The sequence below is a fragment of the Erigeron canadensis genome, chromosome 9, assembly GCF_010389155.1.
Source record: "Erigeron canadensis isolate Cc75 chromosome 9, C_canadensis_v1, whole genome shotgun sequence".
Classification (NCBI taxonomy): domain Eukaryota; kingdom Viridiplantae; phylum Streptophyta; class Magnoliopsida; order Asterales; family Asteraceae; genus Erigeron; species Erigeron canadensis.
The window spans coordinates 37,433,131-37,505,219 of NC_057769.1; the positions used below are offsets into that span (position 1 = coordinate 37,433,131).

At 32.2% G+C, this 72,089-nt stretch overlaps 7 protein-coding genes across 8 annotated transcripts in view; 2 read left to right on the forward strand and 5 right to left on the reverse strand.

The window, feature by feature from the left end:
* Positions 1-1,582: 1,582 nt before the first annotated feature.
* On the forward strand, positions 1,583-4,164 carry LOC122583777. The gene is made up of 4 exons (XM_043756151.1): positions 1,583-1,655; positions 1,849-2,337; positions 2,748-3,268; positions 3,442-4,164. The coding sequence occupies exons 1-4, from the start codon at positions 1,583-1,585 to the stop codon at positions 4,039-4,041; spliced, it is 1,683 nt and encodes a 560-aa protein (XP_043612086.1). The 3' UTR covers positions 4,042-4,164.
* A 3,407-nt stretch (positions 4,165-7,571) lies between these two features.
* On the reverse strand, positions 7,572-10,866 carry LOC122581144 (EIN3-binding F-box protein 1-like). Its single transcript, XM_043753308.1, has 2 exons — positions 10,699-10,866; positions 7,572-10,037 (listed from the first exon to the last, which is right to left on the reverse strand). The coding sequence occupies exons 1-2, from the start codon at positions 10,712-10,714 to the stop codon at positions 8,176-8,178; spliced, it is 1,878 nt and encodes a 625-aa protein (XP_043609243.1). The 5' UTR covers positions 10,715-10,866; the 3' UTR covers positions 7,572-8,175.
* Positions 10,867-15,439: 4,573 nt separating this feature from the next.
* Positions 15,440-20,881, reverse strand: LOC122582568. Its single transcript, XM_043754978.1, has 5 exons — positions 20,761-20,881; positions 17,751-18,000; positions 17,187-17,274; positions 16,625-16,691; positions 15,440-15,803 (listed from the first exon to the last, which is right to left on the reverse strand). The coding sequence occupies exons 2-5, from the start codon at positions 17,962-17,964 to the stop codon at positions 15,750-15,752; spliced, it is 423 nt and encodes a 140-aa protein (XP_043610913.1). The 5' UTR covers positions 17,965-18,000; positions 20,761-20,881; the 3' UTR covers positions 15,440-15,749.
* A 2,744-nt stretch (positions 20,882-23,625) lies between these two features.
* Positions 23,626-28,884, reverse strand: LOC122582143 (ankyrin repeat-containing protein ITN1-like). Of its 2 annotated transcripts, none has more exons than XM_043754500.1 (7): positions 28,149-28,884; positions 26,793-27,290; positions 26,521-26,673; positions 25,699-25,767; positions 25,561-25,599; positions 25,030-25,463; positions 23,626-24,346 (listed from the first exon to the last, which is right to left on the reverse strand). In XM_043754500.1, the coding sequence occupies exons 1-7, from the start codon at positions 28,843-28,845 to the stop codon at positions 23,732-23,734; spliced, it is 2,505 nt and encodes an 834-aa protein (XP_043610435.1). In that variant the 5' UTR covers positions 28,846-28,884; the 3' UTR covers positions 23,626-23,731. The 2 variants fall into 2 exon arrangements, with proteins under 2 accessions (XP_043610435.1, XP_043610434.1); XM_043754499.1 differs by having other exon boundaries at positions 25,552-25,599.
* Positions 28,885-36,561: 7,677 nt separating this feature from the next.
* Positions 36,562-40,206, reverse strand: LOC122581904 (phospholipase D alpha 1-like). The gene is made up of 4 exons (XM_043754221.1): positions 40,114-40,206; positions 39,130-39,198; positions 37,188-39,039; positions 36,562-37,072 (listed from the first exon to the last, which is right to left on the reverse strand). The coding sequence occupies exons 1-4, from the start codon at positions 40,204-40,206 to the stop codon at positions 36,639-36,641; spliced, it is 2,448 nt and encodes an 815-aa protein (XP_043610156.1). The 3' UTR covers positions 36,562-36,638.
* A 4,750-nt stretch (positions 40,207-44,956) lies between these two features.
* Positions 44,957-46,228, forward strand: LOC122582322 (ethylene-responsive transcription factor WIN1-like). The gene is made up of 2 exons (XM_043754689.1): positions 44,957-45,088; positions 45,376-46,228. The coding sequence occupies exons 1-2, from the start codon at positions 45,006-45,008 to the stop codon at positions 45,914-45,916; spliced, it is 624 nt and encodes a 207-aa protein (XP_043610624.1). The 5' UTR covers positions 44,957-45,005; the 3' UTR covers positions 45,917-46,228.
* A 21,908-nt stretch (positions 46,229-68,136) lies between these two features.
* LOC122582152 (RNA-dependent RNA polymerase 6-like) overlaps positions 68,137-72,089 on the reverse strand; it is a 5,331-nt gene continuing 1,378 nt past the window's right edge. Inside the window, exons 2-3 of the mRNA XM_043754507.1 lie at positions 70,048-72,089; positions 68,137-69,234 (exon numbers count right to left, since the gene is read on the reverse strand). The exon at positions 70,048-72,089 is cut by the window's right edge and continues 711 nt beyond it. Of these exons, the coding sequence (XP_043610442.1) occupies positions 68,359-69,234; positions 70,048-72,089 (2,918 nt within the window). The 3' untranslated portion in view covers positions 68,137-68,358. The remainder of the gene's footprint in view (positions 69,235-70,047) is intronic.

A 72,089-nucleotide genomic window follows, 5' to 3' on the forward strand; every position in this document is an offset into this window, starting at 1 on the left:
TAGATAATAGTTACTGATGAGACAATATATTGTTCCAAGTTTGGTTGGTTGTTGTTTGGAATGGGAGACCGCCGGACCCTAGTGTACACTATTCATTAATGATCTCTTGGAGCTTCCAGAGTTGGGTTCTCCTCTTGAAAGCCTATGGTTCTCAGCTCCGCCCACTTCTCCTAAATGCATGGTGGTTGGATTGGGGGATATAGTACGAAGTTGGCTAGTTCACATCCATCATGTAGCTGGACAATCAACTTGGCGTACTATTCATTTAGGTCCTAGACCACTTCTAACTTGGTCTTCAACATTATTATTTGGCCAAGATTTTTATGCCTTGTCTGACAAGCGAGACCTTCATGTTTACAAAAAGTTGGGTGAAAAAGACTCTTGTCGGATGGTTTTTGAAGCTACCCCAAAAAGTTGTAGTAGATCTAGAGCGCAATATTACTTGGTGAAATGTGATAATCAACATAATCTGTTGCTAGTCATCATGGGAAGGATTGGAGAACCGATTGAAATATTCGAACGGAATGAATCTACAAAAGAATGGGAGAATATAGATGGCATAGGAAAGCACACGATCTATATATGCGATGCAACTAATTATTGTGTATGCATCGAGGCCAAAATGCCAGAAATGGAGAACAAGATCTTCCTTCCACAAGTGTGCTCAGCAAACGGCAAGATAGTGTTCTATTCACTCGAAACACAAACGTTTCACACATTTAATGGCAAAAGGGTACAAGAGGATGTAACCGATATTTCTAATACTACCCATCTTTCAGCTCATGCATGGGTTGACCCAAGTTGGTCATAGCTTACTTATTGTTATTAACTTTTTTAAATTGTTGGATACCTTCAAATATTATTCTTTGAGTTTTTTTCAATTAGAAGAATTTCCGAAAGACATTATTATGAAATCTGAGCAACGTGTTTCTTCGTTTATACTAATTTCAAATATTCTTTGATTTTCTTTCAAGTACAAAATGGGAAAATAAAGAAAAGGCTGACAATTAAATACTATTCTTCACTTGATTAATAAGTCTAGCATCAAAGGTTCGGCCGGCTCGCTGTTTTCAGTACTGATGTATAAATTCTTGCTCATCTCCTTATTCATGATATATGCATCACACACACAATATTGTGAGACATATATATATATGCTTTTTTTTTGTTGGCCAAGGCGGGCAACATATATAGTACCTAAATAGCTAGGCAACCTACCAGTATATAATTAACCATTCGAGGTAATTTCAGACATTTTTAATTTTGTGCTGCATGGCTTGTTATGAATTTGGTTTTCATTTATTTCACAAAAAAATGAATTTTCTCTTAGGGGAACTGTTTGGTTCGCGGAATTCACGGAAATTTCTTAAGATGTGTCTCTGTATTCATTATGTATATTGATTGTTTTGGTATACAAAATGAGCCGCTTTCACGGAAATTTTCTCTCAGGGGAACTGCCGCTTAGATTCTTAATTAAAAACATGTTAGACTTTTGGATAAAGTTGTTTTGGTATATATATAGAGTCTTAAGATAATAAAATAAAATAATGCTACATATATATATATATATGACTGTACGTAGATGCCAACGCTAACCGGACAACAGCTAGGCGAAGCACCAAGATACAATCATCCATGTGGGCATCTACTTGATAGTACGTAACAGAATTGATCAAGTCTCATTTTAATTATGCATATATGCAAAAATTTACTTAATTTGATCTCTCCATTATTCCAATATTAATTGGTTATTTGGTTACCGGCCTCTTACTAGCTATATGCATAAATATATAAAAAGTTCATTCATACTAAATAAATACTCGATCCGTATTACGTTTTGAAATTAAGGCGGAAGAAGAGAAGAGTATATCAACATATGTGTCCCTCTGTATCGAGCATCAAGTAAAGGAGATTTGAAAGCTGCGAGAGCCATTCTCGAGGGTCATGAATATCTGGTACGGTATAGTATCACTGAAAAGAAGGAAACACCGCTTCATGTGGTAGCAGCGGTGAATAACTCTGAGTTTGTGAGGTATCTTGTGGGCATGATGAGTGAGGACGATTTGGAACTGCAGAATGAAGAGGGCAACAATGCCTTGTGTGTAGCAGCTATAACTGGAAACCGTATAACAGCCATGATTATGGTCCAGAAGAATTGTCAACTGCTTACAGTCCGTGGTAGTGGGAACATGATGCCACTATACCTCGCTGCGTATCACTATAGATATGATACAATGCTTTATCTTTATGAGCACTCTCAACGAATGTCAAGTCTTGGTTGGACGGATGACGACAGAAATAGTGTTTTTTTGAAGTGCATTGAGATTAATTGCTTCGGTACGTAATTAACTAATTAGTAGTATGGACGTTTTTTAGTAGCTAGGTAGCTTTATAAATAATTTTGCACTTTTGTTCAGTTTCATTTTCACATACAGAGTATATATATATATATGTTTTAGATATGGCACTGGGAATCCTGAATGACCGTGAAGAACTCCCTCAAGATAAGTATGTATGGAATGCGCTGCATGTGCTGGCTCAAAAGGCTCATGTGTTTCATCTAAAACCCTTATTTGAACGCTTATATCTTTATTGTAAGCATCCTTCAATTCATATATTAATTAATTGTACGTACACATTTATTAATTTATAATACGACTAAATAGTAGCTAGCTTTCGATCAGCTAGACATATATATCTAGCTAGTACGTACGTAGTGGTGTTTCTCATTAATTCGCTGCATGCAGACGCAGAACACGCAAATTTAGGGTATTATGCAACTGCAAGGGAAAGACGTGAAGCAGCCAGACACTTGCTACTGACTGAAAAGAGCAGTAAAGCAGCCACACAATTACTAAGGAGAATTTGGAAAAAAATTGTTAAAAAGAATAAGGATGAAATTGATATAATACTCCGAGGCCCCGTGGCTGAAATGGATACGTACCCTTGTCAAATACTGTTTGTTGCTGCAGAAACCGGAAACGCAAACTTTTTGTTTGAGCTTATCCGCGAATATCCTGATCTTATATGGAAGACAGATGATGCCGGACGAACCATCTTTCACATTGGTCTCAGTCGTCACCATCATGATATCTTCAATCTATTAGTTTATGAGATAGGAGCACCCAATAAGGATACAATAACTCGACTCAAAGATAAACATGGCAATACTTTGTTGCATTCAGTTTCAAGTAATACCAGGAAAAATCCGTATGAGCATCTGATGGGAGCCTCTGCTCAATTGCTGCATCAACAGGTCTGGTTCCAGGTACGTACGTACGTTTTTCATCCATATATATATGATCAACTACTATACCTTTTTTTTTTTTACAGTTTCAATGTGTTATGCTTGATTATATCATAACATCGATCCACTATACAGTAGTTAAAATTCTAGCTTTTATATATGTATCAACATAGTTAATTATATGTATCTTGTAGCGAGTACGGTTTATGCTGCCTCCTTTCTGTGGTCAACTGAAGAATGCAGCTGACCAAACTCCGTATGAAGTATTCAATCATAACCACAAAGATCTGATTGACAAAGCAGATAAATGGGTGAAAGAAACAAGCAATCAATCCATGTTGGTGGCCACACTTATAACCACTATTTCGTTTACAGCAGCTTTTACAATTCCCGGTGGATATAATCAAAACACTGGCTTTCCTATGTTTCTCCGAGATATACCCTTCACGGCATTTGTCATATTCGATGCCATTTCTTTTATCTCGTCTTCACTTTCAATCCTAATTTTCTTACCCATCAGCTTCTCTCGTTATTCTGAACATGGTAGCTTCCACACTAAATTTGCGATAGGTTTTCTAGCACTGTTATTTTCTATCACCACTTTGATGGCTGCTTTTAGTGCTAGTTTCTTCGTATTATACCATAACAAGCTGCCGATTATTATGAGCTCACTTGCTACTTTACCAATCATTATATTCTTTCTCATGGAAAGTAGGTCGTTTACGAGGGATGTGCTGACTATATCATTTGAGTTTATGACCCCTAGGTCGAAGAAACGGATGCCTTACAACTAGAAGGTTCTAAATGTTGTCACTGTGATTACTTTTAAAATCTTGAGTTCCAGTTAAAGGATTTCTTTAATCAAGGTCATTTATAAAGATGAGCTTGATGATGTCGATGCATGGTAATTTATTAAAAGTACGTTTATATGTATTGTTACTATCAATGCAACATATGTCTGTTATCAAACATTATGTTTACTTAATTGTCTGATTTATATATGAATTCGATAGTCTTTCTTGCTTGGTTGTTTTAAGAATTTGCAAATAGCTTCATAAGTACGTACTCAATAAAGTAACCTTGATGCTAGCTAGCTAGCTAGCTTGTTCTTTTCAATTGCATAGCTAGAGTTGTTGATTTAACACGTTCTTCCTTATTCCCTCCCACTATATATTGTCACTTATTTTGGTTAAAACACGGATTCAAATTCAGAGCAATATCATTATGAAGAATACCTATCGGTTCTAAAGGCCACAATATGTTTTAGATTATAGGCCTATCTGATCACAAATACCTGTTTTGTGGTCCAAACAAAAAAGTTCTCTATTATGAGGAACAAAACCGACTTTTTGAGGGTCTCCACCAGCTAATAGATGATGTGGAACCACTCATTGGCTAATAGATGATGTGGAACCACTCATTGCTTATGTAGGTGTACACTTGGACCACATAATACGCTATACATACGTATAAAGTAATTAAAAAGAAATAAATAAAACATATACTCAGTATTTTTATTTCCAGAACTTCAAAAATCAACGAACGGTTCATCCTCATGATTGTAATTTCATCATCAAAATATATACAAGTAACTTATATTAAATCTCCTTCCATCTATATCTACATCTTTATGACTTTTTCTATATCTATCAGTAAAATCTAAATCCAAAACACAATTACTAGATTGTGGAATTAAACTACTGTATTTCGTATTACACAAAAGAACAACATATATATCAAAGAAGACAAAACTATAAATCTAAATCAGATCCATAAATCCATATGTATCAAGAATCTGGTTGGTGTTGGAGTTTCTTTTCTTCTTTACACTATCTGTGGCGAAATTATGACCGGAAGTGTCGCCGGTGTTTATATCTGGATCTTATATGGAATTTCATATCGGAAATATCATCGTCGTTAGGCTGGGATCGATAAAAAGATGATGTTGGGTGATCAAGCAACATAGAGATCGATTGAAAAAAGCCATAAAGAATTTTTTCTTTTTGTAAAATTACATAGCAAATGCAAATAAATCGAAAGTGTATGTTCATGATTGGATCCAATTACTCAACCAACAAGTTGTGCCGCCACTCCTTATTGTATAGCAAAAATTAAGACGCTTAGAAACTACATTCATCGATCGTAGCGTCATACATTATTATGCATGACCCGTTGGACCCTTCCAAGTAGCTCGACGGCCTCAGGTGCAAGAAATCCAAAGGTATCAAATGCAAAAGGTATAAACACGTGTTGGTTGTCAAGACACGCCTTCTCGTGTTTGGTTACTTTGCATGAAGCAACTTTTAAATAACCAACACTAGCTAGGATTGTCTTCGAAAATGTTGACGACAAATTAGGCCCAAGGCAAAATGAAAATATAGGCCCTCAAAGTTATAAAATTTAGTCTTACCTTTATTATTTATCAATTATTACATATTCTCTTTACCAAACTTTTACTTGTTGTGCTATAAAATTTTTTTATCTAGGCTTTAAATAATGAATTTGGACCCTAGGCTTTTGCCCTCCTTGCCCCACCGCAAAGATGACCCTGATGGAAATAAATATATAAATATAATATATTGGGTGACTAAGCAAAGTCAATGACATGGTATATCCACATTAGCAATAATAAAAGGGAAAATGAATTTCAAAATAAAAGTTACATCAACCTAAACATAGACACTTTAAAGATGTTTTAGCTGGTTTTGTTCCTCACAATAGATAAATTTTTTGTTTGGACCCTAAAACAAATATTTGTGACAAGTTGAATTACTTTCTAATCAAATAACCTTAGATTATATAAACCCAATAACAACAAAACATTTTTAAGTTTTCTTTTTCATTCAAATATTTCATCAAACATTAGGTGTGTGGGTTGCACATTTAACAAAAATGTAAAAATCTGACTTTTGTTAACAGATCTGTGACATATAAAGGATGAAGATGTTGTTCATGACAAATTAATTTAATTATATATAGATGAAGGCTTATTTATCACCCATCTTAAAAATAATCCTTTTCAACCCGTTACCCGACTCATGTGACTTACTGATGTCTCAGTGTTGAGAAAATTACAACAGTCTCAAGCATATACATATATATATATATATCAAGTGAATGTGTGGGACAACACCATCCAACTTAATTGGATGAAAAACCTCTCACATTTTGATTTTTTATTCCATAAAAATCAAGGCCCATCATTTATTAATTAATATTAAAATATTATTATGTGAGGGGTTTTTTATCCAACTTAGTTGTGTGACAACTCCACACTCACTCTCTCTCTCTATATATATATATATATAGGTGGGTTATTTTAAAACCACCTCTTATTTTAAGACCAATTAGGACATGTATTTTTTGTAACTTACACACCACCATCATCATCTATTACGATATAGAAGACTTTTTTGTAAAAACACTAAGACTTTCCGGCGACGGGCCCACCGGAAAATCATGTGTAAGTTAACTTACACATGTATAAGTTACTTACACATGTGGCCGGAAAATCATGGTAGTGGTCGGAGATGATCATGGTGGTGTGTAAGTTACAAAAAACACATGTCCTAAAATTGGTCCTAATATAACTTGCACCTATATATATAGATATTGGAAAAGCTTCGTGTGAGAACCATTTGAAGTAGAAGCACCATGAGAACCTCTAAATTATAATTTGATGTTCATATGTGAATGATATATGTTAACAAATTTGTCACATATGAATAAATCAAATTATAATTAAAATCAGCTATGTTCATATGTGAATATTTCTTCAATGAACCTTCTCCGATATGGTTGATTGTAAGAAAAAAAATCATTTTTGTCAAATAAATGAATTTAATGTTTAGCACAATACCTTAAAAATTGAAAAAAAGAGTTAATTTCATATATATATATATACCCTTCTTAAACCACTAAATACCATATATATCAAAACCATTGTACATTATGTATTGAAAACTTATACTGGTAAATATAATTTTTAAAGAGTTCAAGAGGCGGAGATATGGGACTTTTCTTAAAAAAAAATTAATTTCCCAAACAATCTTTTGGACATTTGATTAGGATAGATACATTCATCCTTGATGATTAGATATGTCATTTGATCTTGGATTCGAACAAAAAGAAACTAGTCATTTATCTTTCTTTCATCAGAGAATTCTTTTATGGGTCTCGAATTCTGGATGTGACATTGGTTATTTCCAACGGTCATGCCCATTATCTTTAAACCCGTCTACAACATATACATATGGTCATTTCTAGATATAAAGTGTTCAGTAAACAAAGATAAGATAACAGAACTATCTGGTAGAGAAATTCGTTTTCACACAAAAACACGAATATATATTTATTTATTTATTACAAGTTCCAGCCCACATTAGGTAGTTACAAAACACTGACAGTGTACAAACAAATGAGAAGCTTAGAAAAACCAGGATTTGGTAAAAAGTAAAAAACAACCCTCATCAGGGTTGTCATGGCAGACTCGAAACAACAATCTACCATGCCCAAATCCCACAAAACAACCAAGCAACCACCTCTTTAAACCATCACCGTCTGTAACCTTATGAAAAACAGAACTAGACACGAACAAACATCACGGAAATAACACACCAACAGACGATAAACTTATAACGACGACTAGGACCTGTGCGAAAGGTTGTCTCCAAGAACCAGAACCAAGCATTGGGATTCTCAAGATGATATGGCTGACAAGAATAAGAGACCCCCAACAAGAGGCCAAAAGTTCTTGCAACAGTTTGGTGAAACTGTAAAAAAAGATATATCAGCCAAATCCCTTGGTAAAAAAAATGCTCCGAAGTGAGTCCAAGAAGACCCGATCACACAGACCTGTAAAAACCTGCAAAATTACCATAACCGACTCAAGAACTAAAGCATCACCGACTGACATATGATATTGTCAGTTAAACAAGGATATCACACTTATAGATTTGCGCTCCCAATTTACCAACTGCAGAACCACTGACTCCACAACATTGCATGAGGTTCAAACCGACGAGGGTTTCCCCCAGCTTCTTCAAGAAAGGTAGGCTCTTGTTTGACACCTGGCAGCCGGAAACTGATAGAACTTGTAGATTCAGTAGTTCAGCACAAGCCAAAGCTGCAATTGAGAAATCAGTGATTGCGGATTTTGAAACATCAAGTTCCCTAAGAAATAAGCAGTTCTGTGCAACAGTGACCACACTTGCATCAGTGATTGATCTGCAACCGTCAAGTTTCAACACCTCAAGTGTCCCACCATGAACCATAGAGATTTCTGAAACAGTCTTGTCAGTTAGGTTCACACAACCGCTGAGATCAATTTTGGTTAGGCCAGACTCACAGTTCTTGATGAGTGAACTGAACCCGTTATCTGTAATTCCTTGAAGCCCAGTCAACACAACATCCTGCAGCTGGGGACAGATGCGACCCAACAACGCCAAGCTAATGTTGCCAAATCCAGGGCAGTTAACAATGGATAAAGACTTCATGGAATTACATGGAGATAAACCCGAAGGAATTATCATAGGCAAATCCTTGATTCCTAAACATTTTGCCAATGAAAGAGCTTTTATATTACCACAATTCACAAGTAATCCGAAGATTCCAAGCTGTGTAACAGTGTTGCATTCTTCTAGCATTACAACCTCAACCGACTGAGTGGCTTTAGCAAACGACACAATACCCTTATCTGATAAAAAATCAGATTTTCGAACACAAAAGTGCTTCAGGTTTGGGCAGCCTTTGCCCAGTGCTTCAAGACCGAGATCGGTAACACCACTGCAGGCCACAATTACAATTGACCTCAACTTCTGTAAGCCTTGACCACTGCCCATAACCCAGAAACCCTTCTCGGTTACATTACGAAGATCATATAAACCTAAATCAGTCAACGCTAAACCATAGTGTCCAATAACAGCTAGAGACGCATCACTGATGTTTAAGCCATGGAGTCTCATTTTCATCAGGGAAGATGATGCCGATGCCACAACACTAGAAACCCCTTGATCACCAACCAACGGGCAGTTTTTTACTGAAATCGACTTTAAGTTAAGACAGCATTTGCCAATTGCTTGAAGACCTTCATTCCCGATGTTTGAGCAAGAATCTATTGATAGTGAAGACAAGTTAGGACAGTTGTCTGCGATAGCTACCAAAGACTTGTTGGTAAGTGCAGGGCAATGAGAAAGTTCAAGCTTTTCTAACAGGCGACACTCATTAGCAATTTCAGAAATGCCTTCATCTTTAATGGATGACAAATTCCATATCGTGAGAGACGTAAGGGAAGGACAACCACGAGCAACGGCTTTAAGTCCAAAATCTGTCACCTTGCTAGCATTATTTCCAAGTATAGAGAGTTCACCTAACCCACCACGGCTACCCGATCCAGCACTAATGGCAGCAAGTCTAATGTCAGTAGCTTTTTTCCCTTTTAAACACCTTGTAAGACACCCGCCACTTTTATCAAAATCTTCAGCCTTCTTTTGCTCATCCCTGCGAATTGTGCTTGCAAGCATAAGCCAGCGCTTTGAAACAGAAGCACACGCACTTTTGTCATGACCATCAGAAACACGTCTTAATATTTCGAAAAGGCATTCGTCGGGGAGAACATCAATGGTGGTTTGAGACTTCTTAAATAGCCCTTCGCAGAACACAAATGGCGCACTAACTCTAGACCTCTTGCGAGGTGGAAAGTATACATCTACATGAGGACCAAAAGACAAGAAGAGATTCAACTCTCCGGGATTTTGGTATTTCAGCATACCAGGATAAAGAACTTCTTCACCTATTAACAAAACACATAAGAAAACATAAGGTCAGTAAATTTAAAAAATTAAACTTTTTCAAACAAAGAAGAAAACACTAACGTCAGATCCACCGACTATTCACTTAATACCTACATACATAAGTATATTAGAACCATAAAAATTTTAAACCAAACACCCAACAAATCTCATGTTATCAAAGTTTTAACATCATGGTATACAAAAGTTTCTCTATTGTCAACTATAGCTTTGGAACTAATTGGGTAATCGGATAAGACATTTCTCTGTTCAGGTTACCTGCTAAAGACTAATCTTTGACCTACACGGCCTAAGTATGTACGATGTATCCCCATGACCTTCCAATAACCTTGAAATTTCAAAATCATACAACTTTATAACTATTCTAAATCAAAATCATACAGAATTTCAACTCAGGCTTAATATGTCGATCTATCTGATAATCGTAAAATGATCATGCAAGTCTTTATATATACCATAGATTTTCAAGAAACCTATATATAATCAATCAATCCTAAGATAAAATCCTTATAGATATACATCTAATTAAAGTATTAATCTACAAACCAGGTACAGAAACTATAAAAAAACAAATAAAAATCAATACTTTAGCAATAATAATAGCAAAAAATCAAGAATTAAAGAAAGATCAAAGATTCTTACCATATAGTTTCTGCATGAGTAATATTGAAGTAAATCGTATAGAAAACTGAAAACCCAATAAAACCCTCTTTGGATTGAGAGCAAAAACAAAGATCAGAATTAAACTGAAAAGAAACCCAGAAATGAAAAACAGGGCAAAAAAAAAATAAGGAAAGAAAATGGTTGTTTAATTGTATGTATAGAATTAGATTTATAATTATACACTCTTAGGTAAGAGAGAGAAATTGGTTCAATGAATCTACACCAAAAAATTTATTTTTATTACAACTTAAATAATATATTTTTTTTAAAAATCCACTAAGAAAGGTATTTTGGTGTTGTGTTCAATGTTTCTTTTTCTACTCCATTCATTTCCCTATCATGTACCCCACCGCCCACCCATCCCCTCAACTTGTGCGAAAAAATTTAGAAAACAATTGTAACTTTTTAAATCATTAATTGCAATTTGATGTAATTTAATGTGTTTTTGAATGTTTCATAATTGTCATGCTGTGTTTAGTTTAGACTATTTTATGAGAAAAAAAAATTTTAATCTTTTAAGCATTAGCTATTTTAAAAATTCTCTTATATCTATATAAACTAGATTATAACCCGCGTGAAACGCGAAAAAACGTATAAAAAAATTACATTTATACGTGTAAAAAGCTAGCAAAATGTTATAATAAATACTTAAAAACCAGAGGCGGTACCAGAAAAAAATTTCAAAGGGGACAAACTTAGAAAACTTATAAAAAATAAATCTAAAAGGGGGCAAAATGTTAAAAACCTATAGAAATTTTTTAAAAATTTATGAAAAATTTAAAAATACATGACAAAATTTAAATTTGGAGGGGGGCATTGGACCCCCTTGCCCCCCCCCCCTTAGTACCGCCCCTGTTAAAAACTATTTAGAAATAACATATTAATAAATAAAATAAGAATCATGAAATAAACTGGTTGTGTATTCAAAAATCAACCATAGTATAAATATAATTTTAAAGACTAAAGTTTGACAACGGTTTCTCATCCACTTGACAAGTGTTTTTTAGTTTTATGTAATATTACAAATGATTATATTTTTAAAGATTATAACATATAGTGAATTGAAAGCTAAAACAGTTGGTCCAATGCATGGAGGTAGTTAACTACGTATAGTTTAAAACTTATAAGGATTCATGGTATCCACAAAATAGTTAGATATGCAAATAGTAGTGGTTTTGTAGAAACTGATTTTATGCCTATGATCCACAAGCATGTAATCTCCTTCATTGAAGCCAAGACAATTTTAACCCAAATATTCTAAGATTCCTTGAAGGCATCGATGTCAGCCATTATCGAATACAAGTTAATCTGCCATGATATTATATATAGTGATATGGAAACAAATATGTAATCTTTATTATGCTAATGTGTAGTTGATGTATAATATTCATACATTTTTCATATCACGATAATGACTATTTGTCACAATATCTCCTATGAGCTATTTCGGCGCACTTAGCTCTAAACAATAACAACCCTGTTTTTCAACCTTAATCATATATCATCAAGTGTATAGTTATACTTCATAACATAAGGTTAATTTAAACCATAATCCAATACGAAACTATTTTGTTATTAATTATTTGTAAGAAAATCAAATACGGAAAATAAACTATGATGAAAGATGTATCATAATATTACTTGATACAAATTAAGCAACTGGAAATATAATTACTAATACTTATTAGAAAATCAAATATTAAAAAGGTTATAAGATGGATCGACATAGTTTTTTGAAACAATCATTATTTGTTAATAAATCAAGAAAACGTATTTTTATTAATAGTATTAATCTATAAGAAGATTTAGAAGAAAAACAAATATGAAATCAAAAATAAAATTAAAAATGATTGTTTAATAAATAAATAATATGATTAGAAAAAATATATAAAACATGCACCTAAACAACAAAAAATTCTACTCTTTTTTTATAATGGTTATATTCGGCTTTTTTTTATATCTAAATAAATATATTGAATTAAATTAAATTAAATTTATAAAAGGCAAATGGCATGAGCAATTTGATCATAGGGTTTTAATTAAATATTGAATTTCATCCAAAGGTCTAGATTTTTTCATTTCTAAATTAAGGTTTCTCTTTTAATATATATGTTAGATATGATAAATGGATTTCACTAGTTTTTTTTTCTAATCTTATTTTTTTAACATGTAATCATCCTATAAATTAAAACTCATAAAGTTTGGTTTAATTCAAAAGATTAGATTATTACAAGTTTGTGATATAGATGTTTGATTTTAGGGATTAATCACGGGAACACCAATGTACTTTCCCATTTATACACGGTTGCCCATTATACTTTTTTATTGATGAGGTTTACCTACATATTTTTTTTTTTTGTACACGGTTGACCAATATTACTGACTATCACAGGTAAAACGGTCAACTTTGATCAACCGTGTACAAAAAAAAAAGTATGTGGGTAAACCTCATCAATAAAAAAGTATGATGGGCAACCGTGTACAAATGAAAAACTACGTTGTTCTTTTCGTGATTAATCAAAAAAAAAGTAATGATGTATGGCTAAAAAAAATATCTTATGGATAATCTCGCATACTTAATACATGCGAATCTTTCTTACTAAAAAAAGACTAACAACTAAATATTTCATACGAAACCCAAAATAGAAAAAATTTGAACATTTTGACATTGTGGATGTTGCATATCATTAGACTGCGAAAGAAAGAAACTCTTCAGTGTTGTTTTCCGTCGATTTTGAGCCTCAATACCTTGACGGTGTAGAGGATGATAAATTGTGTCTTTTTTGATTTGACATGATGCAGATTAGTAAGTGAGTGAGTTTTAATTATCGTAATACTTTCAATAGACATATTAGTTTTAAACGTCATACTATTTTCACAACTATTTCTAAATTACACGCATCTTTGAAATGAAACCAGATACTCTCGACAATTATTAGTTCGGGAACTCAAACCCAGATGAGTTTTTTTCTAAAATCAAATACTTTACCAATAAATTATCAAACCACTGGCAAATATGTAGTTATTAGTTATGGCTATTTGTTAGTCATTTAAATCAAAAGTTAAATGATTAAAACAATAAGCAAAAGACAAAAACTTTAATATCAACGAGAAGTTGTATAAAACAAATACAAATAGACGTTATATATCTTGAAAATACATTTTCAAATTAATATATAATGTTAATAGTCTAATTGTTAATACAATTAATGGCCTGAATGTTAACGCAAAAGTGCAAAACTGTGCCAGCAATTTCTAACTTTATATGTCTATTGATGTTAGAAGATTGTTTTCTTTTAAATGTATTGGATTCAAGTCTTACTTCAAAAAAAAAAATTCCTCAACAAATGATTTCTATAGTATCTTCTATACTATCCGTAACAAGGCATTTTTTTTCAATTTTTTTTGATCTGGAACGCTATGTAAAAAAAAATGGGGAGGGCGTGTAACAATGGACGCTCCATCTGAAGAAGAAAAAGAGCTGTTAGCTCACTACCCCACACCCAAAAAAAAAAGAAGTCAAACATAAAAGAAAAAAAAGGAAATAATAGGAAAAATAAAGAAGGAGCTTCCATTTTTTAAGGTCTTGCTCCAATTAGATAAGAGGGAAGCCTCATAATGACTAAAATATCAAATGGCATGAGATACCTTTATAAACAAGAAATAGGGGAAGTCTTACCTCTCCTAGTCTTAAGGGTAGCCACGAGCATAACAAATAGAGTGTGGGTTCTAGGTCCACTAATTCTCGTTTTGAATGTCATTGTGAATTACTCGTATTTAACAACTACTTGACGTTAAAACAAAAATAAAAGTATAAATTACTAAAAGTAACGCCATGTCAATATAAAGTTTATAACACCAACCTTTAGCATTTATTAAACATAAACTTTCACTAGTGTACTACGACTTTAACATGGCATATGCACTCAGATGTAATCATTCAGGTAGGCATGTACACGAGTCAAAACACGACACAATCATGCAAACCCATGACCCCGTAAAGCAATAAAATCGAACTTGTAACCCGGCCTATTACCGCTTTGGGCGGGTCTATTCGGGTCGGGTGAGGGCGGGTTCGGCTCAGTTTTCGGGTTTAAGGAACATTTGTTCTTCATTGTCAAAAACCGGCCCGATTTGACCCAAGGAGAAGCAAAATAAAAAGCGGGTCGAGTTCAGAAGTGTTTGCGACCCGGTTTTCAGGTCATATGCTCATACGGTAATATCTAGATGAGAGACTTGTTGCGCACTTTCCCTATACCACAAAAACAAATTAGTTTTACTATTATTTTGTTAGGAGATTTAAATTATGAAATGAAGAAAGTTTGGATTAACAAAATAAAATCAAAGGAAGGTAACCCGTTTATAAAATACATAGCTACACCTCAAACCTCACACGTTGGTATACAATAAAAATCTCTAAAGGATCACAACCCCGTTTTGTCAGAACTCAGACGAGGGCAAGAATAATTCAATATTTCTCCTGCTAATCCGTCTCCCGTCTCTTTAGCGTATGTGAAAATAATTTTAAAAATGAGAAAAGTAGAAAACTAACAAAATTGCAAACCAACTATAATGCCATGTGCTTTTTCAACATAACAAAATAGAACTATTAACTATTAATTGACTAAAAAAAACTTGCTAATAATCAAAGATAACTGTGAAAACTGGCGTCAAATCAAAATTAATTTTGATACCATGTTCAAACTTTCCATCACAAAAATTACCAATTGAAATGATTGAGTGAATTATCTTTCAACGCTATAAAGAAATTTCCAGCTGAAGAGAGTGTTAACCGACACAATATAAATCTTGTGCATCAGTGACTACATTTACTTGGGTAGGATAAGTTATTTCTTAAAACCACAAAGATCCTGAAAGGGTCACAGAGGTTGATTGAACCCTGGTTCATAGGTTCAGACCAGCCAAAATGTAAACAAACTCTGCACAACCATATCAACTTAATAATCATGTTGCAGTTTACCAGAAAATGCAGATCCATTCTTTTGTTTTGTCTTCTTTCTTGCAATGATTCAGTCATACAATCCCTCTTCTTCCCAAACGTCTACTAGAAAATTCACCATTTCCTGCAAGGTTTTGATGTCGAAAAGTGTAACTTAGCAATAAGTATCTTGACAATTACTCCCCAGTTCCCAGAAACAAAGAGGCCATGTCCGATTTAATACAGAAGAAACATAGCCAATTTTACCACTAATATTCTTTTAGAATGAATGAATGTGCTTTTGAGTTGTTGTACTTGGTTTCTTATGCGAACCGCTTGATTATGTAAAAAGTGCAAACCCATAAGAGGTGGCAAAAAGTGTGCCAACGCGCTTTTTGTCCAAGTAATCAGTATATACCAGTAAACTCAAGTATCATACAGTAGACATTTTTCATACAGAACTTGTGTGGTAAATATGATTGAATTACTATAATAGTGATATATTATAGGTTGTACGCATTTACAATTACAATACACTTGAGACAAAATTCGACCTGTTTGATACTTTGATCCATCAGAACTGTTTTCTTTTTAGCTTAAGCTTTGGTTATACACACTTGACCTATTAGAGATTATAGATAAATCGAATCGAGTCATACTGAAATATAGACTGGTCGATGTTGTTACTACTAAAACAAACACAATAGTTTGCAACAAAAACAAAAAACAGATCTTGGACTAGTCAGGTAAATGCAAATGCAAAATAGCACGCTTTCTACACTTTTGAGGGAATAACTCGTTTACAGAAATAAAAAAAAGGATTTTTCAGTCTAAGTTCAGTTCATAGAAAGTTGTTGGGAATCGAGTTTAAGTTTAAAGCTAGAAGAATAACTTATTAAGTTTTTCAAAGTCAAAATGCGGTTTTTGCCCAAGGCGTGGGATATACAACAAAGGAGAAAGACTTACCTGAAGAGGGATTGGCCGCGCAAAGGGCTTGTTGCTCCCAAGCAGATTATCATATGTTGCATTCCAACTACACAAATATATAATCGCAACATGCAACTAAAATTACACTCTAATGATTTTGTCATCAATACGACTTATGTATTTGCCAATCTGACAAGTTGATTCAATCATTTAGTTTAAACACCATGATGCCAAGGCAACTGACAGACTAACACCCGATTATAAAATTCATTTCATGGTGTAAAAATCGACATATGATAATAATTAAATTCAAAGCCAAACTGAATGATAAAATCCATAATAGAACTGATCAACGAACTTCTAAAACATGAAATGGCTTGGTTGCTAAGTTAGTTACAGATTTATAACAAATAAATAGCTTTCAAATCAACGGAAGGAATTATTTAGTAGGCTAATGGAGCGATGGATTCAATAACTAGATTATGAATAACATAAGTATAGCTTCACAATTCGATTTAGTTCTTCATGTATACATTATTATGGATTCCATAATGGAGTGTTTTTAGGTATATTTAAGCATCAACAATTAGTAAGTACTAACCTTATAGCAGGTTCTCGAGCTTTTTTATTGTGACTGGATCCCTTTTCTCCTATCCATTGTTGCCTTGTCTGATTCCAAAGAAGAAGGCCTTCAGTAACAACAAATTCCAGGTGTGCCAAATGGCAAGTTAGATGAGTTGGTACTTGGTAATTTCTATACTATGATATTAAAATAATAATCTAAGCTTCTTATTTTCATAAAATGATTTAACAGGTTCAGAACATTCAAACCATTTGACCAACTTGACCCATTTCACTCATTTCCATTTCAACTAACATTTCTAGCTTCACATCATATTTGACATTTTGAAACATTAGAGGTAAAAGATAACCCAACTCAAGTCATTTGCAATTGGCCAGAATTTCCGCTCCTAATAAAAATAAAACCTATTCAAAATACAATTTGTCCACCAACGGTAATGATTGGTTAAACTAGTTGCCCTCCTATGCTAAGAGGACAGCTTTATGTAAAAAACTTAGATGGCCGATTGGCCGTATTAGCATAACTACTCCTGTTGATTTCAACCTCAAATTATTTATATATAAAAAAAAAAAGATGACATACCACGATTTACAAATTCAGGAGGATTGCTTCCTGAACTAAAATGGCCATCAAGGTTTGGGTTCGACATGCTAACCGATGAAGCACTTAATTGTGACTGAGCTGCACTATTATCCATCTCGTATGTTCCACTGCTCCAAAAGTCTTGTACCACACTACCTTTATTTGTGGCTGAGTCTTTTTTAAGATTTCCAGTTGGTTTTTTATGATCAGTCATAAATGGGACCTTAGGACATCCAAGACAACCTCTGCTCTGTTGCAAATAAGGTTTATAACCATAAAAATGATTAGAATAAACTATAAAGTCTCGACAACGTAACCAGAATGTTAAGAATCACCACATTTAAAAGCTCGATACTCCTTAGTTTCACAAATCGTCCATACACACAAGACTAAACATATTTAATTGAGAGAGTAATAACTGAGTAGGTGATAAGCATAATTCTTTCCTTTTTAATAAAGTTCCAGTTGAAACATATCAGTATTCCACAGCAGTTTTTCTCCGTTCAACGTGTTTAAGGGTCACCATTACTGAGCCAAATGTCCCCATAGTGAGTGACTCAAAAGTTAAGAGAGCAAGGCATGTAAAAGCACAACGGAGATCTCAGGTTCAAATCTGAACCCCCCTTGTATTCCGTACTTTGCCAAAAAGGTGAATCAGCTCCCCATATTGGCCGAGGGACTTGTTAGCGGCAGACACCCAGGGTGGTATGCAACCTTTTTTGTAATGAGGCAAATGTTAAACATGATGTGGCCCAGGGGTAACCAACAAGTAATTTGAAGTAACAAAAAGCCAACACGAGCATGCAGATTTTTGGTACAGCACCTTCTCGTGGGCACTAAAATGAGCTAGAAAATGAACCAACTCCCTTCTCTCATTCCACTATGAATTTTAGCTCCCTATAATACATGACTCAACATATGTACATTTTCAGTCAAAGACATGAACTTACCGTATATCGGTTAGGGACATGTCCCAAGACTCACTTTCTAATAGCAATTTTATAATTAACCAACTAAACAATAACATAGTTTCATAACGGCAGAATAAAAGGAAAACACTTATGTTGCCAAATAACACGATTGAAACCCATGATTCGTAACATACTAAGATTTCAACCTTTATAAAAAACATTTACGCCATGTTTACCATATAGATTCATACTAAATTGTACATCAAACTTTTAGTTTACCCAGAACCAAAGTTTTTATATCAGACATGAAAAACTTACATGGAAAAGAGACGAAAATTTATCCTTCAAACTTTCAATCATCCAATGCATAAAAGTGCAGTAAGATTCAAAAACCAAACAAAAAAAACTTTTTCCTAAGAGTCTATCCCATTGAAATGATGAACAAAACTTCATATACATGCTTTCATGCATAATTCCTGATTATAAACAAAACATTTACATTTGCAGTAAACAAACACGATCTCTTCGCTACAATAAGCAAAACATGAATTCCGGCATAACCACATTTTGTTTATTTAGGGTGTTAATATTGCTTAGTCAAGAAGCAAGCTATTAGATTCCCAAAAAACAATTAAAAGTTATGATTAAAGTTATGTACCATTGATAAAGGTGTTTGGTTGTTGAATTAACAAACTAGGGAAAGAATATAAGGGACCAACCTCCTTCAAATTACCTTAAATATATATGATAGCTAATTTGAAAGCAACCAAAAGTTAACAGTTAGGTTAATTGCTTATAAAGCAACATCATTCACCAGATCAACCAATTATAATATCGTGCAACATATACTGTTGACAATAGCAGCCTACTTGCAATTTGTTACCAATCGTAGCAGTATACTTTCCATAATTTTCCAATAATAGCAATGTATATTAGGTCATGTAACTATGATTGATAGCAAGATAAAGAAAGGTTGTGATCAAGACTGCTAATCTACGATATAAAGAATTACCCCGGCTGCAAAATCATAGAGCGCCGGATCACCCTATTTTCCCACCCAATCTAAGTATGGCACATCACCTATTTTCCTCACCCAATGCAAATACGACACATCACCCTCTCCTACACCATCATTGCCGCTGCTGACACTCCCATTGTCAAATAACACTATAATTGGTCATACAGCAAAATAAATTAAGAAATCACTGAAACCTATATGTCACCACCGCATTGCACGATTGCTATGCTATTTGGATCATATTAATAACAATGAGTAAAGTATCTAGCTATTCTAAGAGCTTAATCCCTAGAAAATCTAACATTCTATCCTTCAACCCATCAAATGTTGTCAAACACCACATAATAACATAAAAAACCCTAAAATTACACACTTCTATAATTAACTCCTCCATGCCCCTTATACATAAAAATTGAAAATAATAAGAGCTTTACACAAAGATGGGTTATTCGCAAAAAAGATGGCTTTTTTGGTTATTAAAAGATATTTTAGTGGGCCTAAGGGATGCTTATTTTTATATAAATTCGACATTGTCATGTATAAAGATCGTTTTTTGGGAAAAAGTGATTAATTCAAGTTAGGCTGTGTTTGGAATGCTTATGTAATTGCTTCTTATTGCTTGCTCTGTTGAACAGATAATAAATTACACTTATAAATAAGCCTGTTGCTACCTGCTTAATATTTCCGGCAAATAAGCAATCTGAAAGACACCCTAAATTGCAAAAAGATTATAACTTTTTTACAAAAAGATGGTAACTTTATACATAAAAAATGTCGATTTCACAAAATTTCTAATGACCCAAAACAAATAAAAGTAATTAAATATTTTCCTTGTATGCAGCTAACCAAATATACATACATAACATATATTTTTGGGTCATTAATATTTGATTAACTTGCAAAAATGATAACTTTTATAATAAAAAGATGTTAACTTTCTACAATAAAAAAATATTAGATTTACAAAATCACTAATGACCCAAAACAGATATAATCTAATAAAGACTTGGCTTAACATAATAAATAAATTAAAAAAAAAATATAAAGATTGGAAAAATAAAAGAGAGAGAAAAAGACTGACCCCATGAGTGCGAAGAAGATGAAAAAATAGCTTATTATTATAATTATTGATCTCCAACTTTGCAGCATCAACTAACAAATCACCATACAAACACAAATATATATATATATATATATAATAAATACTTATTTATTTATATTTCTATATGATATGATGATGAATGAATTGGTTAAAATATGAATGAATTTTTGTTATGAGTGAATAATAATATTATGATGACGACACACCTGCAAAAATCAAGATGAAAATGTAATCGGATGATAATTAACAATAAACAAATAATAATATTGATTAATATATATTTTATTAATTTATGTTCGAACCTATCGAAGAAGCATAGCGATTGAGTCAGTGAGCTGATGGATGGGTTTATCAGTTTTTCTGGGCTTTGTTTTTGGTTTTGTTTTCACACGCGGCAGTTGTCCCTTAACTATTTGGTGATGTATAGATTCTACCATAAGTTTATCTTAATACTAAAGCGCCCACATGATATTATGTAATACGAGGTCGTCCGTTCGTTACACTAATCCGGTATTTGGTCCGATATTTTCATAATTTATTACCATTGTATTTTCGGAACTCAAACAAAAAAAAATTTATTTTTCTAATAATTTATATTTTGTTACGAAATATTTGGAATTATTTTTAAGTGGACTGTAACTGTATTTTGACTCTTTTCGTTGATTTGTAACAAATTTTGTAGCATTTTTATATAAAAATAGAATTTAATTTAAAGTTAACCCTACCGATAATACCTTACCAGGCATTACACCAGTACGACTAAAATACTTGTATTTAAAGCATTTATATCGAGAACGGTGGGTTTTGTTTCTCTTTTTATTTTTTTCGCATCAAATACAACAACAACATTATCCAATCCTTCCATATTACATGGTTAAAAATGGGATCTTCCTGTATTGATATTAAAAGTAAAACAACATATGTATGATTGGGATCTTCTAAAATTATCTATAACTTTTTTTGTAAAGTTGTTAATCTTAACATTTGAATTAAAATCAAGGGTCAAAATTCAAAAATGATCTTTGAATTTTGACCTTTGATTTTAATCTAAAGGTCAAGATACTTTCAACTTTAGTAGTTTTAAAATTGAAAGCAGCTTTAGAGGATCTCCATCCAACATGCATAGTTAAATATGACTAAGCGAAAAAGATAATGCAACGCTAATATGACGTCATAAATATTCTACATCTTGTGACGACAATTTGTGCTCTTAGAACCAAGTCTCACAATATTGGTATATGTTTGTGAAAGTATTGCTTTACTATGACATTCACATTCGTGACTCGAACGTCAATTTTGTTCAAAAAGTTTGATATGAGTTGAGAAGCTTTTGGTCCAAAAAAACCACATATTTACATTAATATATTTGGTCATTGAACTTGACACGTTTTTTACTTTTAGTCACTAAACTTCAAAAATTGCAAATTATACACTGAACTTGTCACTTTTTTTCCACTTCTGGTCACTGCGCCCAGTTTCGTTAGTTTTGCTCTGTTAAGTTGCACAGATTCGTTAGTTTTTTTTCACTTTTCGTCCTTCCAATTATTCCATAACTAAAATCGATAATCGACAAACTTCAGTGATGAAAAGTGTAATTTACCTAATTTTTTTTATATATACCTCATTCGTCCAATTTTAAATGTTATTATTTTGATTTTTTTCTTAATATTTTTACTTTTAACTTTGACTCTAAACATTTTTATTTATAACATATAGTAGTTGGTGTAAATTTTATCAATGAAAAATATATTTAAAAATTAGTTCATTATTATATGTTTTATAACAAATTTATATAACATAGACAAAAATATTTATGGTTAAATCATAAGGCGTTATAGATTATCAGAAAAACCTACAACACGTTACTTCAGATACACATTACAATATCTTATTTTTATTTTCGTTTATTAATAGTTAATAAAATGAATTAAGAAAAACTATATAAGTTTATATAACACAAAAAAAATTATTTCAATTAGACATAACAAGACTCGAAATTCAAACATATTCACTAAATAAATCTATCTTTATAAATAAAAATTTCAATAACAATTATTTCATCGTCGTTAAAAAAAAAACAATTATTTCATCTAATCAAAGTACCGTATAACAAATAGATAGTAACTGTAAACATAAAAAATTTGTTTCAAAAATAATAAATGAATATATATTTTCACTAATCGGCCAAAACAATATATAAAACCTGAAGTTGAACCGATTATCGATTTTAGTTATGAAATAATGGGAAGGATGAAAAGTGAATGAAAATTAACGAATCTGGGCAAGTTAACGGGTAAAAACTAACAAAGTTGACGCAGTGACCAAAAGTGAAAAAAAGTGACAAGTTCAGTGTATAATTTGCAATTTTTGAAGTTTAGTGACTAAAAATGAAAAACGTGTAAAGTTCAGGGACCAAAAGTGTAATTTTCCCTATATTTTAATTTAATTTAATTACGTGACTTTTTAGCTCAATAAAAAAATGTTTGTTTCAACGATTAAAAATCTCGAAAATAAAAAGTATTAAGAAACAATGACATCCCTAAAGCCTATTCTTAACAAATTAAGATATGTTTAGCATAATAGCATGTGGAGCTGCTTATGTTTTATGTACGATCATCTACAAACACATGTCTTAACCTCTTAATTACGATGCATTTGGTTCTCCTTAATTTTAATATTGTCTGCAACTCTATTTCTAGCTACTTCCTGTTAAAAAAATATATTTTTTTTATTGAAAAATTCATTTCAAAAGTATGAAGGGAATGTGTCACCAGTGACATTAATAGCTACATGATATTCCAGTAACATTACAAGGTGCCTTGACACACCATTAGCTACCAATAATAAGATAGAAATGTAGTATATAAATCCTCTGCTCAACAAAAAGAAGACAACTTCTTGTTTAATAAGTTTGTAATAATTAATTAATTATATACTGATACTTTACAAATTAATAAAATGGACGATCACTTTGCTTACGGAAAAGTCCTCGGCCATAAGTACACGATATTAGTTCTACAAGAAGCGGAAACTGCAAGGTCACAAAACAAGTAATGGGTAAACACGACAATGCAGCTATCGGGATCAGAATCCAGTCCTTCCCTTGCCCAAACAAAAGATACAACGATGCACCAAAAGCTATCATCATTGAAGTTGTGGACAGAAATAAAGTTGCGAGGCCCATTATTAGTCTTGAGGGTAATGTGAAGAGAAAATCTTGTTCTGCATAACGAGCAGTGAGAATAGATAAGAAAAGTAATAAAGAAGTTGTGGATGTGAAGAGTGAGATTGCGTCAGCAACAGCAAATATTAGGAAAGATAGTTCTCTCGCATATATTGGATGGCCCGTGTCGCCATTGTTACCACCTGGTACTGTTATGGCTGCAGCAAAAACTATTGTTGTAATGAGTCCTGCTGTTACTGTGTATGAATCGGCTGTCTTTTTCATCCATTCTTCACCATCTCTCACGAGTTTCTTATGTTCTCTGCTGAACAGCATCTCTGGTGTCTGGTTGAATGAGTTCTTTTCTGTTTTGTATTTTGGATGCACAAATGTCTCTACTTCCTGCACCAGCAAATCAACTTAGATATACGAGTTATAGCCAAGTAGTATGTTTGTTAGGTAGTGAGTTCAAGTCTCATAGTGGGACAAATGTGTGAATTAATATGTGTGGTGTTGATAATTTGCCTTTCTAAAACAGAAAGGTATGATCATCAGAAAGTGTCAAAATGGGTGGGTTGGTCAGGTCAGATCCCGTCAATACATTAAACTGGTTGGACGGGGTTAGGTTAGCCCCCATACACTATTCTGTCATTTGCCAAATTTCCATAAATACCTATATGATTGTTACAAAAACTTAAGATTTCAAATATAACTACAATTTAAGAATTTGTGCACATTAAAACTTGAAAAGATTTGGTAACTTTTGACCCGCTTGCCCTGAATCTATTTAATCTACATTTATTTTTTACTTTTTGGCCCATTTGAGATCAGATATACCCCAAACTGATCAATAATGGGTCAAAATTGCTTCCTCTATTTATCATGGAGTAGTAGCAGTAACAACATTGTATCCTCATGAATTAAAGGCTTAAGTTTGACTATGATCAAATGTCACTAAGAATAATTATACCTTTTTTTAGTGTGTGTGATAAATCATTTTATGTTCCAAACTTTGTCAAATATTAAACAAATTTAGGAGTTCATATTAATAAAAAAAGAAAGAGAATAATACAAGATTTTGTTACCTTAAACCATTGCAATTCGCGCTGCATTTGTAAAGCTGCTCCAGAAACAAGGTTGAGTTTATGTGGAGGTGCCAATTTCCCAGCCAGATGCAACAAGTTATTATTGTCAGAGTCCTTGAGAGTCTTGTGAAAATGCTTATGGTCGCTCATTTGATATGTTAGATTGTAAACCTTTTCACATCGATGAAGTATAGCCAATTGGATCATGAAATGACCAACGCTGTCACTGTACCAAATGGCTTGTGGGAATGTATCCGCAATCTCTTGAACAACCTCATAGGCGCCATTGCTTGCAGCCTCGACAATAGGATTAGAATAGTGCATACTGTTAGATTGGAGATTTAGTGCACTGATCTCTTGGCACAGACATTTCACAAGAGCAACAGCTTGATGATGGACCAGCTTCATCGTCTGAATGTGAGTAATATGTGGCACTAAATAAAGTAAAGATCGATTAAAAAATTAGCTTAGTTGTGTTGTTTGAATTCACTACTGTTTAAAAACCTAATAATTGTTACTCACCAATCCTACCTGCAACTTTCCAGATAACACGACCGATTTCTTGAAGAACTACACCATGATATAATTTTGATATTATTAGCAAAGAATAAATTATGCGAGAAAAGTTGGAAACGAGCAATATTCGTTAATAAAAAGTTCGAAGTAAACCTGAACTGAAAAATCCCATCTTCCCTGACTTTTTGCTTGAGTTAAGATTCTCCGATTTCAAAGGAATATCTATCACACCGAACAAAACATACAAAATTTACTCGTTTGACTTTTGATCTTTTGAATATTGTATTTGTGGGACTGTTGATATCTATATGGTGAATCATAATATGAAGTGTAGGAAAATGGAATACACTGTTTGTGACATAGTAGAATAACACCTTAGATGCAACTCATGTACACTTAAAGTGACAAACGAGACACTTGTACTTATGAATGGGTCGATTCAGTCTCATATGACTGTAATGGGTCAAAAAAGTTCGAAGTCCGTCAAAATTATTTATAATACATAAACCTCCCGAATCATTTTATTCAAAAATATTGATTATTATTGTGACTATTAAGTTTTTTTATTCATATATATCAACCAAAAAGGTTGTGGGTTCAAGTCTCGTAGCTGAAAAATGTGTGAATTATTATGTGGGATGTTGATATTTTCCTTTCTAAAAATATATAAAAACAGTTACACATTAATTATCTGTTAAAAACTAAAGACAAAAAGTTTTAGGGGTCAACCAAAGACAACCCGGATCAACCAGTACCAAAAAATTTCTTAGTTCAACACAACCCTGTTTTGACAAATTTCCAACTCGCCCCAAAACAGCCCATTTTACCGCCTTTAGATTATACAAGTTAGCTTCGTTATCCTGGTTCTACTCGAAATACTGTATGTGATTTACGACCAGATCATTATTAAAACTTATAGCATACAGATAACGAAAATTTAAGAATGCTAAATGTGTAAAAAGAATAGGACTTTACACTTATAAATTAAGCTATCGAAGAAATTAAGGCGACATCCACTCTCAAAAGCATCTGCTTTTCTTGCTATGGCCATCAAAGGAGCGTCACCGTTGTCAGATGGTATGGTTGTAGCCAATTCAGGATAGCGAGTGCATAAATCAAGTGCTATATCTGTCACAAAAAATACACAAGAAAAACAGATCAACTCAACATTGTAATCCTGTAAGTTGCATGTTAGTACTTTTCGCTGTGACGGATAAAATTTTTTTTTTTACGAAGTATTAACTCACCAAAATAGCCTGCAAAAATAACATTAGATAAAAGTGTAACGCCCATATTGCCAGTGAAAGTACAAGGATATTGGTTGTCTTTCGTGACACTTAATAGATATAAGAATGTATCTTTATGAGAATTGATTAGAGCTCTATGAATGGGCAACAGGCCATCCACGTCCTCGACATACAGCAATTTTTTATTCTTATTTACTAAGATCTTCACAGCCGCAGTGTTGCCAACAACGGCTGCGATATGAAGAGGTGTGTATTTTTCCGAGGATGTGAGCATTTTCACAAGTGCCTTTGGTGATACCCTTTCGACCAACTTCTTAACAAAAGTAATGCCTTGCTTCCCTGTACCAACTGCAATATGGAGAGCGGTGAACCCATATTTATTGATATTGGCTGTGACTGCTTCTTCATCTTGATCTATGATTTCTTGTGCATCATCCCAATGACCTCTCAGAGCTGCCTTATATAGTGGCAGGTAAGCACTAATGTTTGTGGCTGGTTCTGTCATGCAAATGTTCAAAATGCTATTAACAAGAATCATATGTACACAAAATACATCATATACACAATTATCAAAGTAAGGATTTTACTTTGAGTTTCTATTGATGTTTTCATATTGAGGTTCATGTTTACACGTTGAGATTAATGAGATGGTGACGGGACGTACACAATGAGCATGAAGAAGAAAGAAACTATACTAGAGTCTAATCATCTCCAAGGTAGTAGTAAGGTGGCGCGAAGGTCTAAAGAGAGCCGGGTTCGAAAGTTCAAAACCTCCATAGGTAAAACACCTCGGGATGGAGAGGAAGAATCCGGAAATGGCCAAGGGAACACTGGCCGCTTACGTCACATTCCCTGGCGGCCTGGAGAGAGATACCTCTCCATTTACCCGCTTTATATATTTATACTAGAATCTTGATTGTATGTAAATGTGGATAAAATTATGAAAGATGAATAAATTAGGGTATAGACAACGGCAAGCTTGATCTTTACAAAGAAGTTCACTTTCTTCTGGCATTCGAGTCACACACCAAAGAACTACTTTGCACTACGAGTAAACAAAGAAACAAATAAAAAACGCAATCAAGAGCCACATGGAAACTGAAGCCATTTTGGCTGTCTTTTTCCCAAACTTTGTAGATAAACAAAAACATGAACATGTATCATCAAAAGTAGGGGCTACAATTGTCAACACGGCCCGTGAACCCGGGACAATATAAGTGGGTCAAGGTTGGGGGTAAACAATTTGGATCCTAAACAGGTTGACCCGTCATACATACCAATGTATTAAATTGGTCATGTAAAAAGAACTAAATCTGGAATTCAAAAAAAAAAGAAAAGTCACACAAGATATCATACCATGTAAAAAGTCAATCATCTCAGCCAAATCTAATGAGAAATGTTTCTCGGAACCGTCTTCGGGTACAACCATACTTTCCAAGCCTCTCAACTTCCTCGTCTTATTAAGAGTCATTCTTCCATCACTCGCTCCTGAAATACTAGTTGTAACAGAATCGCCTTTCAAATCAATCTGCTGTGACACGCCTCTCAATGGCACAGGCAGAGACCTCGAATGCTGCGTAGATCTCACATTATTATTATTATCCATCCCCATTTCATCCCCATATTTCCATTCTTTAATACCCTGACCCATTTGATCATTCGACCCGGACCCATTTCCAACGACAGAATCATTACTATTATCATAGGAAGCTTCTAGACGCATCCAGATATCTTTAGCTGTTTTTAAGGTTACTACGTTTGATGTCACAAGTACATCTTCTGTGAGTGAACCAAGCATCCAGCCGCGTAACAGCGCGTCAGACCTTCTCCACCCGGGAGAAGGGTTCGGGTCCAGTGACCCGTCTATGAAACCCGACATGTCGTGTCCTTGGATGAGGCATAACATCTGTGTTTTCCAGAACGGGTACTTGTCTGCACCTGAAAGTCTTACAGTTATAAAGTTTGCTACGTTTACTGTGTACGGATATGGGTATGCTTCTTCTGGTGATGATGATACGATGTCGTTTTGGGCTGGAGCTGCCGCTGCCGCCATGGGGATTCTGGTGATGATGATGTACGATGTCGTTTTGATTTTGTCAAAATTTTACTCTAAATAAAATACACTGTACACGCTGTATATATGTATTCAGTCAAAACCACTGTCACAAACATGTACACGTAATTATTTTCCCGTTTAGATTTAAATCAAAAAGAAAACAATTATTCAACTTTTTTTTTTCAAAACGCCATGATTATTCAGGTTTTCTAAATTATTAGAGTAATAATAATATAATAACTTTCAGTAAACACAAGAGCTATAGACAGACCAGCACTTCAGCAGTAACTAGATTTAAGCCCCGCAATGCAGCGGCGGTGAGGTAATGATGGTGGGGCGGCGGTGGGGATGGTGGTGGGAACGGAATTGGGGACGGCGATGGTGGTAAATATAATCCAAAACCTTCAGAATTTGACACGTGGATTTTACTAATTCTCTTTTCTAATCGTGCCCCCTAATTTTTTCACATGTCATCATCTGACTATTAGGCACATATTTACGTACACCAATTAGATTGATTTATCTTTATTATCTTTATTGATATAAGAAAAATGTGATACTCTATGATCATATATATGAAAAGTAAAGTTGACTGTATTTGTTTTTGTCTTTTCCTTACTAGGACAAAACATTAAAAACATGTCATTTACTTAAAAGTCAGGTAGTTGGTTTAATAGTGAGCGATTCCCTCATATTATCGTTCAAATAAAAGTTGTATCCGTAAGAAATTCTTCTGTTTCTCAGTATGATCTCTTAACAGTCATGTTTGGGTAATTTTAACTATTAGATGAAAATGATGTTTGAATTTTTCCTCTTGACTTTTAATTCAAAGGTTAAAATTTTTTCAACTTGAATTAAGTTAGAGAAATAACTTGAAGAAATTCTGATTTAATACATGATCCGTTTCAAACAAAAAGTATTAATTTTATTCGAAAAGTATTCTTTTATGTTTTTTAAAAGGAAAAATATCAATACACATAGACATAGTAATCTATATAATAGTTATTTATAAATACTAAATGAATACTCAGCACCATACAGTTTGTAAATTTTTATGATTTTTTGTTTTAGATTCATTTTAGACAACTTTGAACTTTTTGAGATAGTTGTAATTTTTATAAGAGAAATTATCACATTTCGTCCCTCGACTTTTTTTTTTATCACTAGGTGTTCCTGGAGTATCATTTTTTATTACCAATCGTCCTTTAACCTAACTGACGTTAAATTTTATCCGTTAAACCCCTCATGTGCAATGCACATGAGGGTATATTAGTCTTTTTAACATTCAACACAACTTTCCTTTACTGCGGCTGCTTCTTCCTTCATCATCTTTATATTTCTAAACCATAAATTTTTAACAATCTTGATAAAACCCAATCTAAATAGAGAAAACTAAAATTTTGAAAAAGAAAAGTATAATAATAATGATATAAATAAAAACAATAATAATAATTATAATAATAATAAAGATATCGAGATTACAGCTCATATCATCCAATCCAATTCATTTATATATCAAATCGTAAGTCTCTTTTGTCTCTCGCATACATACATCACAATTTCGCAACACAACTTTCTCTCCATATATATAATTTTTTTAAAGAAAAATACGATCGAAAAGTCTTAACTAAAAAAGAAAAGGATGAAGTTTCACCTGCTAAGTTAATCTAAAAAAAGATGTTGATGATGATGGATTTGTGTGAAGATGAGGAGAGTTTTTTAATCTAATGATTCCGACATAGACAGTGGTTTCAGATGCCATGGAAACCGATTTCCGGCAACTATACTTAGCGGTGGCGGTGGTTGTCTGCTCACCTGCAATTGTACTTCGCGGTGGCGACGGTGGTGGTTGTTTGGTCACCGACTTAGCGGTGGCGGTGGTGGACTTGTTTTATTATTATGTATTATTATTACTTTTTGGAAAGTTTCAATCTTTATCTACTACTATTATATATAATTAACATTCTTAATTTTTGAAGGTATTTTGGAATATTAGATACATCTATCTGGCTTTGCTTCGATTATGAATGTAGCATGTGTATATATAGATCTCTTTTCCTTTGTCATGTGCTTTTGTAGGATTGAGTTTATGTTTTCATTATAAATTTAGGATAAAGATGAGATATATAAATTGATTATTAGATATGGGTTCAAATATAATGATTGTCACTAGGTTTTTGGTGGTTAGATTTTTGTTATAGATATTCATACAGTGAAGGATTGAGACAAAGGTACGATAAGGGTTTTTTTTTTAAGAAGTAAATATATATACAAAAGGTCCATGTGGTTTGTTTTTAGTGTGGGTGGACGGTTTTACCCTCATGTGGCAAGCACGTGAGGGGCTTAACGGCTAAAAATGAACGAACGTTTGTAGCAGGGACGTCTGGCAATGAAATGGAAAAGCTCAGGGACACTTAGTGATAAAAAAAATAAGTCAAGGGACGAAAATGCGAATCGAGCAAAATTTGTGATAATTTCTCTTTCTATAATAATTACATGTGACAAAGGGTGTTATAATAAGATTTAATAGATTCGTGTTTTTAAAAAAAATTAATATTAAGACACATATTACTTACCTTTAAAAAAAAAAAGACACATAGTACTTTGCATAATAGTAGAGATTCAATACTCTCAATTAATTAAAGTTGCAAAAAAAAAAAGTCATTTAATAATACAAGTAATATTAAATTAGCATTATTATATTTCTCGCGGTTTTAGTCTCAAGATATACTTAGGATCAATTTGATTGTTTCGTTTCTAGATTGTATGTCATATTTGTAATTGCACTGTTTGTAGCCTTTGTGCAGTAGTCTAGTATTTTGCAAGAAATCCAATTTTAATATATCTTTCTTTCCATTAAGAAAGATGATAATACGAGTAATGTAGAATGATCGAGGAAAAGTTGTGGTGATTGCCATGATGTAAAACATTTTTGTATTGGGGGTATATAGGATATCATGGCATAAAATGTTATATTCATTTCGTAATATATACATTTTCAATTTCCCTTGAGTTATAAAAGATCACTATATGATGATCAATAAAGATTGCTTATTTTCTAGTTTATGCTAATTAATATATTTCAAATATTTGGCAATAGTTATAACTTTTGAGTATATTACAAATCAAACATACATGTTACCGAAAGCTATCTCATGTATTACATGATTAACTCTACACTCTACTCTTTCCCTTATAAAAGGTAAAAATATACGATTACTTAATCCTCACATATGACTACGCTAGAAGTGTTGTATAGTTCTAATTTTTATGTAACATATACATGGTGTATTTGTATAAGAATAAGCTAGTTTACCCATATATTTATAATAAAATGAAATGATAATTTGTAAGCACCTTATGACTTAGTATAAACAAATAAAAAAGTGGAACATTGATATTAAATTTAAAATACAAAAATACCTTATTCCTTATCGAAATTAGGAAATGTTGCAGCAATAATATACACTTGTAGAAAGAAAAAATCTAAAAAGTATATATATTCTACCAAACATAGATAAATAAGAATATCCTCTAAATTAAAACCCAACTTTATTAAAAATAGTAATAAATGAATAATAGAGTAAATGTGTTAATAAATAGTAACGAATGAATAATAGAGTAAATGTGAACACTTACTTGTCCATGTGAACTTCCGCCATTAGTGCGAAATGGCTTCCCATCACTTCCACCTCAAAACTTACGAATAGGATCAATTATCTTTATCTTCATTTTTTAAAAAAAATAATAATTATGGCCCTAACAGTAAGATACATATTTTAACGCATCCAATTAATTTTTATTGACAACCTTAAGAACTGTTATTAACAAAATATTTTTTTCTTTTATACTCGTAATAAATAAATTTTAAAGGAATTTTACCTCCAAAATACAAGGTTGCAACTTGCAACTAGCATATACGAGTTTTAAGTAATATAGTTTCTTTGTTATTGTATATATGTTCAAATGTTCAATTATGCTGGTGAATAATGAATTAACTATGTTGCCCACTATGACCAACAAGCATCTTGAACATAATAATCAAGTGATACAAAGTAGATGAATTTAAGCACATTATATATACAGTATACACATACTGGAATAAAATAAACATCAAGTAAATAAATGACTAAACGAAAAGGAAAAAGATTATTTAAAGTTAATACTAACTTTACCAATAAAGTTGTAGTGATTTTGGCCTTTGGATTAAAATCAAAATTAAGATCTAAATATCAATTTTTGATTTTGATTATTGATTTTAATCCAAATATCAAAATTCACAACTTTACTAATAAAGTTACCTGCAACTTTAGAGAATCTCAAGCATTCAACGTCTATAACTTCTGTTTCACACCATTAAAAACATATTTTAATGCCTAGAAATCATATATCGATCACATATATGGAAAAGTGAGCATGGATTGTTAATTTTTTAACATTTAAAATAAATAATTGGCCTCATGCTTTTGACGTATTAAAAATTAGAATTTGATAGATTTTCATCCAAATTTAATGCCTAACAGTCACATATATTAGTTGTGCAGAATTTTTTTAGCCTAAGATTTTAGAGCTTTGATTCACACAACCTTTCTTTCAAATTGTCAATTGCAATTTATCAGTTTGGTTCTACATTTTCTCTTTATTTTGTGAACATTCATATTTTAGTAAGTGAAAAATTAGCTAGAAACTAAGAGTATAAAGATGGGAAATAAGAAACCTAAATAAGATAACAATACAATTAAAAGTTGAAGTTACACCATTTTGACCAATCTAATCCGAGTTTTAAGCCTCTATTCAATTGCCACCAAAAGCTCAATGTCTTGAGTTCTTTTGCCGATAACGGAGAGACGGGGTTTTATTCGAGAAGATATATATGCTTGTTCTGGTATTCCAGATAATCCAACTAGGATAATTAGGTTAATCAATTTCCTCGATCGGTGATCAATGCTAAGGTCTTCAGCTTGGCTTCGTTACATGAAGCTTAATTGGTCTATAATTGAAAGAAGGTCCAAAGTTGATCAGCAAAGGGGCAGTTGAGATCCAGATGAAGAGTTGTATCATTGTTGTTGCACAGGGAACAAGTAGATGAGGAAACAGGTATGTTGCATTTTAACAACAAATTGGTTGTGGGGAGTCTATTTAGTTCCAGGTGCCAATTCATGACATTAACTTTGATGGGTGCGACCTTATTCTAGGGAAAGACCCAGTTTTTGGGTCCGAGAGCAGCTTGTTTAAGAGTGAGCCTCATTGATTTAACTGGTAGTGACCAGACTGGACATTCACGAGTTGGTTGAGTTAGTAAGATTGAGATGAGCAATATGGGACAACAATGACTGGAGATAGAACAATAATGTACTTGAGGTTGATGGAGGACGAATCCAGTTTCATACCTAATGTGATAATAGGCATTCTCCCGTACATCAATCTTTAATTAGACGGCCATTGTCTTTCTTAGTTTAAACAGATAAAGGAGTTTGTAACAAAATAGTCCGGCACAGTAATAAATTTAGGAAAAATGAACAATGTACAACAATGATATAAGGGAAATCATTAACCATTCTAAAAAAGGTAGCCTAAAAATCCTCCAAATCACAAGATCATGTCACATGAAAAAATGAGGAGAGGAGATGAATTAAGATAATGAGTAGAATACACATGTCAAATTTTAATAATATTAGAAAAATTTTTAGGCCGTTAATCCTTTCTTTAATTTAAGAGTGTGAGTATATTAGAGGGTTTTTCTTCATATTAGGTATTGGGTGAGGTGACTCCCTAGAGTAGACCCGATTAAAACAACATAGTTTAGACCCTCTGTTAGCTTTCAAAAAAGTGTTAACTAATGTGTTAGATGTTTAGTTAGGCCGTAACAACCCATTTCAAAAAAGGAGTAATTCGATTATTTTGATCACCAAACTTAAGGTCTAAATCTTTCACCATAGTATCAGCTATTATCCAAAGATATTGGATCAAACCATTACTTTGGTCTTTCATGATGGTACAAGTTAAAAATTTGTAACAACTCATTGCACGTAAGTAATGGAACAAGTTGAATTTGACTACATAAACAAAAATTAAAAAAGTGGTACCAAATAAAAATATTAGGTAGTTAGCTTATCTATTAACATTATTGTTTATTTCTTACAATTAGCGATATTGAGTTTGCTTCAAATAACACATGTAGAACATCATATCCAACTTCCATGGCTCAATATCCTGAAGCTTTCTAGAATAAATTGAAATGATGGACAATAAAGGCTTATTATTTTGGGAAAATAATATACGATGTTAACATTATCTTTGTTAGATGATGTTCCCTCACATACTTACTAACATCAATTTTTACACATGTCAAAAAGTTTCTCATGAATTTATGATTTGTGAGAGCTACATCATCTAACAAAAATGATGTTAATATCATTTAAGTTATCCCCTGTTATTTTAACTCCTTGTGAAATGACGAAATCAAACTTATACACTTAGCAAAGTCAATATAAAATATACTCCCATTGAGACCCATATCAAGAGATAAACTGAATATTATAATCTATTCTTTAAAAAAGAAGGACAATTTTTTTTTAACTTATAAAAGAGAAGGGTTTTTTCTCATCGGTTATTATTATTATTTTTTTTATTATATATAACTACCTGTAACTTTTATAATTGAAAAAAATAAAAATAAGCAGCCATCCCAATATATATGAACATGTTTCTGAAACCATGTGGACTTCCGCCATAACTGCAATTACTTACCTTCATATATTATACTCATAGTCAATAAAATAATATGTTCACTCCGTATGATTTTAAATTGTTGCTGACTAATTTCAATAATTTTATATAATGTATCCGGATTAGTTAGTTGGTGTATTATTTCCTCCGTTCCATTTTAATTTTCATGTTGACTAACTTTGACCATAAATAACTTTGTTTGTGTCATGTAACACTTGATATAAAATATATGAATGGATTGTGTTTTTAATGTACTTTTCGTTCATATAAGTTTCATCAACTACTATATAGTACAAACAAAGTTATTTACAGTCAAAGTTAATCAACATAACAACTAAAATGAGACGGAGGGAGTAATAAATTTCGGTCAAGTTTATGATATATGGTGAGTTGTTTTAGTGATGCACTTTGGAAGCTCAAGCGCTCACATAGCCAAGTGTCCCATCAATTAATGGTGCATTAACTTGACATTTTTCCATCTCCATATATGAATAGAGTAGTTCTACTGCACAAAAATTCCACTATTTAATTAGCTCTTATCCTCCGACACAAACAACTTTACTTGGATGGTTTGAAATCTGTTTTAAGGATGTTTTATTTTAAGACTCCCCGTAATTTTTTTTTATGTTTCTTACCTTTAACTACTTTTTTTCGTTAAGTTATTCCTAAATCATTTTCGTTAAGTTACTTTTTTTATCCATTGCCAGAAATCTTTCATACTGTTTGCACTTTCCATTGTAATCCTACCCATCTTTATGCCCACCTACTATGTGGGAAAGCTCATAAACAACTAGGCCCAAACCCATTAGATCTTCTTTTGGAGTTAATTGACTTTCTTTTTCTAACATGCTCAATTTGAACACCTAAATGGTTATTTGGTTCAACGTTTTGGGAAATTTAATGTGCTATTCATGTTAAATTAACATAACAAGTTATTTTACAAACACCTATTTTTATAGTGCCGGTCATGTATGACAACACATGTTGGATATAAGTTACGAATGCTTGCTAGCTATGTTCAAATAAGTCACAAGTAATATATATGTTACAATGAGTTAGTACTAGGTGGTTAGAATAGGAGGTAAAGTGACAGATCTAGTCCCCAAAACCCGTGCCTTTGTGTCCGGGAAGAACTCAAACCCCGGCAAAGTCGTAACGTCTCCACCGTCTGAGATAGCCACCGGATAACGAAGCAAATGTCCTGGAAGATCCTGATCAAAGGTCGGGCTCGAATACAAGTTCCAGTTTCCATCTGCCTTAGCGTTTACTTTGCGAACACATTCTAGGCTTTCTGGATGGCGAAAAGAATCATGTACGTAAGAAAGATGTTCTAGCCACAATGCTCTCCTGAACCCATATATTGCACCTCTGGGTGCCCATTGACCAGCAATCTGGTTTGGTTGGTAGGCACCTATTGCAATCTCTGTGTCTCGAGCCCCATCCATTGATCTTTGATTGATGTTTGCTGACCCAATTATTATATATTCGTCGTCGACTACAAGCAAATTTCCAAAAAAAAAAAATCATCACAAAGCGAATTTGATCAAATGGTTTTTAGATTGTAAATTATAGACAAAAATCATAGTAGTACGTAATGTACTACTACTTACCGATCATCATTTTAGCATGAACGTAAATCATGAAGCGTCGCGATTCTTGGGCTCTACTATAATCAGAATCAGGCTCGGGTTTCTCTGGCGGTTCATACTCACCGGGTTTCTTGGTTTCACGATTCCCTAGGCAAAAAAATGTCAGATAGTCCCGAGGGTCTGCTTCGATCCCTTTGGCACGAATCTCGGAAGCGATGTCTTTATACATCATTTCCATGGTTCTTTTTTGCCAATCTAAAATGGCCTGAACGGATCCACTTTCTGGGATCCCTTCAGGCCACATTGGGATGACAATGTACACGCAAAATCTCTCATTTGCTCTTATCTTACTCACTATTTTAAGTGAGAGCTCCCTTGGGATGAGATTTAAAGCCCCGATGTCCTCATTTTTGAAATCTTCACTTGTTTTCCAATTATAAGAGCTGCCAACAAAGTACTGATTCTCAATGTAGATGAAGTTTTTCGCTCGTCGTATGGCGTTAATATACGCATCTTGGATGCTACGATCAATCACATTATCTTTTCCGGTAACAAGCCCGGCCATAGATGCTTCCCCGGGGAACCCCGACACCGCACCACCATCGATCGATCGAAACAGCTGCACGTTCCACGAATCATCCGATGGACTAACCGGCACAGGGTGAGATATGAATTCGTCAAGCTCGGGTAATGTAAACACAAACCCAGCTCCAACTTGTTTATTCCACCTTTGTTCAAAATTATACAATACATCCCACGCGATCGGGCCTTCAAGTTTGCAATGTATGTCGTGCCACGGTTCTCGTGGACCGCCTCTTGCGATGGAGGCTCCCCGGAAGTTTGGCTGGTGAAAATCATCATGATGAATATCTTTCAAGGTCCGAAACAAAGAATGGTCATGAGTGTCGTACCTTCCGTCGCAAAGATCAATACCCCCAACAAACCCGAGGATCTGTCTCTTTCCCGACGCATCCCCGGGATTGTCGCTGTCCGTGACAATCGCCTTCTGATGATGAGTAAACATTGTAGCCACTTGAATCCCTTGAACATAAGTGTTTTTATTATCGGGTTCACGAGGACATAGAACACAATGTACCTTCGTGCCACGGAAATAATCGTCCGTTTCTTGATCGTGCGTCGCCATTAATCCGTCTTTCTTAAAATCCTCGACGGATGTCCTATCGTCCCAAACAAGCATTAACACGTTCACACCATCGTCCGCTTTTCGCTTCAGTAATTCACCTAATGTCACTTCTCCGCCCGGTTTAGGCCTCCTAGGGTCTCGAATCAACGTTATTTTGGTGTAAACTGACCACCCGGTTATGTAGATCAAATGTTTCGCGTCACTAATCGCGTCAAAGACATCCTCCCAACATCTTTGCGGCTCATAATACCCTTCGGAAACGAGATACGATGTAATGTAATCATCGGAAACATGGGCGTCGGGGTACAATGTGACTTTACAACCTTCCCTTTGTCTAAAAAAAGTATAAGGTATGCCTCCAAATTTAGGACTTTTAATCCCTTGTGACCAATGACTATCTCTCGCCACACTAACGTATTTCAACTTCACATGGATCGTCGAACCTCCTTGTATCGGGTTACCTTTTTTGTCTAATATCTTGAGCCATCGTTCCACTTCATTCTCGTTGATGACCTCCGCGACGGGGAGGTAAGCTCGCCCGATTAGATACGCCCCAACCGGCCGGTTACCATCTTTAAGCGTGAATATAATGTTTGAAACATTGTGTGCACAATATATGTGAAACGACTCGTCCCAACGAGGATTGGTTGGCTCCTTTTCAATCACTCTAGTCCTTGCAACCCTTGCTTTTTCCAAGTCGATAGTTGCATATATTTTTGAACCAACAACCTAACATAAAATTTAATTTTATTTGGTCAAAATTTTAATATTCATAATTTGGTTTCGAGTATTACAAGTTGAAATGATGATATTAATTACCTCAGGGCGACAAAGTATCATCCTTTTCACCTGAGATAGTATCTTTTTTCCTTTTCCTTGACTCGTTGGCTCCATGGAATGAAATTAAACATTAAAAATAACATAAATAAGGGAATTATTTAACTTAGGTCCAGGTGACCACTAAGCCTAAAATGTTTCTTGATCAGCGAGGTTTGAATTTAAAATCTCATATAAAAAAATTAGGTCACGTGACCACTAAGGCGGCCTCACCATACGTATTTTTCATATAAATTAAAAAAAAAAATGTTATAACTTAGGGTGTTTTTTGTTTGTGATTGAATTTGACAACAAGTATAGGTTTGAAAGAAAAATATGAAAAAATACATATATTGTTAGATTGAATTTTTTTTATTCTTTTTAGAATCAAGAATTAAAAATGATGTATCATTATAATCGAGAAAGTAGAACTAACATAATTTTTTCTCATTTAAGTAAAATAAAAAGGTAATCTTCGTAATGCTATCGAAACAAGACAAGTAATTCAACTGATAATGCATAGAATTAATCCTTTGGTTGGACTTCTCTCATTCCTTTGGGTATCCAATAAAGCGGCTAAGTTTGGGCTAATTGGAAATACAGCCCAATCACTAAAATTAGTAAAGGGACTAATGGGTATAGGATGTTAAGTATATGTATATAAGGAAAAAGGTTAAAATATATAAAATTCCTATAACTATTTTCATAGTTAATTAAGATTAATTACAAGAATTATTTTATCATATAAAATAGGAAAGACAAGTTATAATATATACGTATAAGTATATTTCTACCTTACTTGTTAGGGATTTTTTTTAACATTAAATGGTAAATGTTAGATGTTAATGGTTATATGTATGGATAGAAACAGGAGTTAGAATTGAGAAAAAATGACTTTCATATACAGAATGTTAAAATGGAATAAAAAACTAAAGGATTAAAGTTACTAAGAAATAGACCAATATTATTCAGGGAAGAAAAATGTACCTTGAAGCAGTCTTTAAAATCCCATCCATTATGTAACCTGTCGACCTCGAAAATAGTTGCATGAATTGTCCCATGGAGCACATGTTGAGCCATTAGTCACCTTCAATAAACTATAATAATAATTAAAAAAAAATAGTTAATCATAAAATCATGAGATTTTTTTAAAGTACATTATACATTTTAGATGTTATATAACATAATTGAATTAATTAAATAAGAATATATGAAGCAAACCAACCTAGCTTCTTAGGAAATGATTTTAGAAATGAGCATATGGGCTGCTAGTATTTATTCATTCAATGATGCCAAATTGCCAATGAGTGATTCTTTTTGGTAATTGGGAAGAAAGAGATATCTTTTTGTATAAGTGTTACATTACTTAAACTCCAACAAAACTTCGTTCATGGATGTACTCGGATGTAAGTTTTGGTCCCTACAAAACATCTTCAAAGGGTATTGCATTGTAATCCTTTAATGGCAACTACCCACTTATAATTCTGGTTTCCCAATTTTATATTCCTTTAAAAAAAATTTTTTATTAGGCTGGATATATTTGATGCATAGTTTTAAGTCATCAATGTCACAAATTTTCAAATGGTAATTTTAAGCAGAAAAATCTCATTATGTTAGAACTTTTTATGGAATATGGGTGTGTTTCTTACGCATAACTTTTAGATCTCGATGTATATTCTCATCACTTTCATTGATCAACCCCAAACTTCAATATATAATTATAAAAACTTTTTGTTGGAAGGACAACTATACAAACTTAATAACAAAACGACGATACTCAAACATTAATTGCAACCAAATAAGAGTATGTGAAGGGAGAGGGGGGAAATTTAAAGCGCTAAATGATACGTCATAATCTACATTTGACTCCGTTTAGAACTTTGTCATCGAGTGACATTAAAATTATCATTATCATAAAAGATAAAGTAAAAAAATATTTACATTATCTATCAAATCATAGTCATAAGGTGGCCCTGGTGTCATAGAGTTGATAACCTGTGATTTTTATATAAAAAAAAAAATCCAATAGAAGCTTGGATTTAGAAAGATCTGAGTTCAAATCCTAAAAGACGAGGTTTACCTTTATAATCATCGTGTCTTATCGGGTGAACTAATAAGAATTTTTTCCTCCTTTGGGATATTACGTGATAAGATTTCTAGCATGGATCTAGATTAAGACAACATAGTTTAGACCCCCGTTATAATATACTCGGCATCTGTCAAAAAAATAAAGGTGACCTAGTGTGGGAACCCGAAAGTACCTCACCACCCCTCTTTATTTCTCTCTACTTTTTATTTATTTATCTCTCTTCACTATTTCTCGTATTTGCTCTCATAATCCGTTCACGCCTTTGTTTTTTATTCAGTTTTCTTTTTAAACTTCAATTAAAATTTAAATTTTATTAAATAATATGTAAGAAGGTGAGAGGGACATAGACACCATGGTCAATACTTTTCTAACCACCCAACCGGGTATCGCTTCCTCACCAGAGTATACCCTTCACCGTGATCAACAACGTAGATAAATAATCAAGGCTTATGTATGAAAACATATACTCATATGACTATATGATTATATGAACCGGCAGAAATACATTAAAAGTAAGAATAGTCCAAAATATAAGTTCGTTTAACTTATGTCTTGTTAAAACAATATATTTTTGTAAAGTTTTGATATTTTATTTTTGAAAGTGAATAGCAAATTAAATAAGAATATAAATACTTATTTCATAAAAAATGAGTAACTTTGAAACACGAAGCTTGTAGTACACTTTACCACTCCATAGCCCATATATATGCATCATTGAATTTCTATTCAAATTGATGAAATACATATTTGCCTTGAATTAAATGTATATTTCACTTTTTACATTATACGAGCAATAATACCTGCACAATGCGGCGGTGAGATGGTGGGGTGATAGGTCCTAGGAGGTGATAAGTCATAGAGTGTGATAGCCAAATGCCTTAGCTGTAAGAGCTCCGTACTCGGATTTAAAAATTCGTCGAAAATATATCGAATGACATCTCTAATGGAAGAGCATGAAATTCTAAGAACACCCATGCAATTTTTATAATTTATCGATATACGCTTTTTGAGATAAAATATTTTGAATAAATTAGAGGAATAAAATAATTTATGTAAGAGATAAAAAATTTGAGTGGTTGCGATTTAAGGGTATTATAAGTATCTTAGGTAGAGATGTTTAAATTAGTGAATAAAGAAATGGTAATTTAAGTAATTAAATCATCCTTTGAGATAAAAAGGGGCAAAATGCTTTATAATATAGTATAGATAAATAAAATAAATAAATGTTTTCTTATTGTTCATTCTTTGAGGCTTGCTAGAAATTTTTTTTCTTCGGTTGTGTGACATACTCTTACTTAACTTGTATAATGTATTTTGACGATAATAATACCCCTATAAACTTTTACAACTTTCGTATATTACTTTTGTTCTAAAAAAACTAATTAATGCGTGTGTAATAAGTTTTTTGCTTATTCCTTTTCGTTAAATTATATATCCAAAGAATTTATACCACACACGAAAAATCGATTATAGTGACTTATTATTAGTTTTGTCATTATAAATTAAAAAAAGTGAATTTAAGGTTGTCCGACATCTAAGCTTGGGTGTAAAACACCTCACATATATTAATTTTTTTAGTATTTTTTGTTTCATGAATAAATGTTTGAGCCTCATTAATTTTACGGATTTAAAAATTAGTATGCGAATATTCCACACCTAAGCTTAGTTACCCGACAGCCTTATATTACCATCCCCTTATCAATATTATCAATATTACCTTCTCATACAACATATTGCCTCCAAAAATCATTCTTTTATTTTTTGTTTTATTGAAGAAACTTTAAAAAAAAAATTATCTTCGAAATATTGAAAAATTTATCACCAAGCATGATGTTCAATGTAGTCCAATAACACAAAGTCATATTTTTATTACAATATTAATGGTGGATAATAAGCAGGGACACCAGACTTGATGAGGTCCTAGCTAGCTTAAATGGTCTATGACGACATAAACTCATGGTGGTTATCAAGGCCATGTAGGTGAAAACTTTTATTGCAAATTGCTTTCACAATTATAAACACACAAAATAGTTCCCATTGATAACAAATTTTAATTATTAGTTCCATGACTTTTGGGGGTTAGGACTTGAAGTCCTACAAAACAAGGATCAATGAAAGGTCTTTTATTGCACCTGTATGGTTAATATCTTTAGAGATAAAAAATAATGTGTATATATATATATATATATATATATAGGTTTTAGGTAAAATAAAACAAGTATTAATGTAAAACAAATAAAACAATAGGTTTTTCTATAGTGATAATCATCGTGCATCAAATAAATCATAGTACATCAATTGTTTCGTGAATCTTCGTGCATCAATTTAACCATAATATAAGGGTTAAGATCTTATCCTATTTGTTTTACTTTAATACTTGTTTTACAATACCCAACCCCTATATATATATAAACAAAAATGTTAACAAAAAGGCTATACTTTACATACATAAAAAACTTGTATATACAACTATTTAATGCATCTAGATTACTGATTTAAAAAAAACCTAAAAACTATATAAAATCATTTGAATTCGTGGTTCAAGAAACTTAGATATTTTGAGATCATATGAAAATGCATAAATTTTTTAACTGAAATCTATAATTAGTAAGGGGTGTTTCATTTTGTTTGTTCCAGTTATGTCTTTGCAATAAAGGGGTGGAAAGATATTAATACTCCTTGCGTGCCACTCACATGGGGAGCTAAATGACACTAATTAACAAATCATTAGATATGGACTTTCGTTGTAACTGAAACATGTCTTTTGGGATCATTGTTGTTAAAAAATCAAGAGAGGAATTTCCGTTGCAAAAAGTAGCAAACCACGGGGACCATTCTAGCATTTGACTATAAGTAAATTATACGTTGTTGAAATTTAAAAACTAAAGAAACTCTTATATATATATATATATATATATATTATATTAATAAAACAAGATTGTTTACATAAACTATTTTTAGAAGAAAACCAATGTGTCAGTTCAACACTCATTTTTATTTGCCTTTTACAAGCTCATGACATCATGAAATGTTTTGTATTTTAAATAATATTTTTTAATATTTCCTATTTAATTTTTAACCTTAATTTTTTTGAATTTGAAAATTTGTCTATTTAATGTGTATATAATAAAATATATCTTTTTTCTTTCAAATTAAATATAAAAGATGGTTAGTTTTGTAGAAGTGATAACACTAACTCATTAATCATTATCAATTATCAAGTTTATGCAAATTACACAAAGATCAAGTCAATATTAGCAAAAGCTTTATTAAAAATACCCGGATTTAAACCGGACTTATTAGCTAGTGCAAGTTTAAAATAATACGAGTAATTTGTATGTATATACGGAGTAAATGACTTGATTTTGGACTTGCCATGCAATTTGGCACCCCACAACCGATCTGCACGACACGTATATATGTTGGCCCAGCCCCTAGCTAATTACCTCTTCGATCTATAGTCGATCGATATATATATCATTCTCTAGGTATCCTAGCTATAAATCATTTTAAGTTTTATTTTAATAATTTATTTATTGAACATATATGTAGTCATACCTTTTTTTTGCAGCAAAAATAACATCAAAAAAAAGTATTTACATATACGTACGTATAGGCATACACATGCAAGTCGTGGCTTAATTGGAATACCCACACATTAAATGAGACCCTAGCTAGCTTGTTACATTTATGTAAGATCGACTTATTTACGTATGATGAGCGACTATCATTTCTATCTATATATATATAATGTTGTGTCAGTGAAACCAGAATTAAACACACATCCATCATGGTACAATCTAATAAGAAGTTCAGAGGTGTCAGGCAAAGACAGTGGGGGTCTTGGGTCTCTGAGATCAGACATCCCCTCTTGTAAGTTCTACCGTTTTACTTTCTATATCTATATAATATGCCATTCTATATCGTATCATTTTTATATATTGTAATTTATTTTTATGAATGTGGTTTGCATGCATTGTTCAATTCGATCATGTCAAAATTAAAAACAAAAAAGTGTTCAAGTACAACATACATACATATACATATATATATGATATCGATCTGTTGGAATTTAGTGAAGTAATTGATACTCCTAGCTAGCTGGCTATTTTCATATATATATAATACTCGTAATTAATTGGTATTAATTATGTATTTAGAAAGAGAAGGATATGGCTTGGAACATTTGAGACAGCAGAAGCAGCCGCCAAAGCATATGATCAAGCAGCCATTTTGATGAATGGACAAAGTGCCAAGACTAATTTCCCAGCAAGAAACAAGATGATCCTATCCGCCGACAACTCACTATCAACGTCAGCGGATGCTGATGATCAGATTCCCGCGGCCACTCTTGCCGCCAAGCTACGTAAATGTTGCAAAGATCCATCCCCTTCCCTTACCTGTTTACGTCTTGATAGTGATAACTCTCACTTTGGTGTGTGGCAAAAGCGCCCCGGAAAAGGGTCTGGTTCCGGATGGGTCATGAAGGTCGAGCTTAGTAATGGCGCCAACAGAAAAGAAGCAGGGACGACTACGTCCGCAGCAATCAAGGAAACGTCCTTGTCTCCGGTTGCTACTTTAGTTAATGATCAAGAAATAGATGAAGAAAACAAACTTGTCATGCAAATGATAGAAGAATTGCTTAATTGGAATTCAAGTCCACCTTCACTATGTATAGTCAATAACAGTAGTAACAATTAGTCTATATATATGACGACCAAGCTAGACACACAAAATTATAAGCCCCTAGCTTGCTTCATTTTTATTATGGAATATATTGCTACAAGATTTTTCTTCCTTGATTAATTATTTATTAAGTTGAATAATTCAATCATTTTGCATGATTTCAATTAGTGAAAGTATATATCTATATATATAGCTATAAGAAAAAATTCATGGAAGCTAGGCGTGAATGTGGGGAAACATTTATCCATACGTAAAGTGTTTTTCTAGTTGACACTTATTAAATGTATATTGTAAAAAGATAAGATATATATGTAAAGTTTGTCGTTATTATTGTTTCACAAAATAAGCCTATTAGCTTTTATCATAAAGTACAAAAGGCTCCCTTGATTATTACCAAATCATATGATACGATTTTGACTTGTCAATGTACTATATTATTTTTAGTAACCAAATAAGTGGAAGCTTGAGAGATTTCCTCTACATTTTATTTCTTATGATGTGTTAAACTTAAAAAGTGAGATATATTATGTCATTTATGGAAATCCCATATTCCCGTATATAGATTGATGGTCTTCGGTTGAGACAGAGAAAGAAAATATTAGTTGAGTAAGACACATTCACTAAACTAGATAAAATCACTAAAGAAAGTATATATATTAATATTTATAGTTACAATGATATTGAATTAAAATAGATGTGTTCCTAATGACATCACTAAAGTTTGTAATTATTATCTTATTACACGAAATAATATTGAGGTTTGCTAAATACAATCCTTAGAGTTGTGTTTAAGGTGCATATATTGTTTGTACATTTACCATAAAAATCAGGGGACAACTTTTAATATGGAAGGTACAAGTTTTTATATGCACGTTAAATACAGCCATATTTAACATTTCTCAATAATGTTTTACTACATGAATAAAAGCTAGTATTTTATACATCAAAAACCATCTTCTGATACTTCTCATTATAACTCAATGGTTGATCACTAGGTTTACATGTTGGAGGTCTCGAGTTCGAGACATGGGAAGAACATTTGAAAGAATTTCACAATAAAGTATTTCAATGAAGCAAGTTTGAGTACTGCAAATGAGACAGGGTTTTATCCCAATTAAATGTCGTGTCTTCGGACGGTTTAGACGTTGGGAGTTTCTCCTCTTACTAGGTATTGAGGGTGAGGGGGCTTTCTAACACAGACCCGGTTAAGATAATGTAAGCTAGATCCCCTATTGCGAGCAAATGATCCACACCTTTAAAAAAAGAACCACCTACTATATTTTCACATAATAAAGTATAAAATTTAATGTTCTCAAATAATTTATATTGGTAGTCATAATTATCAAAACATTTTTTTAAGTAAACTTTTACGACAAAATTTTTTTAACATACTATAACAACTTAAGTTTTAATCAATATATATATATATATACATTTTCAAAAAAAAAAAAAAAGTTCAAACTTTTATATTGCAATTAGTAAACTGATTGGTTTGATTATCAAATTGAGTTTACTACTGTGTAATTCATATAACTTATGTTATTTCGTTTTAATTATGAGAATCAAATAACACCTTCATGTTTTTATTAAAAGAAATTAAAGTTAACTTCTTTTTTTAAAATTTTGGAGGTACACCGTAACCAAAGTTAAACCACTGAAAATCAGTTGGCCCTGTAAGGGTGCAGATTGTAGCAAGTTTTGGCAAAAACACATCCAATAAAATAATGGCACATATAGCTTTGCCAAATTTTACCAAATTTTGGGTGTAGTCTAAGAAATTTACCGATCGGCTCCATTTTTGTATATATATATGTATGTGTATAAAAGTGAGAAAGAAAGTCAAAAGCACTTCTCCCAAAACTCCTCAACGTTCACATGCATTAGCTATTCTTGGCCGATTGAAGTTGTCGATACTCCTTGCCGATGTTTGCCAAAATGAAGGGTGTAGGGAACCGATTTGCCGATTCTTGCCGATACTCCTTGCCGATGTTTTTTGCCGACTACACCCTTGCCCTAAGTAGCATGTAGGCTTATCGCATATTTCGATAGTCAAAACAAACTTTTAAGTATTCGGGAGCCAATAAGTCACAGAGGCGTTTTGGCTTATTTTGGACTTAATACGCAGTTTTAAAAACCCATGATATTGGTGCTTATTTGATTCGTTATAATCATTACATATTTTCGTTTGATAATATGATAATAATGTATCGTATTTCATTTTCATTCTAATGATTAGTTTCAAAGATTTGAATACGATGGTCATATATTAATAATATGGTTAACCAATCAATTTATCAATAATGACTATGACGTTTAGCATCATTCGGGCACATGTATCCATTTAGTCCGGTCTATCGATCAATCTATTAATTGTATTCGCCATCATTAACTAATTAACTAATTTCCAACAGATATTCTTCGATTAAGACTAACTGAAACCTATCATCCATCCCCATGTCGTGTAAAATAGCGACGAGGATTCACGATTGGTGATCGATAGATGCGGATATAAGACCAAGTCATGAAACATATATTACTCTTTTGTGTTATCCTTTAATTAATTAGCTCATTTAGACCGATCCTTTCGCTCTTCATACAATTTTTTACCCACATTGTCTTTCAAACAAATACTTCTTACCCGCGTGAGTTGAAGATATTCATTTCACAAATAACTTAATCAGATATTCACATTAGTTTTTAATTTATCTTACTATTTACAAACACTTTTTACTCACAACAATAATATATTCACCGATCATTTTTACAAACAAACACATAACTTCGAGCAGTTCAACAACCCATCTACCATCATCCTTTATGATACTTTTCCCACATACGTATCAAATACTATTTGAATCCAAAAACTCTTAGAAAAGATTATAGGACGCTATTTTGAACATAATTAATTCATGTGATGCAGGCAGCCAAAAGAGAGAAATAATACTTCTATATTTATATACTCGCTATATAAAGATTCTCCATTCCTTTTGAAAAATTAGAAAAAGAATGAGATGTAGAATAACCATCCTATACTTAATGAGTTAATGGCTTGTTTTTTTATTTTTTTCTTGACATTAAGTGCTTAATGTATTAGTGCTAAATGTATAAATAATAGTTTGTATGTATTAAGTAAAAAAATAGGTAATTGACGATATTTTTGTTTATTAACTAAAAAAAATATATAAAATTTGACCGAATTCATTAAATTCTCAACTATTAAGTCTATTAAGTAAAAAAAAATACAAGGCCTTAATAAATTAAATATATACCATTAATTCATTATTTTCTAAATTATCTTCACTGATTCTTTTAGATCAATTACATTTACATCAATTATCATCAACACTCACCGCCATTACCACCAGCTAGCCGCTGCCACCACATCGTCGCCATATTGCGCAATAATATTTCTAGCTTCTAAAATATTTCTACAACCACGTTTACATCACTAATATTTACGTCAACCTACACCTTTTGGCACCGTCAGCGCCACCAATAGTCTCCGTCATCAACCCGACTAGACCAACATCGCTGTCACTAGCGTCACATTGACGCGGATACGGTCGTAGTCTATTCTAATAAAATTAATCATCTATCATATCGATGTAGATAATTAAGCTAGTCCAATTATAATAATGCCAATAGCTAGAAGCAAGTAGCTTCTCACTTACCGTAGTCTTCTATAGCTTATTTGGTTGGATGACGATTCCACATATAGGGATAGGGTAACTGTAAAAATCAAACGCACTTAATTTAAAATAAATGCACTTAATTTAATTAATATAACGTTCCCAAGATGGTCCTTGCTTAATTGGCAAGTGGAAAAGTCTACGTGATGGATATATTGTAGGTCATGTCATTTTTCAATTAGAAAATGATAGCGAGACATAACTGCATTTTTTTTTAAAGGTGAATTTCGTTGAAAACTTTGTTTTGCGATTTGACAGCGGGAGGTCTAACATATGTTTTCTTAATCGGATATGCACTAGAGAGCTTCCTCGAAATAGAAATGTCTATTTCAAATACCCGGTGGGAGAAAACCTCCTACTTTTCTGCCCGAAGGCACGGCGATTAATAAAGGTATGTAAACCCTGCCCTTCAGACTTGAACATGAGTTTACCCAAATAAAACTCTCAAAAAGGGACTTAATTCTCATGTACTCCCCAAGGCTTGAACTCAAGACCTCATGCAAAAGGAGATGGTCATGCAATCATTAAGTTAAAACTCAAGAACGAGACATAACTTTACTAATACTACTATTTCATCTACGTAATATCTAAGTGGTTTTAGTATGCGTGTTTGCATACCTTACTGTCAATTCAAGAATTGGACACATAAATTTATTTATTCATATATTAGCTATAAATTTATGGATCTCTTTCTACAAAATAAATGATACATACCGACACTAAGGCGATGTTGAGTACTACTACTGCCGGTTCATACTTCATAGAGATCTAATTAATTTAGTTATTCTTCTATATATATCGAAAGAAACATGAAGAGATGATTTATGGTTGATGAATGAAGAAACAACAGAAAATTGTTAGCTTAATTTGGAACCGTTTATATATATATATATATATATACTATATTAATACCCGCGTAATATGCGGATAACTATATTTAACTAATCAAATATTTAACGATAACAGTAAATCTTTGCACTTGTTATTAAGAAGTCAAAATAACAACAAATGTAAAATAAAAAAAATAAAAAATCAACTTTATCACTTACTAACATTATAAATTTTTTTACACAACTATTAAGGACGTCGAACGACGTCAACCAAACTTTTTAGGCGTTTGTCCATACTATATAACGTATTTATTCATATTCTAGTCATTAACTTTTAACTATATATCACCAAGCATCCTTTACATTATTGTACTATACAACACCTTAGTACATGTTTGGTGATATATAGTTAAAAGTTGGTGATGTACAGATCACCACCATTAAGCGAGTAGCATTTAAATTAGACAAAACTGAATTCTAACTTGAAAACAATAAAATAAACAGAAGTCAAGCCCAAAATAATAATAAATTACGCATTAATAACCTCATAATCTTCTATTGTCTATAAAATTTTGAGTATTGCTAAATACAATCAGATATGTTGTAATTAAGGTGCATAAAATAGTTGTACGCTTACAATAAAATTCAAAAATTAGACTATTATTGATACGAAAGATACAAGTTTTTATACACCTCAACTATAACCTTTTGAACTTTATTTTACATTTTTTTTTATAATTCGTTTATCATTAACGTGACAATGTATATCAAAATAAAAGTTCTTACATTTATAACAAGCCATAGAAAAACGTCTATACATAATATTTAATTAAATTTATAATATTACAGAAGTTTGTAAGCTATTGTACAAAACATTATCATAAAATAGACGTATGCCTTAATACTCATAAGTGGAATAAGCTGGGAATTTTATGTTAAACATACTAAAATTATCTAAAAATATGATAAAATAATTAATTCTATAATATAATTAATTATTAAGGGGTTAAATAAAAACTATTGATATTGAAAGACTAAAGTTGGTCTGGACTAAAAAATTAGTTAAATATGACATCATCTTTATTAATCAATGGTTCAAAATTACTAAGGAAATTGCATCTATTGGTTTAAACTTTTTTATGGTTGAATTTAAGTTTCTGTTTTAATATTATTGTTAGATACTTATTTATATATATATATATATATGCGAACACTTTAATAATATGTGTATATATATATATTTATTGTTCCTTAAAAATGTTTACAAGATATAACTGTTATAAATATTTTAGATAAATGTACAAAAAGTTAATTAATTAGTGTTTGAATTTAAGACGGGTAAAGTCACATACACACATGAAGCATGGAGACAAAGTGTCCCCCTTAATGAAATAGCCCATATGCATGCCATAAACTAGGAAAAATCGTCGTACCATTTAAAAATATAAATAAAATAGATAAATAAGTGGTCCTCATTTCGCCTAAACGATTATCAAATACCCCATAACACCATTCTTCTTTTAACATAATCTTGAAGGTATATTAGTTTTGCAATTGTGTAATGTGATGATGGAATTTGAAACATATACAAATTTAAGATATAAGGTATGTGTTTATGTTTAGATTTTGACAATGGGATCTATTTATGCATTTTGAATAAGTTTAAAGGGAATAGTTGGTTAAAATATACAAAATAAAGTATACAAATTGGATTAGTGTAAGGATGAGACGTATTAGACCTTTAATTTAGGGAGAGTAATGATATTCATACAACAAGTTTTAGACATTTACAACAAAGATATAAAATTTATTTTGCAATGTATAACTGTATTATGCAAAAATAATTGTAGATGGTTAAAGTGTGTTATAGAAACATTACTTTTTTTTAAATTTAGATTAAAAGTGATTGCTACACATGCATATAATTTAACTATACATTAATTTAGTTAAAAATAGAAGAAAGTGAATAATGCACCTCTTTCACGTGAATGACAAAACGTTTTCAGGATAAATATTTTATACATTAAAATTATATATCTATAAATAGCACTAATGTAGATAAATAAGTGAATAGTTAAGTTGTTCATTTTTTATATATGATCTTGTGAGTAACCTTTTGAATTATTTAGAAAACTCGATGTAAAATAACAATAATGCTACTATAGAGTAAGGGGAGGATTCTCTCAAGTTGATTCTTTAACTTGAGTTAAGTTGGAGAGATATTGACCCTTGAAACCTTTGAATCTTTGCCATTAATTTTCATCCAAGAACCAGGCTAGTCATGTTAGAGTTAACTTGCAGTAATTTTCTTTCGTAGAGTAATGAGAGGTTGTTTTGACAATTAAAGTTAGTCAATTTGATTGATACTTTTTTAACTTTTTAGGGGGGTCTATATTATTAACGTACGTTTAATTAGAATATTTGAGAATAGTTTATAAGTAGTTATAGATTTTCCGTTCAAAACACGAAGGGGAAGGTGTTTTTTTTTTTCCTTATAAGATCTTTATAAAATCAAAATAATAGTTAAGGATGAGTTCTAAAAGATCGAATCGTTTTCAGTGGAGTAAATGCATGCAAACAAACGAGCATACACGTGGTGGCTGTTGATTGGGAAAGGTCAAAGGAGATGGCTTACCAACTACATCAATAAACACAGAGAAAAGGACTACAAGAACCTGACAGCACTATAGTACTATTGTAAGATTGTAACTCATTTGCCATGTCTTTACAATTTATAGATCAAAACATCAAAATTCATTCATATTTTGAAATAAAATATTTTATTTTTATCAAGTTATTACAATTATAATTGGTATAACTTTTTAAATAACTCCCGTGATGCGGTGCGATGTGGTGTCGGTGGCGGTGTGACGACGACAACAGTGCTGGCGGCGACGGGTGGCGGTGACGGTGGACGGTGGTAGTGATATATAGCAATGTGATTATGAATATAAATAAAATTGACATGCAAAAGTATTATGGTTATTTAAAAATTAGAAGACTTATATTATATTATATATATATATATTATTTCATTAAAAAGTATTATAGTTTATTATATGAAAATATTTAAACTATTGAATAAAAAATAAATATAGTTTGTTTTATTTGGAATTAACGATAATAATATTTTGAATCATTTATGTAAAGTTTTGATGCAACATCAAACATTAAACTTAAAACTTTTTATTTATTTATATGAATCACTTATTTTTTTTCTTTAATAATACCGACTGAAGTTATAATTGGTATAACATTATAAAGTAAATTATATTTTGAATAATCTTTGTTGGGTTACTCAAATTTTTACTTAGAATTTTGTTTTGTTTTACATATATCAATTTAAAATTTTTTGAATGACTCTTATCATGATTTGACCAGAAGTCGAAGTAGGTCTAAACCGGGAGAGGTTAGTCTAGCATTTTGACCTAAGGTGTCTTGCTTGTTAGAGGATATAATCTATGAGATGATCTTTTGAGAACTAGGAGTCATGTAGAGAAAAATGAAAGATAATTACTCCTTTTAAGGGTTTTAGGGGTAGTTTTGGAGTTTCGCACATGTCTTTCTTAATAGCTGCTTTTGTCTAACATGTTTCCTTTTATGCATTATCAAATAGATTCTTATATATTATGCTTTGTTGGATAAGACTTAAGCCTTTTAAGGTATGCTATGACGTAGTTCTGCTATTGTACATAATTAATGTAATGAAGCGATACTCGGACAATAAGTATGATTACTTCTCTCTTATATCCACTTGTTTTTTTCACGTTTAGCTAGAGATCTTTATGTAAGCAGATTATTTACATTTGATTAGAGGGAAGACTTTCTAATTTTTATCTTCTCCATGTCCCAGTTATGCAGGAATTGGATACATTTACTGTTGTTGTTGTATGCAATGATATTAATAAATACCCTAATAATTAGCGATTTAAAATTAAAAGTAGTTATTTGTTTTCTTTTTTTTTTTTTTTACAAAAATCAAATGGGTACGTTTTAATATGTATTATGTACTTCATAAAGTCTAAATTAGAATAAAAATTACATTACACCATATTCAATGCTTACAAGTACTAGTAAAGATACCCTTAAAAAACAAATACTCCGTATTTGGAAGTAAAGATTCGCATGAAAACCATTTACATATATGAAAATACACGATAGTATGTATAAATTAATCTGTTTATATATGAACGAATTTATTCACTTATAAAATTCATATATTAACATATCACGTTATCAAGTTATAATTTAAATAAGGTTCCTTTAATTAAAATGGTCCTCACGGGCGTGAACTTATTTTATATACGAAGTTATTTTTTTTTTCTTTTTACTTTATAATAAACTGAAAAGTAATGGTATGACTATATGTCTATATGTAAGTTAATTCCAACTCATTCTAAGGTGTACTATGTAGATGCCGTAGGTTGTAGCTCGGAATTGCCCGCCCAATGGGTCACCTCGCTTAGCCTTAAATTGAAGTTTTATACGTTTATTTTAACAGTTAGTCGATATTTGACATTAGGAAATATCTCACCGTATAATGGTAAAGCGCTGCACGTACTCTAGACTACGAGATGTAGACCATAAGCTGTTACACAAACTTGTCACTTCTAAGAGTCGAACACAAGACCTGTGAGAAAACCAGGGATGCATCTGCTAGTTGAGCTAGCTTCATTTGTTAATTGAATTATTATACTACTTCAAGAGTTCAAGAGCTCATTGATCGACTAATTATACCTACATTGGCTAAATAAATAGAGTAATCTAAAATCTAGATATTTGTACGTGTTTTTTATTGTAAAAAGTATTCTTAAATGAGTATTATTGCTATTAATATCATTTTACAAATGATATATAATTAAATTTTAAAGAAATGACATTCAACAAAAATAGTACACTACTTAAACTAAGATAATGTTTTCTTAATTTTATTATTTTCGTAGTCAAAAGCTATTATTGATTTTTAATAAACCGGTGTGATATAAGAATCTAGTATAGACAAAGCGCATGCATAGAGATCATTATGGGCTGTCAAAAGTTATTATTGGGCTGTCAAAATCTTCGACACGATAGCCCAAAATGACCTCATTTTGCCCGTACGTATGAAGTATCATTCATCACCCTTATAATTCTTCATATACAGTAGTTTATTCATCAGCTAGCTGATGTATCCCTCCATCCATACACTATAGTACATATTTCTACTCTTGATACAATATTCAATTGCGTCAATTAATAAATATTTTTTCGACCAAGCTTTATATAGAATTGAATAATCTTCATATGATACAACATCGTGTAACGCTAAACACACACAATTGATTCGATAGCCAAAATTACCCATCCGATCCATGTTATGGATCGGAACTGCTAGATAAAAGAGGTGGGTTTGTGATACTATCTATCTAATTAGTATAACGCTTCAATCAATTCAATCCGGACATTTAACAACAATATATTACTCGTATCTATGAGATTTTACTAACAGATAGTATAGTCATTAGGGTTATGTTTAATTTGGGTAACAATTAGTAAATTGTTGTACTTTAATGTAATCACCCTCTATTATTATACTTATAAACTGACATGTATGATGATATTTCATTACATATTGACTAGACTATATATATAGATATAGATATATAATATATATGTTTAACAAAATCCTTGTGTGCATTATGCAATTGATAGAAACACATGTGGTTATAATTAACTTGTTACAAGATTGATAAGAGATGGGGCAAGCTGCTTATGGATTTCATTGTGATTAATGCACCAAAATTTTCCTTCATTCAAACATAGTGACTATTACATCTTTGATTATGTTTTCCGTTATTGTCATACAAATTAATATTCAATAATACATCTAACTTCGTTTTCATGCTAATGAACTTAATTGATATAGAGAGCATACACGGCCGTCTTAATATATGTCATAGTTAAGCGATACGAATGTTTTAGTAATGACTATGACATTTAACGTATGATAGCGCGCGTTGCAAAAACATCTATCCTAAGTTGATCGACATTAATCATGCCGGGAAAACATGATTAATAGAATAAGACGCCTACAGTCACATCTATGGATAGATTTTTGTGACTATACCCTTTTTCATCATGAGCAGAAAGTGATTAATTTAAAATATGATATGATATGTGAGACACAGTTAGGAGTTGGCGCCGGCCTGTTGCTTAACTAGGAGTAGCAAATTTATAAGATACATAATACGAGTATATTGATTTAATTAAGCTTTAATATTAAATTTAAATCATAGTTAAATTGCATCAGTTGGAATTAGCGCCGTTAGCTTCTGATGATATAATAATCTGGTGATATGGCGCATATAATAGCACAAAGAGAAAAAATTATAGAGCGTGATGTATGTCATGCTAGCTTGTAGCAAAACCGCCCTTAACATATTGGAATGGTATGACATAAGATGTACATAACAAATTAATTAATTTAGTCATAGAGAATAGGCCGGTGAAAATGATACTCAGTCCATTGTACAGTGTATATATGTAATGGGGTTTGCTAGGGTAACGATGCATAAACTATTTATACATTTATCATAAAATTCAGGAAATGAACTTTTAATATGGAAGTTACACGTTTTTTTATGCACGTTAAATAAAGCTCTTAGAACTGCATTTAGCATTTCCCATATGTAATTATTATGTAGAAATATCACTAGCTAGCTCGTACTACTTTTTGCGTATGACTAACTAGTTATATTGAGGGTTTGGCGCTATTCCTCTTGAGGAATCTTAGTTAGTTTATAATGAGCATAAAGTACAAAGTTATATTTGGTAACTAGGCTTCTTTGACATTTTCTTTTCATTCACTTTATAGAATACTTGTGTGTTCTCCATCCCAACATACATATAGTTATATATATATATATATATATATGTTGCACAAGCTTTAGCCTGCCGAAATGCATGTGATTTGGGAAATTGACACTTATTACCGCCTTTCGTACGCTCTCCTAACGATTTTATAGTAGAGTAGAAACGAATTTCATATATTATTTAATTTGCATCATCCTTGTTTATGGCTCTGTAAAATCAAACTCTTTCACTTATTCTAGCTAGCTAGTTAGTTCATATCATTTATTTTCATCCTCATAAATGACACAACTGGCAAATGCACTTTTAAAAGTTAATAATCAAGGAGTCTAGGTTGGAAAAAGAAAGTTAAAATCTATCCTACACTTTTAATCAATTATATACAGTATAGCGTATGCATATTATTGTATTCATTATGCCTTCAAAATGGAGCTCTCAAATTTGTCCTTACTTGCAACTTGAAAAAAGGTGACTGTACGTATTATGTAGGTCATACTATTTTAAATTAGATAATGATGCTTACCAATAAAGTCTATTTCATATATCCTTTCATTGGTGGTTTCCTACTACTTTTAGTATGATTAATGTTATTTGCCATACATTTGTAGTAGATATAATTTCAAGTATATATCCTTCAATCTAAAACAAAATTAATTTGGCCTAGCTAGAGAGATTTTTGGCTATATATATTTGCTATAACTTTTGGATCGTATATACTGCATGTTATTGAAAAATCAATGAAACCGACATAATATATAAGGTCATCATCGAGTTCGATCTTGTGGTTGCTTTATATTAAAGCTTTTACTAATTAACATTAACTAGCTTGTTATTATATATATATATATATATTGTGATCCCATCATAATTAGTACTGTCTTGTCTTTACGACATGCATGCGGGCAGTCTAATAACGAAATTAAAGTGTTAAAGACATAACCTGAGATACGTACATCTCGTTTTTTACTTGAATCAGTTATTAAAAATATTATACTAATTATAAAGTGTAAACTCAAGCATCTACTTGCAATGCCTCATGTTTAATTGTCTTGCATAAATATATTTTTCTTTTTGATATAATCGTTGAAGAAAATATGATTATTTAATTTGATCCTGGTTAATATAAAGTAGAAATATGAAAGAAGAAATTTAGCATTAAGATAGACAATGTCACATGAAGCATGAAAAATTTTTAGCATTAGGTGTCCCTCTTAATAGAATTCCCCCTATTCAATTCGTGCCCCAAGCTAAGAAAATTGATAATTTCAATTTCAATTAAGTGGTCCTAGCTCATTTAGTCGACGATCATCTATAACATAAAATCCCATTTATTTATTTTTCTTATTTGTTCAGATAATAATAGGCAACTTTAACATTATGTTTTTTAGTTTTTCTCTTCTTTTTTTGTTTTGAAAAAAAGAAAAAAAGAAAAGAAACTAAGGATATAAAAGTTTTTTTGTTTTTTTTTTTTATCTTTTTGCGTTTTCTAGAGAAGAAAATGAAAGGAAAATAATGAAAGATTTTAACAATATTAGTTCAAAATCATTGATATTATTTTTAGATGATTTGGAATGAAGGAAGTCAAACTCTTCCTTTCTATTCTTTTCTTTTAATTTTATAAATAAACTTAAAAATCTAGCATTAATTGAAAAAGCATAACTTAATGACTTATTTTTAAACAAAATATTTTTGTTATATAAAAACTAAAAAAAATATCACTCACTATAGATTTTTCTTTGGTTATCATGAGTGTCTTATTCACTACTAAACAGATGTCCGCGTAATGTGGTATTTATGGTGGTAGCGACGAAGCTGTGGCGACAACGGCAGTGGTGGTGACGATGTGCGGCAGTGACGGTGGTGGTGACGTGTGGTGGTTAATGTAAATTAATTGATGTAAGAGGGGTTAATATGACCATTTAAGGGCTCGAGAACCTATGTTATAATTTATTTCATTAAGGGCCCGTTTTTTTTTTCAGTTATTAAGTGCTGAGTGTATTAAATGGTTGAATGCATAAAGAATGTCTGTATATTTTAAGTAGAATAAAGACAACTGACGGTTATTTTTGTTTATTAAGTCAAAAAAGAAACATAAATTTTGACTGAATGATTAAGTTCTTATATATTAAGTTCATTAAGTAAAAAAGAAACAACGCAAAATTATAGATAAATAGGTGAAAATATTTAAATTAGTGAATAAAAAAGAGGAGTAATATAGTTATTTCAAAATCTTAATTACTTACAGGTGAAGAGGTAATTTCCTTTATAGAGTAGTATAAAAGTATAGATAAGAACAAGCTAATTCCTTAGATTGACTCGCTTTATACCACAAGAGTCAAAGCAGATGAAACTTTGTGGCCGATGAATATTTTATTTTTGGGATACCAACTACAAAGGATTAAATATGTAACTTTCATGAATATTCCTTCTTCTTATAAACACATGTTCAATCAATAGACCATCACCTTAATAGTTAACGGTAGATTTTTTAAATATGTTAATAAAAAACAATAGCGAATTAGCGATAATATGATAGTAACATGCGAGGATAATATTTTTGTATCATTTTTATTGGTCCCGTTATAATATTTATAAGAAATGCTTAATTGACAAACAAATCTTTACTAACAAGGTTTACAAACATATGTGGACTAATGAAAGAGGGAGAGAAAATGAATAAAGAGAAAAGAAAAATAACTCCATTGGTCGTTATAGATGCTATCTATATTTGTAAACTTTGTTAGTAAAAGTTTCTTTGTCACTCTAGCATTGCTCAATATTTATTTGCCTCAAGATATATACTAGTACTAGGTCTTTTACCCGCACGATGCGCGGTTACTTATAAGGGCTAGATTGAAGCGTTTGACCTATAGCTTCTTAGGTAGACATTGTTGATTGTTAAGGTTTATTGTAGTGTCGTTAGACATAAATAAAACAATGTCAAACACAGTATATAAAATGCATCTTAAATTTATGAAGCAAATCAAAATCGGTTAATACGGATGGAGATTACATCAAAAGAGACCATTTGCACTATAATTAACATATCAGTAAAAGGAATGCCCGTACCGTGCTCGATTCTTTACTTTTTTAAATATGGTGTCTCTTAAGGTTTACTTTTAGTACCTAGTAAAAGTCATTATTAATGTGTAGTTGAATGTAGGTAAATACTTGGTTTTTTTATATAAAACAATTTGTGAAAAGCTTAATCTGGTCACGTACAAACTAACCATTTTTATATGCATAGCTTTTCAAGTTTGAGCGAGATGCAGAAGCTTTAAAAGTTGCTAAGAAAAAAAAATATTACAAACAACAAATAGCTTATGAAATTTAAAAGCTAAATATTGGTATGGTTTGAGAAGAAAACCTGAACAAAAGATATGTAATTACAAAAAATGCCATGAATATATCTCGACAAAGACTACTATGTTTTGGTCTATCATACAATTTCAGATGGTAACAACACCAAAATCAAAGACTACTTTTAATATGGGGTGATGATATAGGTAAGTTGCATAATGTCGAACCGATTATCATCGGGGATTGTTGCTAAGCAGTCATTAGATGAGGCTTTGCTGATAAAGTCTTTGTATACCCCGCATCATCATCATCCTGCCAAAATTGCACTCACATAGTAAATCCACTAACAAACTTTATTATAAGTAATCATGAAATACAAAACATGAAAGATGCTTTGACATAACTAATTATTCAGATTATCGACAATATACAACAATAAAAAAACAGACATCATTGTATAACATTGTTGTCCCATTGATATCAAATAGTAAAAAAAAAGGTTTCTTCGTGTTAACAAATGCATATTTCAGGGTACAATTGCACAATTTGCACACATTTTTACCAACTTGAACTTATTAATCATCAATTACTCTACAAAGATGAACTAGCAAAAAGAGTAGTCAAAAAGACAGTTCAAAAATATTGATACAGGGAAGTAGAGCCGCAAATCAAGGCTGGTCGGTGAGGACTATTTTAACAAAAAGTTCTGCTAATTTGGATTTCAAACAAAAGTTCCATGGCAATGGTGGACATTTTGTTTTTAGCTATAGTTCCTATTTCAATTATAAGAAAAGCCCAAATTGAAGATGGGTGGATGATTATTAGATTCAACATAAACAGGGTACGACATCTACCCATGAGTAATAAAAAAATTAACAATACTAAAGAAAGATAATAAAAAAATGGTAAAAATAAAAAAAATTCCATAAAAGACTAAACATTAAAACTTTTTTCAGAAAAAAGACTAATCAAAACTGTTAATCAAATTAATTAAGAATATCGGTTAAAGGTAAGTTAATATACAAATACATACTCCGTATTAAACAATATCAAAGAATATGACAAACATAACACCATAAAAATTAAGAACCTACATGATGGGAACTTCAAATAATTGGGAAACTTTTATTAAAAAAAATACTTACTGTGATTAGCATTTTCACAAGCTGGAAAAAAAAGAGAAGAAGATGATATAAGAGAATAAGATAGGAAAGGTATCCACCCATCTCTAAAACCAAGCCAAAAAAATGGGATTTAGGTTAATCAAAATAATAAAAAAGAAAAGGAGATATATTATAGTGAAGTCATTATTAAAAAAACAAAAAAAAAACAAAAACATGACATGAATGAAACCATAAAAACACCAACTGCTATATCTTCGTTGTGTATGTGTTGTCGTGTTGGAGTCAAAAGAAAGAATCGAGGTTAGGGGCTTAGGGCTAAACAAAGGATACAGTAATAGGAGAAGAAAGATGATGGTATGTAGTCGTTTAGATTAGGGTCGGGTATAAGGTCCGCGTGTTTGCTATTTTATTTTTTCAATTTATTTAACTTAATAGTATAGTAGTAATAATATAAATGAAAAAATCTACCTTTGGTTTATTACAAAGATGCCACATAAGATCAACCCTTATGTGGCAATATTTTAGCATGACTTTTATTTTGGAGAAGCTCTAGAATCATTCGGATTCCTACTGTTTTAATAGATATATAGATATAGATAAATCCTCCACTTTTAAATATTTACTTGTACCAATACCCGTGCGTGTTGCACGGTCGATTCATGATTGTTTATATTTATACTACGTTTTTTTAAAAAAACGGTAGATTGATCGGAACTGTTTGATCTTATGTATTGAATTGATACCCACATAATCCAAGCAAGGATAGTGTCAAGGTAATAGCCCCTATGTCTGACCAATGGTAGGAAAAATAACAATATGTAATCAGGAAAACGTATGAAGAAAACGAAATCAATTAATCTGAATCTAATAAATCTATCATAAGCTTGTAGCCAGATTAAACATATAACTTGAAAACCATTCAAATAATATAGATAATTTTTATTACCTAAAACTATAAGAACAAATTAGATGATCATAAAAAAAATCAAGAAAAGTTATTATGCTTAATAAGATATGAAAAGTTATAAGCTATGAGTATAAAAAATAATTACCAAAAAAAAATCAAAAAAAAAACACACACACACACACACACAACATTATAAGCTTACCAATAATATATTCCCAAAGAGATGAACAAATATAAGCAAAGGGAGTAAAATGATACATAATAATAGATATATAGATGTAGGCATTGGATTTATATAAGTACTAGGAATTTTAGGAAACTAATAGATTTTAAAAAAAAATGGATATCCTAGTTTACAAAATTAAAATTATTAACTTATAATATCCTACTCGGATACGAATATAAATATATTACTTTGAACATTAATCACCGATTTTTTTTTAATCATTAATATGGGCATATTTAATTTAAAAATTAAATTTATTATTAACTTACAAATATCCTAATGAAATACAAATATAAATGTAACTAATATAAGGAATTTATTAAATAGATTTTTTTTTAATGATTATCATGACTAACAAGACACTTGTCGTTTTAATATAACGTCACGTGTCGATTAAAAAAAACTACAATTAAGTAATCAGATTATACTAAAGATTAATATTTGATTACAATTAGGTAATTATGAATTAGGAATCTTTTTTTAGTTACACCAAAGTGACACATGTCATGCAAGGAATGAGCCAAGTATCGATAAAAAATCTTTTTAATATTAAATCTAAAGAAAGATTAGTATTTGATTACAATTAGGTAATTATGAATTATGAATTTTTTTTAATTACTCCAAAAGTGACACATGTCGTGCAAGGAATGCGCCAAGTGTCAATCTAAAGAAAAATTAGTATTTGATTACAATTAGGTAATTATGAATTATGAATTTTTTTTAATTACTCTAAAAGTGACATATGTCGTGCAAGGAACGCGCCAAGTGTCGATTAAAAAAATATAAGTTCTGTTTTAGTATATTGGTAGATGGTTAAAATAGACTGTTTAGAAGAATGTTTTAAACCCGATATTTTAGTTATATCGATGTGGGAAAAATTTTCGGTATTATCGGTATTACCGAAAATACCATCGGCACTACTATTTTAATTTATTTTACCTTTTTTTAGAAAAATCATAAAAAACTTGTTACAATTTAACAAAAATAGTAAAAATACAATTACAATCGACTCAAAAATTAATATCAAATAGGTATTTGATAGCAAAAATAGTTTTATGGTTCACAAGTAACAATATATAACATTAGAGTATCATAAAAATAATTTTTTGAAAAATTCAAAAAAAAATTGAAAATATCGGAATGCTAATACCGGAAAATACCGGCCGATATGGAATAGTGAAAATACCGGAAAATACCGGCTGATATGGAATAGTGAAAATACCGGAAAAATACCGGGCTTAAAATACCGGAGTACACTCCGATACCGGAAATACCGATATATACCGGTATTTAAAACATTGGTTTAGAAACTATATATCTCATTAATTACATCCATTTCACGTTACACTTTTTTTTGGTTTGTAGACAATAATAATGGAACACAATACTCGTGTAATATGATAATGGTGTGATGGTGACGACGACATGTGATGTGAGTAATTGATTGATTTAAAATGGTAGTTGAGATATTTTAAAGATAAGAGGACGGTGGTTTAAGTTAATTCATTAGGTGTATAATAGTTATTTCGCATCTATCTCTTTCCAAAGGGGGTTTATTAATGGTATTTTGGTTAACTTTTTTGTACTCCGCAATTCTTTTTAAAGAAAAATAGGATCAAGAATTTTTATATATACGAGTGGTAAAGATAAATATAAACATGAATACATAACTTCAGCAAGATGAAAGTGTAGTAAATGAAAACAAACCTCATATAGTCCAACTTTACAAGACAGAGTTGAGATAGTTGTAAAGTCTAAGAGATGCATTACCAACTACATTAGTGACCCACAAAGAAAGGGACTACATAACACGTACCCGAGACCAGGAGTAGAATTTTATATTTAAAAAATGTAACTTGTTAATTTTTGTGCTTCATTGAAAATAAAAAGTAACCAAAATATTGAATATATATGATTAACTAACACAGTATCAAACCTAACATAGTTTATTGAACTATTGTCTCATTTTTTACTAAATCTTAATTTTTTTTCTCAATCATTTTTAATCTATACAACTCTAGAGAAAAAAAAAAAAAAAAAACTATGTAGTAATCTCTCTTCGTGATTATGGAGTCATGTATAATTATATATAATACAATGTCACATCATATATTTATAATAGTAGGTTATCTATATCCATAATATAGATTATAAAGCAGGACCATGTTTTTTTAAAAATCTCAAATGATGATTTGAATTGCTTAAAATGTCTCTGTCATTTTAAAAATAATTATCCCTTTACCCCCACCCTCTCCAAACACCACCACTACAACCACCACCGACCACCTTCTACAACCACCGCCATCTACAACCACCACCAACCACCGCCGCCGTCTACAACCACCAACCACCGCCATCCACGATCTATACGGCCACCGCCGTCTACAACCACCTCCAGCCACCACTGCCACCTCCACCACCGCTGCCGTTACGTACCACCACCACCACCCATCACCGACATTGAAGCTGCCGCCATTATTTCAAACCGCTTCCGCCGCCTAAAAATTAGATCTACGATTGCTCCCCCGTTTCTTCGAACTAGAACTCAAAATTGTCACCAAAATGCTCAGAAATGAAATCCGAACAAACCCTTGCCAAAACAAAACCGATTCAAGCTTCGCCGGAAAATTCAAAAAGTCGCCGGAAAACCTAGATCTACGATTGCTCCTCCGTTTCTTCGAATTGGAACTCGAAATTGTCACTAAAACGCTCAGGAAGAAACTCCGCACAAACCCTTGCCAGAATAAAACCGATTGAATGTTCGTCGGAAAAGTAAAAAACGGGATTTCTCTTTCTCATTTTCGAATTAAGACACGAAACCCATTGCAATCAAATCTGAATTCGATCGCAAACAAACCCTAGCCTAATGTTCTATCCAAACACTTCGCCGGAAAATTCACCGTAAAAAACCGCGGTGAAACGGAAAACTGAAAATATCTTTATGTTTCGAGATTTGTTTTTGATGTGGTACAGGCGGTGGTGGGTGGTGATGACCAGCGGTGGTTGGTTTCTTAAGAATATATATATATATATATAATACTATATGAAAAGAAGTGATGGATGATTAATAAACTTGGGGTTTTTGTTGTATGAAGAAAGGGGCGGATCCAACACTATATTGTGGAAGCAGTTTTGAAGACGGGGAAGAAGGATAGAAATGGGAGAAAAAGTTGTAGGTGGCTGGATGGGTTACACTTCTTTTTAGATCTGAAATTTTGAATATTAAAGAAAGAGAGTGTGTCACGTAAATTCTAAAAGTAATCTTTTCTTTTTCTTCAAAGTTGCTATATACTACCTATCTATACTATAATATAAAGCAGATATCCCCTGTTTACATTTTAAGTTTCAACATTTACTTTCCCAAAATGCCCATATTTCAATTATATATTTACCTAACACCCTTTCTCTCTCATCAAATCTCAACCAATGATTTGTTTTCTCTCTCCTCCATAAATTATTTATTCCTCCAATTCATTTAAAATCTTTTATCTCAAAAATCGTACATCGATAAATTATAAAAGTTATATGGGTGTTCTTAAAATTTCATGCTCTTTCATTAGAGATGTCATTCGATATACTTTCGACGAGTTTTTAAATCCGAGGGCGGAGCCCGTACGGCTAAGGCATTTGGCTATCACACTCTATAACCTATCACCCCATCATCTCACCGCCGCAACGCCCGGGTACTTGCTCTCATATGTTTAAAGTTACAACCTAATTTATTTAACTTTTAAAGTTATTAATATTAGAGTAAGATATCTATTAATTACTATTATCAAATATTTTAAAATTTTAGTTCATGCATCTCATAACAAAACTTATATTTTTGTATTATGATTGTTGAATAAATAAAATAATAAAAGTTTGATCAATACATCCAACAAAATTTTGTTAATTAAATTATACATTCCATAAATTTTAAAAATTTCATTTATAGAATATATAGATTTTGAGAAAATGTAGTAATACAAAAAAAAGCAAACAAATAAAATAAATTTAAATTGTGAAGTCATCCATATAATGGAGGTAAGAAAGAGATAAACCAGATTTTATTTAATTTTTAATCTAAATTTTCATTTTAAACCTAATTATAGTTGATCATATTATTTGTTATGTAAATATAGTTATACGTAAATCTGCTCAAATCTTAATTATTTTATAAAAACATTGATAGCTTTAGTTATGGTGATAATTTAATTATTCATTATACAATTACAATAAAACTTCATGCTTTATCTATACTTATTATACTCGCTGCATCGCGCGGCCACTACCCCTCGTATACATATATGTATAACTCATCAAATCAAACAATTTTCAAGTGACTATAATAGTTCAGCAATTCCGAAGATACATAACATATAACATTATAACATGCCATGAAAGATTGCACTTTGTAGCTAGCTTCCTTGATTACCCGGAAGATTATCTTGCTTAAACCATCTCCAATGGGGAAGGCTAGGACGGCATGCCGAGTCTACATGGTTGTCACTATAACTCTCCAAGTGTAGTGATGCTGATCGGTTTGCTGTTTTTTTTTTTTTCTTTTCTTTTTTCTTTTTTCATTTTTTGGTCTAATATATATAGGTTATGGTATAAAACAAACATTAAAATAAAACAAAGAAACAATTTTTTCCTCAAATCAAAAATCATTGTGTATCATTAAAATTTTCGTATATTAATGTATATGTGCGTACATATTGATACCTTATAATTTGAAATGTTTACAAGCTAATTCTATAGTCTAGTCTTTTAATACTTTTTATTTAGTATAATGTATCTTTAATTTTAATAATAATGATAATATGGCATTGGCAAGTTTTGTTTTGAGCACGTTCATCAGTTCATTAAAGGTAAAAGTCGTTTAGTGTACAGCGACAATGTGATGGGCAAACTGGTGTTTGGTGTGCCCCATTGGAGTCTTGGAGATGTCTTAGCCATGGACTAAACCAGTGGTATAACCCTTGTTAAAGAATTACTTGCAACCAGTCTAAAATCCATCTTAATCCCGCTAAGAACAGAAAATTACTCTTTCACAAATCCGTCATGTTTTGATGATATAAATTTATACCTCAAAATACCACAATGAACTGATGAACAGAAGGTGAAGTTTGGCTTCCAAATTAGTTCCTACCATTCACAGGTCTCAGATCACCTTTCTACCGCTAAAACACTAGCACCAAACTCACAATGAATTTATCAGTAAATCCTTATAATTGATTGACGCTAAACAACCAGGACTGCTGGAAACAAAACGCTAAACAATAAGGAACGGATCATAAACACACTAAGACCCGACTAATTCCAAGATCAACAAACACAAAAATTCCAAATTAGAAGCTGGGAACTAAATGCTTAGTTTAGTTCCAAAAGAAGTGTTTAAAGAAAATAACCAGCTCTATCATACCAATGGCACTTTAGTTTACAGAGCATATGTTATATGTCTTAGTCATGATACATAATGAGATAAAACCTCAAGAATTGGCAGAGTGGCCATGCAGCCAAAAGCTTCAAATATTAAACAAGAAACGATCACATCCGATCAGCAAGGTACCATCCAAGCGAATTAATGGGCTTCTGGGATTTTCTGTCTCCAGTTCCTCGACACTTGATCTTAATTCGAGCAAGATAATCCGCAGCAATCCATGGAAAACTCAAATTTAGCATTTCGCCGTCTCTGTCAGGTTCTTGCAAATCCAATGATTTCTTTACCCAAGTAGGATGATACGTAACATGGTACCAAGCTGATGCCTTTCTTTCATACATCAGGTTTCTCTCTTCTTCAGAGATCTCTTCAAAATTGGGACCCAGATGGTCAAACACCCTCCTAAACTCCTTCCTCAATGCACTATATGCATGCTTGATTCTTTCCTTCATTTCACCTTGCTTCTTGCTACCGTGTTTGGGCATTGATGAAATGTGACCCGTGACAATTTCTTCTTCTCGGGCCACCTTATACTGTCCAAGAAGCCCATTTAATTGTCGGTCATATGACAACTTACACCCCCAAGCATCATTTATAAAGGTTCCAGCCTCATGAACCTCGAGATCTTTATCATATAGTATGTCTGACGGTTGGATTTGAAGCTCGGGAGATGATGTGACATCAGTGTTGTAACAATCTTTTATTTGGCGATAGAGTTTCCCGAGTATTTTGTCGGATTTATAACTTTGGAATTTCTCTTTGCCCATGAAGTCCGGGTATAGCTTTGGTTTAAGCTGAGGTGGCATAGTAACGATCTTACCGGTTTTCGGGAAATCAACGGCTGTAGCTGCTAGTTCTGCAAGTTTGGTGCATCTTTCGTCTAGAGCTCCAAGATCACTCGAATCAGCATGAACTACATGCGCGTTGCAAATCGTACCAAGACTGTCATTAACCATGTTCTTCGTGAAAAAATCTATGATGTCCTGTTAGAAATAAAAAGGAACAATGTACACTTAGATTGTAAGGACAAAAGGACCAATGTTTCAACTCCGTATAACATAAAGATTAAACTACAGAAATTATGATAAGTAATGACTATACAGAAGGGTTAAACTTTTAAGTCAAGCAATGAAGCAATAGATATAACAAAAGATATCATTGTCAACAGAAGTCGTAGAATTTAAAACTTAAGAAACAATTTTATTTGACGCGCAAAACTCAATATGCATACTCGCATCAGATACTAGAAAGTCAATCAAGGAAGAAGTTCACCATGGAAACCTTTTTTAATAAATTTTAAAAGTTGACCATATGTCTCCTGAAAGAAACGTATTTAGAGTACTGAAATCAAAACTATTTTACCGCAAGAACACAACAGCAGGCTAATAACAAGATTTTGCAAGAGCTAACGGAACTTCTAAAACACATGAAAAAGCTTTATGCAAACAGTAGAAATGGAAATCTCAACCCATTTAATTATAAATGTACTTTATCTCTAACGAGCCAACTGGCCATCTGCCAATGAGTAAAATTAAAATATACGGCTAAAAAGAAAACAGAACAACCACGTTTAACGTGTCAAATCAGTTGAAAGTTTCCTGAGGTATTTCCTGAGGTATTTCCTGAAATGCAAACAACCTCCAAACCTGTTTTATTCGATAAACTTAGATTTTTATTGTAATGATATAAATTTTAAATCAGTTTTAATGCATCAACTACTTTTTTTTTAATAAACAGTAATTGATAAATGGACAAGCAAGTGCTTCAGGACAGCCTCACAAGAATTAGAAGGTTACCGGTACTGTCACATTGCGGGGTAACTTTTTAGCTTCAGCAGGAGCATACTCCATAGGCGGCCAGCTCTGTTTGCTAGGCGGTATAAGATTTTCATCCCATGTAACAAAATAAAGGTCACCATCAAGATCACTTCCTGAAGCTTCATCTGTATGAGGGCGGTGTCCCTTCTGAGGAAATATCAAACAATCAAAAAGATGTTCAAGACCTGGCACATCCACAGCCTCCAAAACCCGAATATCACCAGGATGAAGACACGGGTTTTTTGCAATTACCACATTCCCCTTGATCACCGTCAAATTTCTTTTTGTTTCAGTAAACCTTGTCCCATGTTTAGCAAAGCAACTCTCAACTGAAGGGTTTGATACTTGAATAAAACACTGACCTTGCTCCAGAACACCCAATTCATCAAAACATCCCATTAACCACCGTCCATCATGCACAAAAATTCTCGACTTTTCACGCAGATCTTCTAATTGTGCGAGTCGTATACTGCTTAGCATCCCCCGAAGGTGCGGCTCAGTTTCTGGCTTGAAACCTGCACCCAGCATGATAGAAGCAGTGTTGCCGCTTTCAGCACAGGAAGATGTAATTACATCATATGCCACAGCGGTATCCTCTAACATTTGGTTCAGTCTGCACACCATTATCATCTGCATATCCCAAAAAATGTCATCCCTAACCTTTAAAGCAGAGAGTAATGTTATAATCTGTCTGTTTAAAAACCCGGGTTGCAACCGTGTCCAAGAGCATATTTCAAGAACCGTATGATTAGATTCAAACTTGTTCATACTTGGCCTTAATGAGAGCTTGATACTATCACCTTTTTTATCAGGCCACCAAACAATGACACCCTTGCACCCCGCATATCTAATCTGGTATGCACATGGCTGATTATCTTTCAATTGCAACTTTTCAGCAACTTCAAGGGCAAGTTCGGGCGATATTTTGCCGATCCCGTCGGAGAAAACATATCCATTTCTCTCAACGTCTGGAAGTTTGAGATCAACCTCGTGTCTTGGGACCTCAACAGTTGCATATGTAGACGAAAAGCATTGGCCCATTCTAGCTGCACATTTAGCAACGTTTTTATTGTCAAATTTCCCCATCCATGATATGATATCTTTACAGGAAATCTTAGCATTTTCGGCAAAAAACCATGCTGATCGGTCCCGCAACTGATTAGCCGAGAAAGCCAAGAAGCAGTATCTTCGACCACACAAATAGAACCCGTTACTCAAAATGTTTTTCACCCGTCTAAACATCGTCGTTTTTTGGGGTATAAAATCTTTAACGATAGACGGCGGGTAGAAATTGAGCACATGGTTGTTTAAGGTCTTCATACCTTCATCCATGAAGGTAACACGCAAAAACCGGTCTGACACTTCTCTATAATGCCGAAGGACCCGATTTGATAGCTCGACCTCTGGTGGTAGACAATAGGCTTTGCTTGGTGTGATTATTAATCTCCTAACTTCTATCACATCCTTTTGTTCTACTTGCTTCTCAAGAAGTTTTGGATTCTTTAACAACCACTGTTGAACCTTTTTGAGACAAGTAAATCCATCATACAAAGGGCGACGGTAAGAACAAATGTGCTTCAAAGCAGCCATGCTGACCTCCTCGGGTTGACTTCTCAGAAGATCAAAAACCTTTTCTGTGAACTGGTGCTGGTTAATGATGCATTTGTGTATTACGGAGTTGACCAAGAACAAGACTTTGAAGGGTATGTCTTCTTCATGATGAATACAGTAAAACAGATCTTGCATTGGCATCCCAAATGAGGGCTCATCTTCTACTTTAAGCTTTGTTTTACAATGCTCGATCTCAACACTATGCTCTTTGAAAAACGTTAGAGCTTTCTTCACCTTCGGGATATCTCGAATCCGGATGGAAACCCGATACGTGTTGCATCTCCCAATGGCACCGCTAGGGGTGAAATCGGTGGTCCGGATCCATGGATCATCATCATCCAACATCTCAGATGGATGGGTGATGGCAATATCATCATCAGCCGTTCTATAGAATATACAAGGAGTGGATG

Coding starts and splice junctions, on each gene's coding strand:
- LOC122581904 (XM_043754221.1), bottom strand. CDS start 40,206: ATGGCTCAACATGTGCTCCATGGGACAATTCATGCAACTATTTTCGAG. Junction 39,040..39,129: donor TGATACTTTGTCGCCCTGAG/GTAATTAATATC, acceptor ATTTTATGTTAG/GTTGTTGGTTCAAAAATATA. Junction 37,073..37,187: donor TCATGCTAAAATGATGATCG/GTAAGTAGTAGT, acceptor ATTTGCTTGTAG/TCGACGACGAATATATAATA.
- LOC122582322 (XM_043754689.1), top strand. CDS start 45,006: ATGGTACAATCTAATAAGAAGTTCAGAGGTGTCAGGCAAAGACAGTGG. Junction 45,089..45,375: donor GAGATCAGACATCCCCTCTT/GTAAGTTCTACC, acceptor TTATGTATTTAG/AAAGAGAAGGATATGGCTTG.
- LOC122582143 (XM_043754499.1), bottom strand. CDS start 28,845: ATGGCGGCAGCGGCAGCTCCAGCCCAAAACGACATCGTATCATCATCA. Junction 25,768..26,520: donor CGATAGCTTAATTTATAAGT/GTAAAGTCCTAT, acceptor TCGGTGTGATAG/ATATTCCTTTGAAATCGGAG. Junction 25,464..25,551: donor GAAAGTTGCAGGTAGGATTG/GTGAGTAACAAT, acceptor TACTTTATTTAG/TGCCACATATTACTCACATT.
- LOC122582568 (XM_043754978.1), bottom strand. CDS start 17,964: ATGACTGATCATAAAAAACCAACTGGAAATCTTAAAAAAGACTCAGCC. Junction 16,692..17,186: donor GCTCGAGAACCTGCTATAAG/GTTAGTACTTAC, acceptor ATATTTGTGTAG/TTGGAATGCAACATATGATA. Junction 15,804..16,624: donor CGCGGCCAATCCCTCTTCAG/GTAAGTCTTTCT, acceptor AAAACCTTGCAG/GAAATGGTGAATTTTCTAGT.
- LOC122583777 (XM_043756151.1), top strand. CDS start 1,583: ATGCCAACGCTAACCGGACAACAGCTAGGCGAAGCACCAAGATACAAT. Junction 1,656..1,848: donor ATGTGGGCATCTACTTGATA/GTACGTAACAGA, acceptor TTTGAAATTAAG/GCGGAAGAAGAGAAGAGTAT. Junction 2,338..2,747: donor CATTGAGATTAATTGCTTCG/GTACGTAATTAA, acceptor CGCTGCATGCAG/ACGCAGAACACGCAAATTTA.